At 38.6% G+C, this 69496-nt stretch overlaps 8 protein-coding genes across 11 annotated transcripts; 4 read left to right on the forward strand and 4 right to left on the reverse strand.

Moving 5' to 3' along the window:
- Nucleotides 1-15269: 15269 nt before the first annotated feature.
- Nucleotides 15270-16174, forward strand: LOC129760252 (cilia- and flagella-associated protein 299-like). The gene is made up of 3 exons (XM_055757860.1): nucleotides 15270-15412; nucleotides 15478-15643; nucleotides 15775-16174. The coding sequence occupies exons 1-3, from the start codon at nucleotides 15273-15275 to the stop codon at nucleotides 16159-16161; spliced, it is 693 nt and encodes a 230-aa protein (XP_055613835.1). The 5' UTR covers nucleotides 15270-15272; the 3' UTR covers nucleotides 16162-16174.
- Nucleotides 16175-29678: 13504 nt separating this feature from the next.
- On the forward strand, nucleotides 29679-33813 carry LOC129760250 (probable protein phosphatase CG10417). 2 transcript variants are annotated; one of them, XM_055757857.1, is made up of 6 exons: nucleotides 29679-30063; nucleotides 30712-31805; nucleotides 31867-32054; nucleotides 32117-32298; nucleotides 32378-32575; nucleotides 32638-33813. In XM_055757857.1, the coding sequence occupies exons 1-6, from the start codon at nucleotides 29953-29955 to the stop codon at nucleotides 32971-32973; spliced, it is 2109 nt and encodes a 702-aa protein (XP_055613832.1). In that variant the 5' UTR covers nucleotides 29679-29952; the 3' UTR covers nucleotides 32974-33813. The 2 variants fall into 2 exon arrangements, with proteins under 2 accessions (XP_055613832.1, XP_055613833.1); XM_055757858.1 differs by having other exon boundaries at nucleotides 30712-31799.
- Nucleotides 33470-35366, reverse strand: LOC129760251 (intraflagellar transport protein 20 homolog). Its single transcript, XM_055757859.1, has 3 exons — nucleotides 35148-35366; nucleotides 34044-34198; nucleotides 33470-33977 (listed from the first exon to the last, which is right to left on the reverse strand). The coding sequence occupies exons 1-3, from the start codon at nucleotides 35269-35271 to the stop codon at nucleotides 33861-33863; spliced, it is 396 nt and encodes a 131-aa protein (XP_055613834.1). The 5' UTR covers nucleotides 35272-35366; the 3' UTR covers nucleotides 33470-33860.
- Nucleotides 35367-35544: 178 nt separating this feature from the next.
- On the forward strand, nucleotides 35545-37730 carry LOC129760247 (BTB/POZ domain-containing adapter for CUL3-mediated RhoA degradation protein 3). Its single transcript, XM_055757854.1, has 2 exons — nucleotides 35545-35976; nucleotides 36280-37730. Exons 1-2 carry the CDS (start codon nucleotides 35811-35813, stop codon nucleotides 37002-37004), a joined length of 891 nt encoding a protein of 296 aa, XP_055613829.1. The 5' UTR covers nucleotides 35545-35810; the 3' UTR covers nucleotides 37005-37730.
- Nucleotides 37731-37853: 123 nt separating this feature from the next.
- LOC129760246 (dynein regulatory complex protein 8) lies at nucleotides 37854-38734 on the forward strand. 3 transcript variants are annotated; one of them, XM_055757853.1, is made up of 4 exons: nucleotides 37854-37956; nucleotides 38016-38256; nucleotides 38321-38531; nucleotides 38696-38734. In XM_055757853.1, the coding sequence occupies exons 1-4, from the start codon at nucleotides 37935-37937 to the stop codon at nucleotides 38705-38707; spliced, it is 486 nt and encodes a 161-aa protein (XP_055613828.1). In that variant the 5' UTR covers nucleotides 37854-37934; the 3' UTR covers nucleotides 38708-38734. The 3 variants fall into 3 exon arrangements, with proteins under 3 accessions (XP_055613828.1, XP_055613825.1, XP_055613826.1); XM_055757850.1 differs by having other exon boundaries at nucleotides 38588-38731; XM_055757851.1 differs by lacking the exon at nucleotides 38696-38734 and having other exon boundaries at nucleotides 38321-38693.
- Nucleotides 38734-39930, reverse strand: LOC129760245 (INO80 complex subunit B). The gene is made up of 2 exons (XM_055757849.1): nucleotides 39786-39930; nucleotides 38734-39718 (listed from the first exon to the last, which is right to left on the reverse strand). Exons 1-2 carry the CDS (start codon nucleotides 39817-39819, stop codon nucleotides 38739-38741), a joined length of 1014 nt encoding a protein of 337 aa, XP_055613824.1. The 5' UTR covers nucleotides 39820-39930; the 3' UTR covers nucleotides 38734-38738.
- A 442-nt stretch (nucleotides 39931-40372) lies between these two features.
- LOC129760249 (G2/M phase-specific E3 ubiquitin-protein ligase-like) lies at nucleotides 40373-42292 on the reverse strand. The gene is made up of 3 exons (XM_055757856.1): nucleotides 42073-42292; nucleotides 41398-41956; nucleotides 40373-41341 (listed from the first exon to the last, which is right to left on the reverse strand). Exons 1-3 carry the CDS (start codon nucleotides 42229-42231, stop codon nucleotides 40389-40391), a joined length of 1671 nt encoding a protein of 556 aa, XP_055613831.1. The 5' UTR covers nucleotides 42232-42292; the 3' UTR covers nucleotides 40373-40388.
- A 6620-nt stretch (nucleotides 42293-48912) lies between these two features.
- Nucleotides 48913-56614, reverse strand: LOC129760248 (fumarylacetoacetase). Its single transcript, XM_055757855.1, has 4 exons — nucleotides 56270-56614; nucleotides 56099-56182; nucleotides 49497-50232; nucleotides 48913-49321 (listed from the first exon to the last, which is right to left on the reverse strand). Exons 1-4 carry the CDS (start codon nucleotides 56351-56353, stop codon nucleotides 48978-48980), a joined length of 1248 nt encoding a protein of 415 aa, XP_055613830.1. The 5' UTR covers nucleotides 56354-56614; the 3' UTR covers nucleotides 48913-48977.
- Between the last annotated feature and the right edge of the window lie 12882 nt (nucleotides 56615-69496).

Genomic DNA, 69496 nt, shown 5'->3' on the forward strand with positions numbered 1-69496 from the left:
ATTAAAAAAACCAAAACAGAAACAGTGGGCTAGTCAAAGTGCAAAACAGCATCTGCATTAGCATTATTCAAGGTACATAGAAGTTTCAAATTGGTGCCGTATAATACTTGAAAGCTGAATAATGGTACAAAAAGTCAAGAGGACCATCAATTTGTAAAAAGTGCATCATTAGAAGGGGTTGCCAAATTTCAATGCCAATCGGAGCTAACTATGAGCCAACAATGTGATGAAATGTGCATTGCACCAAAGAAGATACGATTGCATTCCCGACTACTGGCATAAAAAAACTCGAGTTCTCAGGCAAAATGATACATAACCTCAAACCTTATGTTCTGAGTTCGTCTTGGTACATCTTAGTACCTGAAAATTATTACATTTTCAAAAGTGATGGGCAAGGTGGCCGAAATCACAGAAATATAAAGTTAAAAAATGTTCATTTTCTAAGAGTAATATCGGGGGAAGGATGCACCTTTTTCTTCAATTTGATTTCATTGAACTCAATTCGAAGCATTTTGAAAAATTTCAAAACTAGCGATGAAATTTAAACTTTTTTAACCCATTTTCTATTTAAACTTGTTTTGATATTCTTTGAAACAACTTCAATCTGCGAAGCTATATTTTTTAATGCTAGAAAATGTTTATAAAAAGGTGACTTTCGTTTATCAGGAAGTAAAACAAAAGACTTATAAGCTCATGAAGGAATCTCTTGTTATATATGCCATTTGTTAAATATTAAAAAAAACACTTTTTATTGAATAGAAAAAAATATAAAGAAACTTTTCAATAAGGTATATATTATCTCTCAGCTTCTTCATATTAGTGCAAGGTAATTTCAAGGAATTTTAAAGATTCTATTTTTGTAACTCTACGTTTGAAAAACACATATTAGGGATAAAATTATTTTATTATTATAGAATTATTATGAACTTAAATCTGGTTTCAAAACTCTGATATTTTCTAACAAAATGATATTATACGAAAATATCGTATATTTAACCAATTCTGAAATTCATTTCTCATTGTGGATTGTGGTCCATAAGTTTTATTTCAAACTCTAAATTAAATTCTTGAAAAAATATAAAAATACCTTAATTTTAAAACTTTTTTGAATCTGAAACAAATTAAATGAAATTTTTATCATTTGCTTGAATAGAATAAAACGAAAAATACATTTTTATTCCTTTCTTCCAAATTTCCCTAATTTTAAAACGATTCTTAGAAATAATTTTAAAAAAATTGGAATGAAGGATACATTTCTGGTAGCATAAGGCAACGAAAATCACGTTGGTACCAAACATATAAGAGCTGATTTTGACTAGTTTGGCAGTGTTGAAAAATCGTCAATAAAACAATGGAAACTATAAATATTTAGCCGATCGTTTCTTCCTCTGTATTAATTATAACAAATTAAACCGTATAAACAACATACTTAAGAATCGGTAGATACCGGATGAGAATGGCGAACGACGTAGGGTTTCTGATAAGTACACAGTACACAGATTCTTGTACAATGGTTCTAACGTGAGAATACTTCCTAGGAATTGCAGATACGTTCGGCGGACTAACATTATTCTCCAAGTAGCTCCACATAAACTGTAGATCTGATCCAGCTCGTAGAAGTCTATTCACCAGTAAAGATTTTGATTTTAGTGTTGATGAATGAATGCCTAGACCTCCTCTTTCTTTTGGAAGGATCATTGCTTCAAACGCCACTCGATTCCAAGATCTGTCAAGCCAAATAAACTTTCCAATTTGGGCTATGATTTTGCCAGCGAACTTGTTGGGCTAAGGAATTGTAGATGCTACATACCGCAGTTTTGATGAAACGTAAGTATTTTTCAGAATGATCTTTTGAGTTAGATTCAGTGCTCTGACATTATTCATCCACAGCCTCGTTTGGAAACTTTGTATCGTCTTCTTCCAGTTTTCATCGATGATGCGTTCGATATTTTCGCAAAAATAAAGGCCTAGAATTTTGACCTGCGGCTCTATTTTCAGCCAACTGCTGTCTTGGGTTAGTGCAACATTCCCAGTTAAAGTTGCTACTGTTTTCTCCAGATACATGTTGAAAATCGCGGATATGTTTACCAAAATCGTGAGTTAATTTTCGTCTTCCAGAAAGATAAATATACCATCTGCATATGCATTTAGCACAGTTCGCGGGAGCATTGTACTTATTTTATCCAGTAGCGGCTGTATGTAGATGACGAAAAGCAACATAGAAAGAGGATCGCCTTGTCGTACAGAGCGCTGTATTGTGATTTCGTTGGTTAACCTTCCGTTGATCAATACCCAAAACTTATCTTGAAGCAATTTCTGATGAGGAAATAAAAAAGAGATTTGTGTATGATCGAATTGTTCCTAATTCCTGGCTCGCAAACCTACCTACCTACCTGAGGGTCCGGCGCCGATTGACCGACGCATAGGGCTGAGATAAAAGATCTCCGCTGCTGGCGATCAGGAGCCAGCGTCTTCACTTGTTGCCAGCCAAGGTTTTCGTCAACTGTGCGGATTTCAGCGGCTAGACTACGCCGCCACGAGCTTTTGGGCCTGCCTCTCCTTCGATGCCCATCTGGATTCCAGTCAAGCGGCTCACAGCAAATCCCGTTTTCATCTCTTCGCAGCGTGTGCCCAATCCATCCCCACTTACGTTCCCGAATCTCGATTTCTAGCGCCCTTTGATGACACCGAAGATGTAGTTCCACGTTTGAGATCCAGGTGCCAGGCCACCAAGCGCGGATGATGTTCCGCAGGCAGCGATTTACAAGAACTTGCAGTTTTCGCGTCGTCACCGCATATGTGCACCAAGTTTCACACCCGTACAACAATACGAATTTGATGTTTGAATTGAAGTCTCGGATTTTAGTTTGTAAAGAGATCTGGCGTGAGCGCCAGATGTTTCGGAGACTTGCAAAAACAAATCGGGCTTTTCTGATCCGGGTTTCGATGTCTTTCTTGGTACCATCATCAAGCGTTATCTGGCTTCCAAGATACTGGAAGCACCCCACTTTCTCAACTTGTTGCCCAGTTACCATGATACTTGAGCGATATCCTGTGTTGATCTCCATCGACTTAGTCTTTCAGTGTTGAAGGAGTATAGCAATCCATGATATCCTTTCAACAATTCTAGTTTTTCCATAGCAACAGTGCTTAGTAACGAACTTGTTTATAATGAAAAACTTATCACTCAGTACCAGAACTCCGCTTAATAAAGACATACTTTTACATTAGTCTTAAAGCCTTTTGAATTCTGGTCTTGCCCCAATTCTGCTATCTCAACATTCCGACATTGATATTGAGACCTGCTGCCTTGAAGCTTTCGGTGAGGTCGCCGAGTTTCCTCTACATATCCGGTTGTGTTTGGGCGATCAAAACAATATCGTCTGAGAGGTCAAAGTCGTTCAGTTGCTCTATTGTCGAAGGATTCCACGGCAATTCTTGGTTCGGTGCACTGTCGATCTATCCAGTCAAAATTTCATCCATTACGATTAGAAAAAGTAGCGGTGGTAACATACATCCTTGTCTCACTGCAGCAGTTACCGGGATTGGATCGGACAAGACATCGTCGTACAAGACCTTGCACGAAAATGCCTCGTACTGTGCTTCGTTGAGATGGACTAGTTTCTCTGGGACTTCTCGAGAGCCGCCCAGATGTTTTCAAGGTTAAGTCGGTCAAATGCTTTTTCGAAATCATCTAACACAAGCAGAAGGGAGTCCTGGAATTCGTTTATTTGTTCCAGTATTATTAGTATCACTGTGATGTGGTCCACACATGATCATCCGGATCGGAATCCAGCTTGTTGCCGTCGGAGGGTAGCGTCGTTTCCTCCTGGATCCTGTTCAGGATTACTTTGCAGAGTACTTTGAGGGTTGTACAACGTTATGGCTCGCCAGTTCCCTTGCATCCAGTATGCCGGGAACGTTGCAGTATCAATCCTAAATAAAGACTCATATGATATCACTATGCTATATTTCAAGTTGATCGGCTAAGCGATGTGGATATGTCTAAGGTGCATACAAACGAATCAACCACAAACATACATATATTTAGTCCAACTCATCTTTATATACCGGTATATCTATGATTACCGGTATTTTGTAATTTTTGTTACTGAATAATACCCATCATATCACAGTCTGGTCATCATAATAAAAACGATACCGAACTGATTAATAAACTTCAAATGTTGAGGATTTTGTAAAAACTTTACGAATTCGCCAATTCTGACTTACTGTGATCATCGATTTCAAAAACTGACAATATTATTCTATTAGGAATTATAAATGACTCTTTACCATCATTGTGCATAGGAAGTATAAGTATAAGAGTCATAAAAACAATATACATTTTGTCGGTTGGCTTAAAAACTGGCCTGTGCCAAATAGCGGCTCATCCGGACTTGGTTTCAGGGTTCCTCAAAGCGCTCCATGTTTTTTTACCCTCATTAATGACCCTTGTTTGTAGTCTCCATCAAAATCCACTTTATTTTTTTATTTAACAAATTTTAAAAACTTTAACTTCTACTTTAACTACTAGAAAATAGGTTTAAGGGAAACATAATTCCAAAACTACTACAACAGTTCAAAAGTATTGAGAAAAATATGCTTGCAAAAAAAAGAATAAGTTCAATAATCACGAACCACTGCTGCCTTGCATTCGAAGGAAGGTTAAAGAAACGATTTAAAAAATTATAACCACCAGCCTAGACGGTGCTGCCTACAACAACGACTGGATCCAGATACAAATGTAGGTACCGTACATCCGATGGGCCTTTTGAATACACCCGGCCCGGCTAAACTCTAGTAAGTAGAAATGCCGTAAACTTCAGGGCAACTTTCGGCATAGGTTCCTACATATAGAACACGCTATCGACACGGCTTGAACTGGACGGAAAAGGGAAGAACAAAAACTTGTAGGAAGAGAGCTAGGGCTCACTGTTCTTGCTAAAGGAATTTTGACACGCAATCGAGAGTGGAGGAAAAATCAAGGATAATTCCCCGTTCGATTGCGGCCGCCCGCCCGTCTGTCAGGCTGTGGTTTGTTATCCTTTTGGTGCTCGTATTTTCTTGTTCTTGTTTTCCGAGAAACAGGGAAAACTTAAAAACAATCGCAATGAATCTAATATTTTCCTCGATGTAAGCATTTCTCACCCCTGGCTAGTTGTTTGCTTACCTTAGACTATGACGTAGTGGGGCATTCTCTTGCTGCTTCTGCTGCTCCCGCCACTTATCCGGCACCGCTCGAAGAGTCCGCCTGCCCAGAACCCAACAGAACAGAAGAATTGTATCCCACTTCCTGCTTACACACGGTCCACAATTGACAACTCACAGGATTTATTTCCCTGTTTGTGAGATTCTATTGAACACCAACATCAAAGCCAACCCCAACGCACTTATTTGGGGTACTAGCAGGGCACAATGATTTTCCTCGGTAGATTTTCCGAATCATCCCCATTGATCCCCCATACATATCCAGAGTGAACTCCAGGATTAAACTTTCCGAAACGGCACAGCAGCGCCAAGGCTTGATGATAACCCTCGACGAAAAACGCAATACATTTTCACGGACACACGAAAATTCTCCGTTTTCCTCCTTCTATAAATACATCCGCTCACACCACAAACACAGCCAATTGAGGGATTTGGTTTAGAATTCACTCAGCACAGACTTTGCACCATTGCTGGCCCTTTCCAAATTGCCAGCGTAGATTTGCATCTTCAAAAAGCACCTCTCTAATCCAACTGCTCCATTAGGCAAGATTCCAATTTAGCAGATAAAACAATTTCCAATCCAAATTACACCACTCAGAGCGCGTCGCGGCCGCGAAAATTCACAAAACACTCCACAAATCAAGTGCCAACAATCGACAGGCGAAAAGCGAGAGGAGCAAAGCAGCACAAATTTTCCTTGTTTCCCGATTGGATTTCTTTTTTTTATGTAACCTACCACGACGGACCGAACATTTCCTGTGCCACACTGCTAGCGTTACTAATAATCACTCGATTCTGATGGCAGCTTTTTGTGGAAAGTCTCTAATATACGCGTTTACCTAATGTGGAACCTCGGGCCAGAGAGCGGAAAGTTCGCTCTCCCACTCCAGGCTCTCTTCAATGGCATGGCGAAAAGGTTTCATCTGTAGCTTTTCATTGTTTTCCATCCACCTGACAGACTGACGTGCACAGTTTTCCACGCAGGCAGCCATCGAGCAACAATGAAAACAAGGCACCCGCTGCTGCTCTCGTTCGGATGTGTTGGGTTGGGAGTGGGCGCTCCGGCTGCTCGGGAAAGCTCACTGGAAAAGGTTCATTCTTGGCCCTGCTTCAACGTTTGTAGGACAGTGACGTTGTCCTTCACCGATGAAAGGGGGTCGTCCAATACAAAAGCACACAGCTTCTATGGAGGACTGTTTTAATATGTAGGAACGTAGCGGAAAAAAACACGCCGAAATTGGCATTGATCTTTTTATCTATGAAAGGTAAATTAAGGGTGATACGGTCAAAATTTGGTCAATATCAACTTGACGTATTTCTTTCAATTTTGCATTTAAAAAATCTAAACACCCCTCATTTTGAAGGTGTGTGTGTGTGTAGAATGTTGCTCCTATTTTGATTTTGGAATTCACTCTTCAGTTGTCAAAATGCCGTCCAAGGAAGAAGAGCAGCGTATCAAAATTTAGCTCGCGCATCGCGAAAATCCGAGCTACTCGCACGCAAAGCTGGCAAAATCGCTAAAAGTTGCCAAATCAACCGTTACAAATGTAATTAAAGTGTTTGGGGAACGTTTGTTGACAGTCAGGAAGTCTGGATCGGGGGGAAATCGGAAACCGGAAGCCGCTGAGACGACAAAGAGAGTTGCTGGGTGTATCGTCTTCAACCGTGCATCGAGCCAAAAAACGAGCCGGACTATCGACTTACAAGGAGGTAGTGACTCCAAAATAGCGATGGTAATCAAAATACGACGGCCAAAGCGCGATCCCGGAGGCTGTACACGACGATGCTGACGAAGTTTGACTGCGTGGTAATGGACGACGAAACCTACGTCAAAGCCGACTACAAGCAGCTTCCGGGACAGGAGTTTTATACGGCAAAAGGAAGGGGAAAGGTAGCAGATATTTTCAAGCACATGAAACTGTCAAAGTTCGCGAAGAAATATCTGGTTTGGCAAGCCATCTGTACCTGTGGCTTAAAAAGCAGCATTTGCATAGCTTCCGGGACTGTCAACCAAGAAATTTACGTGAAAGAGTGTTAGAATAAACGTCTGCTGCCTTTCCTGAAGAAACACGGTTGTTCCGTACTGTTTTGGCCGGTTTGGCATCTTGCCATTACGGTACAAAGGCCATGGAGTGGTACGCCGCCAACAACGAGCAGGTGGTTCCCAAGGACAAGGATCCTCCCAACACGCCAGAGCTCCGCCCAATTGAGAAATACTGGGCCATTGTCAAGCGGAACCTAAAGAAGACCAAAAAAACTGCTAAGGACGAGCAGCAGTTCAAGGCAAACTGGCTTTCTGCGGCGAAGAAGGTGGACAAGGTGGCTGTACAAAATCTGATGGCAGTGGTTAAGCGTAAGGCGCGGCAATTCGGATTTGGAAAAGCGGAAGCCTAACTGTATATTTTACCTAAATTTTATACTAATTAAACTTAAAAATGAAATTTAATTTGATTTTTTAAATAAACGATTTCACCGATTTACACGCGTTTTCCCTTGACCAAATTTTGACCGTATCACCCTTTAGAGGGTAAAGCGTATGTCTTCTAAGTCAGAGGTCATGGCATAAAGGGTGTCCACGATGAAATTACCACACACAAAATTGATTCGCAAAATTCTAGTTATCATCCGATTGCCATTAAATTTTCAGGGATTGAAAAATGACTATTTAACTTCATTTTACTTACACTCGTATTTTATTTACAATCCAAATGCCCGCCCCTTGGCCTTAACTCCAGCCATAAGATTCTGCACAACCTGTGAATCAACCGTTTTTTTGCATGTAAACCCATACTTCTTTCAGTTCCTCGACTGTCTTCACTACCTTAGGTCGCTTAAGAAGGTGCTGCTTCATAATCGCCCAGTACTTCTCGATGGGGCGGAGCTCTGGAGTGTTGGGAGGGTTGAACATTTTCGGCACGAAATTGACCTTATTGTCCGCATACCACTTCAGCACGTCGTTGGAGTAGTGGCATGAGACCAAATCCTGCCAGAAAATTTTTGGGACGTTGTGGGCCTTCAGGAGAGGAAGCAGCCGCTTCTGCACAGATAAAAAAATGTAACCTTACACTACAAGTGATTTTACATTTTTACACCGCCGCTGGAAAAATTTGAAAAAGAGTATAGCATGTTTGCCTCTTCAATGAAAATTACATGTCAAAGCATGCTTATTCCAGCACCAGCCTTAGTTTGTCAGATTTGTTTTGTTTTCATTCCTGTTCGTATCAGGTTCCTTTCTGCGTCGGCAGAAGTTGTCGGCAAAAGTTTTTAGTTTTTCTTTTAATCTGACCGTGATTGCGGATAAAAGGTAAATCAATATTGAAAATAACTGTGGTTGACTTAACATTTTCATCCTAATTGCTGGTATTTACAGGAAATTGATGCTAAATCCTCAAAACATCATAGCCTCAACTGTGCGACAGCCAATTTTCTGCTGTCTTATCGCACCAGCCGTCGTTTCCGTCGTCGGGGGAATCGTCGAAAATTAATCAATATTTGGAAGATGAAGATCGGTGTAAGTGTTGTTGTTTAAACAAAAAGTGTGATCAAATTTAAATAAAAGGTTTTTTTCTGCCTCGAACCGGTGACTTTTTCATTTTTTGAAACCACTCCTTGTCCAATAAAATTCATGAGATGTGCTAAAAAATGTAAATGTACAGTAAACAACAGGCTTGAGCGCTACAGGGAATTTACATGAATTGTACAGTTTTATCACACGCAAATGCCCGATTCCTTTCTACCCATGTTGTTGCATGTAAATCTACGTGGATTTTTCTAAGTGTGTGGAGGCATTCTTTCATGTACACCTGTCCGTGTTTGTATGTGTTAGTGTTCGTTTTAAAAAAAACTAGGAATTTATTCGCATATTCGGACATCTTCTGAGTGCGGACATGCTCCGGAACGCTGAACTTATCCTCGGCCGTGAAAAACAGGTAGCCGGGGATCTGTTTGAAGTCGGCCATCACATATGTTTCGTCGTCCATGATGAAGCATTCAACTTCCGTCAGCATGTTGAGGTACAACTACCTGGCACGGGTTTTGGTGGACTTGTTCTGCTTCTCGTCGCGATTAGGGACCTTTTGTACCTTAAACGTTCGAAGCTCAGCCTTAGTGTTGGCCTTCTGGAAAAAAAACTTCGGCTTAGGTACAGCTTCTAAGCCACATCCCGAACGGAGGCGTTCGGGTTTCAGTTTAAGGCTCGAACTCCGCGGTTGTGATTTTTTGTGTTGTATGGATTACTTTTTTCTTCACTCCTGGGCTTCCGATCGGTAGTTAATCGTTCTTCGAACTGCTTAATCACTCGCGACACCGTGGAATTCGCGATTCCCAACGTGTTAGCGATGGAACGATGCGAGAGATCCTTGTTCTCGTGATGAATGCGCAAAATTTTATCGCAAGAGCTGTTCTTTCGACTCCGTTTCCGCGAGTTTTGATCACAGGACTTTAAAACTTGCAGGATGCACTATGAACTAAATAAACCCAAACTTTCATTAAATTCTACCCAACGGTTAAACAATTAGAGCAATTTCATCGTGGACACCCTTTATATAGTGCTTCTTCTGGAGTTTGGCGGTTTTAGCATTTAAAGCATACTAAATGATATGGATAGATCTTTCAAGGGAACACACGTTGCACTTAGGATGTATGGACTAATGTAACCTACACACAAAACTTTCGAGGCCGGAATTTAGCAAAATTTTGCTCAAATTTTACCAGCTAGAAACTTAGCAATCAATTTAGCAATATTTTTTAACTTAAATTTGAGCAAACGAGAAAAAAGTTAGCCGCCGCAATTTTTACTAAAATTTCTCGCAAAAACCGGAGGAAAAGATAGCTCCGGAACTGAAATTCTAAAATTTATTGTTTTTTTTTCTGAATGGGGGAATGTATGTATCTGGAAGCACACAGATAAAAAATGTAACCTTACAATACAAGTGATTTTACATTTCTGCATTGTCGCTTGACAATTTTTGAAAAAGAGTATAGCAGCTCTGCCATTTCTATGAAAATTACATGTCAAAGCACGCTTATTCCAGCGCCGGTGTCAGTTTGTCAGTTTTGTTTTGTTTTCATTCCTGTTCGTTTCCCGTCCCGTGCTGCGTCGGCAAAAGATGTTAGTTTTTTTTTTCAATCAAATCGTGGTTGCGGATTAAAGGTAAATCAATATTAAAAATAACTGTGATTGACTTGATAATTTCACACTAATTGCTGTTCTTTATAGGAAATATTGATGCTGAAAAACCCAAAACCCCAAACCCCAAAACCCAAATGTGCGACAATTTTCTGCTGTCTTATCGAACCAGCCGTCGAGCCGCCGTTGTCGGCGGAATCGGCAACGAAGATTAGTGCAAGTGTTGTTAATCAATCAGCAAGTGTGATTAACGTGAAATAAATTTTTTTCTTCATTAAAACGGTGATTTTTTTGATTTTGCGAAACCACTTCCTGTCCAATAAGATTCGTAAGATGTGCTAAATAATGTAAATGTACAGTAAACAACAGCATTGAATGCTATCGGGAATTTACATGAAACGTGCAGTATTATCACTTGTAATTAGCCGATTCCTTTCTACCCATGCAGTTGCATGTAAATCTACGTGAATTTTTCTAAGTGTGCAGATAGTAAAAAAAATAATACGGAGTAATGCTACAAAAGATCTAACAACTGGTCGCTTCCATCTGTACCGTTGAGCCATCAACACCTACGAAAATGGGTTGCAATAACTTTGATTCTTCTCCAATTTTGATCCCAACATTTTTGTTGATTTGGGTAAAATTCCAGAGGAAAAATTGAAATTTTTGCATAAAAATTTCATGGAAATGATGCAACTTATGTTGAAAGCAAATTCTATGTTTGAAGCTTTCCAAACTTCTTTCCATTTTATTCTTATTCTTATTCTTATTCTTACATCAACATGGCCAAAACATGTAGGCATCCTGGAAAATGCAAGACTTGCGACTTTCATTTTTCTTTTCAGCGTATTATCTGTTACATATTACCATGCATTGCAGATTCTACTACGGCCAGGCCAACCATGTGATGAAAGCCGCGAAAGATACAGGAACAAGGGAGGAATGAAGCGTGGAGTTCCCTGCCAAAAGCTTCATATGATATTTTGCTAAAATTTAATACTATTGACTGATTGGTAATTGGCAAAAATCTAGGAAGAATTAGGGTTAAAGGAGTAATTTTAAAAAGAAACGATCTCACCAAACTCCAAAGGTTCCTGCTGGTGCTATCTCCCTATTTTTCCTGGTTCCGGTCATTTTCAAATTGGTTGCATTCACATGTTCTCATCATCACTGTTGCCTCAGTTTCAACCGCCTAACATCAACTGCCAACTGATTGTTCGCGTTTACCTTAGGCTCTGTCAAGTACTCAAAAAAGCAAATACGAGCCGAAAGTAAATGTTTGTTTTTTCCGTTCTTCTACTCGGAGAAATCTAAATGAGCATTTTACGAGAACAAAAATGTTAACGGGAATACACTCATCGATTGATCACAAGATCATCAATATCCCTCCAACCGAAACTTAACTTATTTGATTTCAAGTATGAAAATCACGACGACCGAAAATAGAATTCCTTTTTCTATAACCAACGATTGATTTTCTTTACGCACGATTCGCCAAGCACAACAGAACACCAAATTTAGAATTGAAAAGCATCTACTTCAATTATTTGGATGCATTTCAATCACACCTAAAATTCACCAAAATTGATATTCGCGAAAATACAAACGAGAAAACGCGACGTTGGAAAAAAACACGACCGTTCTCGAGCACGGATTGCTGCGATCTCTTTCCAAACTTATTTCCATTTTGCTAACAAATTTATTATGACTTTGCGATTCCCTCACGGATCCAAGATGAATTCTTTTTATTTTTGAAAACTCAAAACATACATATTGCTGCCTTTACTGAAACTTTTTTAAAGCCAGACAATAACTTGAAAAGCAATGCTTTCTTTAAAATTTTACGGAATGTTCGACTTGATCGACAAGGCGGAGGTGTAGCTATTGTCATCAACAGTCGTCTCAAATTTTAACTACTTTCTTCTTTCAATACAAAAGTTTTAGAAACAATTGGGATTGAATTAGAAACTTCTGTGGGAAAAATAAAAATTGTTACCGCATATTTGCCTTTTCAATATAGCAGTGAACATAAAAAAAATTAAAAAATTTACAAAAACTCACCAGAAATGAATCTATTTTTTTATTATTGGTGACTTTAATGCAAAACATCGATCTTGGAATAATGTTTCATCAAATTCTAATGGGACTGTTTTATTTAATGACTGTTATGCAGGTTATTATACTGTTGAATATCCTAATGGGCGGGCATACTTGTTTCTCTTCAATTTGAAATTCCTCCACAATTGATTTAATTCTAACGGATTCAGGCGAGCATTGTAGTCAATTAGTAACTCATGCGAACCTCGATTCAGACCACCTTCCAGTAACTTTTTCTTTATCCCAAAGTCCCTTTGAAAACTCTTTGAAATTCAGGTTATTCTAACGCCTAAATTCAACTTGTACCTGGATTAAGAGCCTTTAACGCAAGATTTTTGCAATGAAACTATTTTTATAGAATCGGAAATTTTCGTGCCCGTTCTAGTGAAGTAACTCCTCCAACTATCGAATTTTGAAATCGGCGCCTTTGTCCTGACCCCAGACTTTTCGCTGGAAAAACTTGCCATCCATAGTGTTCATCCTTCCAAGCAGCACAAAACGTCAACCTTTTTCCACCGCCAAAGTTGTGGAGCTGGAAATTTCTCCCCGCTCTTCAACAAAACGCGTGGTGTGGAAAGTCTCTCTTTACTATACCTACTATCAGTAGACGCTTCACCCTTTGGCGGGTAATTTTTCCTCGCCCTCGTGAAAACATTCCCACACATCCACACAGCTTCTCTGGGCTGTCTCACAAACACCGAGACCAAAATATAAAATCGAATGCGTACACGCTGGTTGATAAAGGAAATGTTTTTACTACTAACTGACGCTTTTTCTTCTTCTAGTATTCTATAGCAACCCTCACCCTTTTTAATGGACGCACACATACGTTTGTATGTACTCGGGCGATAAAACTCATCTATAGTAACATAACAACGAACGATGACGGTGACCCATCAACCCCCCTCATTTTCCCCCGCTGTCCCCAACCTTCATCCTTCTCGTCTCAAAGCCTCAATCCTTGGGCTGGATCGAGCTTTCGGAGTCACCAACCGGGAGCGGATTATGACATCAGTTGGTTTTCGTTTCCAGGGACACTCGTCGAAGGGAATGCGATTGCATGAAGCTATACCTTGCCACACAAAGCATACAGATAGCTAGAATGGAGAAAAGGACGACCGACATTCGACGGAATGTGTTTGACCTTGCAGTAACATCAACACTAACAGCAACGAAGGATTCGCGCCAAAAGAAGAGGTATCCCGATGACATTGGCAAAGCTCGCTGATGGCTTTGGCATCCAAATGGAGTCGCATACACGACGTCTTCGTATACCTACATAAATACATAGTTAATCGAACATGGACTTGAAGTTTTGCGAACTAAACTATTCAGTTTTAATTTCTTCTATGTGGAAAACTTTACGATTAGGAATCAATGAATGATTTGTTTATCTAACACGCCGAAACGTTTATGGGTAGCTTAGCAGGATACCCTTTTTGGCGATCAAGTGATAATTGATGCCATGTAACAAATTACCGACCTGAGGGGGCATCCATAAATTACGTAACGCTCCTAGGGGGGGGAGGGGGTTAGCTCGAACGTTACGAATTGTGACATAGGGGAGGGGGGGAGGTATGCTCAACGTTACGTAACGATTTTTTCCTTAAAAAATTTAGTTTAATTGCAGCTTTTTTTATGTCATGCAATTTTGGCAGAATGATATGCAAACCAAAATCAGTTTAAAATTTGTAAGCTTCATTAAGATTGAAACTGGTTTGTAATCTTTGCTTTTTAAAGATTCTGAAGTAGATTTCTTGAAAGGTGTATTAACACTAAACGTACCGGAGGCGGTCAAATGACGGTTTTTGAACTTTGAATGATGATTACACCTTATATGATTTTTTTTCGCAAATTTAACGACAGGACTATTTTTATTTTCAAAATGCAAGTATTTTTGCGTTTTTTTTTAAATTTTCTAAGTGTTGTGGTTTTCGAATAACGCATGTGGTATACCTATTCATACCGCGAGCGGTCAAATGACGGTTTACACTGTTTTCGCTAAAACTTTCTTGTTTCTCAACCGATTTCTTTATAATTTATAGTTTTGAAAAGCCTATAACGTGACTCAAATATGAAGTCCAAGAAATTTTTTATGAAAAAAAATGCTTCAGGAAAATTGCTATAAATCTGTTCATCAGTGCTCGAAAAAAAATTTCACTTAGTGCATGAGAAAGCTGAAGTTAGAAGCTATATGTTGCACATACGGAAATTTTTATCAAATTTTTTTTAAGATCATGGCCACAAAAAATGTAAAAAGTTGTGTAAAACCCGTACTTTTCAATCAATCAACCGCCAAAGCTGTTCCTGTTACAGTAGAAAAATTTCAAAAATTGAGTTGGAAAGTTGACGTAATTTGTCACATTTTGGCATCTCATAACAAGACAATCAATTTATTTTATGAGAGAGTTATCATCAATGAGTACTTAGAAGCGATTTAGATAGATCGATATTAATTCCGTTTTGAAGAACGTTGAAAAATTTATGTTGAAGTATTTTTTTACCTTCGAAAATCAGTATTCAAAACCATGAGAAGATGAGGGGGGGGGGGGGGGTAATTATCAGCGTTACGTAATTTTCATAGGGGGGTACGTCGAAGCGTTACAATTTGTGACATACGGGGGGGAGGGGGTCAAAAAAGTGTAATTTTTGCGTTACGTAATTTATGGATGCCGCCTGATACTCCCAAACTCTTTGACAAGCAGTTGATGACAACGATCCATTCACAATAGGAATTCAAGACAGTTATGAAGGTTTTTAAAGAACAATATCTTTAAATAAAAAGTAGTTTGAAAACGATCAAATTACCCATGATAACTCAATTGTCATTTCGAAAATGAAACTTTCCCAGGACGATGTTTATATTTTAGACTTTACCACCTATGAAGAATATCTCAAAAGTCTAATTAGTACTCAGGACATTCGTTATCTTGGACATAAATTGAATGGCCTACGTCTACACAAGACCGGATATCGGTACAGTAAACAGTAATATTTTTTTTAAAAATGATTTTTAATTTAAAATTTTGCATTCATTGCAGAGCACTAACAAAAGATGCTTTCGAGAGTAAACGGAGGGAAATCGCCGAGTATGTGCACGCATCTCAGGACCCCAGTTCGTATTATAGTAGAGGTTTAGTGCTAATTGATCCGATACTCCACGCGCTGGTTGAGAGAGAGCGAGGAAATAGAGTCGGAATGATCTCGGTAATTTAACCATTCATAACATCGGAAAGATAATTTCCCAAAGATTCTAAATTCTATTTAAAAAAAATCAAATTGCAGAGTATTTATCTTGAAAACCGTTCAATACGTACCTACCTATGCATTCTTTCCAGACGATCATTTTTGTAAGATACATGAGAAACAATGCAGAAATCTCCGGATACATCGACTACGAGCACGCCCTGACTCGGGTGAACGTCGACAAACAATACGGGCTAGATTGGAAGGCTATATTTCAAGGTGAAGAAATTATTCGTCCCTCGAAATTCGATTTATCGTACTACAACGCTCTGGTGGACAAAACTACCACCCGTAACTCACCCAACTACCGGATTCTGTACGATAAAGAAATTATTTTCCAGAATCTATACGATCGCAAATATATCTACCCAGACCCACTGGGAAGTTATTACGGAACCAACACGACAAGAACGGACTTCGAAAGTGATGTTTATGAACAGTTTGCATTGTACGATCACGTTATAGTGAAAAATTTCTGAACTGTAATAAAATTAGTATAGTCAATCGAGCGTTTTTACTATTACGATAATTCGTTTCTTATAAAGGGTTTCTTAAAAAGGGCATCTCGAACTGGAATAATCTTCCTACCCACATACACATACATATATCGAAATCGCAATTCAAGAATGCTTCACTATCGATATTTGCAGTTATACGGTAACAAACTATGATTTATAGTTAGTGATGAAAGTGCACCAGAAACATTGAGATTGAAATTATATAACACCAAGCCAACTTTAAAAAAAAATAGTGCAGGGGAGAGTGTTCCTAAATGCGCCTATCGGGTTAAATGCGCCTACACCTGACACCTACAACAGATCTTATCATTGCATTTTGAAGGTAATACGCTTTGGACACAAGGCATGAAAGAATTTTATGAATTTATAAACTCAAAAAAACTAAAAATTCTTAAAAGGTTTTGATATCTGTTAATGAAATATTTCGACATCGACATCGAAATTCGACATCGTAGCGCTGCAGGAGGTATGCTGGAAGGGCTCCTCGGTACGAACGTACCCAGATGGTCGTGCCATCTATCAGAGCTGCGGCAACACACACGAGCTTGGAACAGCTTTTATAGTGATGGGAAAGATGCAAAAGCGCGTGATTGGGTGGTGGCCGATCATCTCACGAATGTGCCGGTTGAGAATCAAGGGCCGGTTCTTCAACATCAGCATCATCAACGTGCACAGTCCTCACCTCGGAAGTACCGGTGACGACAAAGACGAATTTTACGCGCAGCTGGAGCGTGAATACGACCGTTGCCCAAAAAATGATATCAAGATCGTCATCGGGGATTTTAATGCTCAGGTCGGCCAGGAGGAGGAATTCAAACCGACAATTGGAAGGTTCAGTGCGCACCAGCTGACCAACGAAAACGGTCTCAGACTTATTGATCTCGCCGCCTCCAAACGAATGGCCGTACGTAGTACCTTTTTTTCAGCACTGCCTCCCACACAAGTACACCTGGAGATCACCGTACCAAACGCAATCACAGATTGACCACGTTTTGATTGACAGCCGGCACTTCTCGGACATCATCGACGTCAGATCATATCGAGGCGCCAACATCGAGTCAGACCACTATCTGGTGTTGGTGAACATGCGCCCAAAACTTTCCGTAGTGAACAACACACGAAACCGGCGCCCGCCTCGGTTAAATATCGCACGACTGAAGCAACCTGAGGTCGCGGCAGACTACGCGCAATCGGTCGAAGCAGCGCTGCGGCAGAGGGCGAGCTTGACGAAGCCCCTCTCGAGGACTGTTGGGATACCATCAAGACAGCCATCAACAGTGCTGCGGAGAACGTCATCGGTTATGTGGAGCGATCTTGACGGAACGACTGGTTCGACGAGGAGTGTAGGAGGGTGATGGACGAAGAAAATGCCGCGCGGGCGGCAGTAGTGCAAAGAGGCACCCGTCGAAATGTGGAAAATCATCGACAGCGGAAGAGGCAGCGAGTCCGAATTTTCCAGGAGAAAAAGCGCCGCCTGGAGGAGGAGGAGCTCGAGGAGCTGGAGCAGCTGCATCGTTCCCAAGAAACACGAAAGTTCTATCAGAAACTCAACGCATCCCGCAAAGGCTTCGTGCCGCAAGCCAAAATGTGCCGGGATAGGGACGGGGGCATCCTGACGGACAATCGTGAGGTGATCAAAAGGTGGAAGCAGCACTTCGATGAACACCTGAACGGCGCACATGCAGGAGATCAAGACGGTGGGGAAGGTACATCGCCAGCGTAGCCTACGATGTAGAGGAGTCACTCCCAACACGATGAGTGAAGTTAAGGAAGCCATTTGCCAGCTGAATAGAAACAAGTCGGCTGGGAAGGATGGCATCGCAGCTGAACTCATCAAAATGGGCCCGGACAAGTTGGCCGATTGCCTACAACGGTTGATAGTCCGGATCTGGGACATAGAACAGCTACCGCAGGAGTGGAAGGAGGGGGTAATATGCCCCATCTACAAGAGGGGTGACAAATTGGACTGTGAGAAATACCGAGCGATCACTGTCCTCAATGCCGCCTACAAAGTGTGGTCCCGAATCCTACTCCGCCGGCAAATCCTCCAAAAATGCCGGGAACACCAAGTCCCTACGCACCATCTATTCATCGACTTCAAAGCCGCATACGACACGATCGACCATAACGAGCTATGGAAAATCATGGACGAGAACGGCTTTTCCAGGAAGCTGATCAGACTGATCAAGGCGACGATGGATGGATCGTTGTGCTGTGTGCGGATCTCGGGTGAATTGTCGAGTTCATTCGAATCGCGCAGTGAGCTTCGACAAGGTGATGGTCTATCCTGCATGATGTTCAACGTGGCGCTAGAAGGTGTTATTCGACGAGCAGTGGGCGAAATCTGGGGCACGATTTTCAACAAATCCAGTCAACTTATCTGCTTTGCCGATGACATTGATATAGTCGGCAGAACATCTGCCGCGGTGGAGGAGATCTACCGCAAACTGAAACGCGAAGTACGAAGGATTGGGTTGATGATTAATACGTCCAAGACGAAGTACGGATCCGAGACCAACCGAACCCGCTTTTCCAGTAATAACAAGGTCACGATCGACGGCGACGAGCTGGAGATAGTCGAAGACTTTGTCTATCTCGGCTCACTGGTGACCGCAGACAATGACACCAGCCGTGAGATCCGGAGGCGAAATATAAGCGGAAGTCGTGCCTACTATGGACTCCACAAGCAACTGCGGTCGAGAAGACTTAGCCCTCGCACGAAGTGTAACCTGTATATGACGCTCATTAGACCGGTTGTTCTCTACGGGCACGAGACATGGATATTGCTCAAGGAAGACCTGCGTACACTCGGGGTATTCGAGCGACGAGTGTTAAGAACCATCTTTGGCGGCATACAGGAGAACGGAGTGTGGAGGCAAAGGATGAACCACGAGCTCGCGCGACTCTACGGCGAACCCAGTATCCAGAAGGTGGTGAAGGCTGGCCGGATACGCTGGGCGGGACATGTTGTGAGAATGCCGGACGACTGTCCTGCAAAACAGGTGTTCGCTACGAATCCGGTAGGAACAAGACGAGCGGGGGCGCAACGAGCGAGGTGGTTAGACCAAGTGGAGCGTGATCTGGCGAACGTGGAGTGCCCGAGAAATTGGAGAACGGTTGCTAGGAACGAGTGAATTTTAGGAATTATGTTCGTCAAGTTATGTCGTAAGACGGAATACTATGTAAATAAATGAATAGGGCATGCAAAAAGAATAGTAATAAAAAAATTGAAGGTTCAATAATATTATTCACGGTTGAGTAATTTCACACTAACAGTGCTAACAGTAAATAAGTATTTATTTTAATTTCTTATTTTAGAAAATAAGTTCTAGAAGTTGCCAATTTTTCTTTCAATAAATTTAAAAGCAGAATTGAATGAATGAATTTGAAGATTTCATTTTTTAAGAAAATAATCATATTTTCTTAAATAAAAGGAAGTAGTAAGCTAGTTCTTTTTAAGCACAAGCATGATCATTTGATGAATTGGTACACCCAAAATAATCCGCACGTCGTGGCTACGTGAAACACACATATTTTTTATCCAATTGATTTTCACGTAGCTTCTACCAGTAAAACATGTGAACGCACGTCAATAAGAATTCGCATGCTATAGACTCAGGTGCAATTTACGTGAATTTTCATTATGTTCGACGGAATGGGATGATGAAAGCGTCATGAATTAATTTTAGTTTCGAAATGAAATTTAGGTCGATTTGTTTGATGCTTTTTCTTTTTTTGTTTTTCATAAATAACAACGAATATGAAATTTATTCAAATTTATTACCACCATTATTATTCAACACAACACTTACTGTCACTACACTTTTTTGTGATGAGAATTCCGCGGAATCTGCATGCTTATGACTTTCTATTTCCTTTCTGGTTTGCTTCCTTTAGAGATCCCGGTTGACTGGCCTGAAAATATCCACAAAATTTAAATTCGAAAACAATAAAAAAATAACTTGCATCGAACTCACCAGGATGCAACGATATCTTGGAGCCACTAATCGGAGTTTACTGTTTACCAAACATGACTTTACTTTTCGATGCGCCGGAACTTCTCAAACCGAATCACTTTCCGTAGCAGAATGAATTCTCTTATTGCGCGAAACTTCGAACATCTGCAACGTTGACCACAGTTCCAAATATCCGGAAAACCACGAAATAGCCGAAGACTGATATCAGGTTCAATTCTTATAAGAATTCACTAGCACGCTTGAGAAAAATAACTCCAAACGCCATCCACTTTGACTTTATGTGAAAATCATGAGTAAGTTATGTGGAAGTAAAGTAATTACTACCAAGGCGTCCTTTATACACTGTGGTTACTAAAAGATTCACGTAAAAACGATATGATGCAACAAAATCTAAGTTTACGTGAAAAATCCCGTATAAATAATTTCCTTATTATTTTGGGTGTAAGAAAAAAATTCTTAATATTTCGGAATAATTAACTCAAGAAATTACATACAGACATTACATTACACACAAAATCCGAATTGTTATCACTGACATCGAATTTTAATGATTATAAGCAAATTTGAATCACAAAATCCGGAGTTATTAAATATCCGCCAATATTTACATTTTTTAGAAAAAAAAATTATGAACAAAAATACTTGACTTTATTTTTTTTTTTTTGTAAATCCTTTATTTGAAACGGCTCATACCTTAAGGCTTTAAGGAGCCAAACTCGTTTTTTTTAACAATTTATTTCTTAGCTTAACACTTTTATTTTTGAGGAAAAGAGAGATAGAAAGGGAAACATGAAAATGAAAAGATTCATAGGCGAAGATCGATAGCTTTAAGGAAAAGATATATTTCGAACATGTAGTCCAAGTCGAGCATAGCCAGCACATCTCTCACCGGAACGTTGGGTGGCTTTCCTCGGGCCCGAAGGGAGTCTATAAAATTCGTTCTGGCGATAAGGTGGACCTCACACGACCAAACAATATGCTCGATGTCATGGTAACCTTGGCCGCAACCACACAAATTGCTGCTAGCAATGTCAAAACGATAGAGTACCGCATCTAAGGAACAATGATTGGACATGAGACGGGAAAATATACGAATAAAATCCCGACTCAGGTCCAATCTATTAAACCAGGGTTTAAGGCTTACCTTTGGGAAAATCGAGTGGAGCCACCGACCCCTGTCATCCTCGTCCCATTTGCGCTGCCAGTTGACAAGAGAGTTCCCTCGTACCAAGAAATAGAATTCGTTGAAGACGATTTCACGTGGATACGTGTCGCCTTCCGTCGCCCCCACCTTTGCCAGAGAGTCTGCCTTCTCATTGCCCACTATCGAGCAATGCGAGGGAACCCAAACAAAGGTGATGGAAAAGCGACGTCTTGTTAAAGCACTCAAAATATCCCGTATCTTCTCTAGGAAGAACGGCGAGTGCTTTCCCGGTCGTATTGCGCGTATTGCATCAACTGAGCTTAGGCTATCCGTTACAATGTAGTAGTGCCCAACAGGCCGTGAGGCGATGCTGTCCAAGGCCCAGTGAATAGCAGCTAACTCTGCTATATATACAGAGCATGGTGACTGGAGGTTATAAGAGGCGCGAGTTGTTTCGTTGAAAACTCCAAATCCCGTTGATTCCTCAATTAGAGACCCATCGGTAAAGTACATTTTGTCAGCATCGACGTGTCTATATTTAGCTTCGAAAATTCTTGGAATCAGAAGTGGGCGATGCGAATCCGGGATTCCACGAATTTCCTGCTGCATAGACAAATCAAACTGGACAGAAGAATTATCGTAGTCTGGGATGAAAACACGAGTTGAAGAGTACGAAGAAGGGTTTACCTGCATTGACATGAGGACATGATATATAGACATAAATCTGGTATGAAGATTTTGCTCTAGTAACCTTTCAAAATTAACGATCACCAATGGGTTCATGACCTCACACCTGATGAGGAACCGAAGTGATAGTAGATTGTATCGATCTTTCAAAGGAAGTATTCCTGCCAAAACTTCAAGACTCATGTTGTGCGTTGTGGACATACAGCCCAAAGCGATGCGAAGACAACGGTATTGGATACGCTCGAGTTTGATGAGGTGAGTTTTGGCAGCCGACTGGAAACAAAAGCTACCATATTCCATCACTGAAAGAATAGTTGTTCGATACAATTTTAAAAGATCTTCTGGATGGGCTCCCCACCAGGTGCCAGTGATTGATCGGAGAAAATTGATTCTCTGTTGGCATTTTCCTTTCAGATACTCAATGTGTGCTCTCCAGGTACATTTGGAATCAAACCAAACCCCAAGATACTTAAAACACCTCGATTGAGTGATCGTTCTGCCAAGAAGTTGGAGCTGTGGTTGAGCTGGTCTATGTTTTTTAGAGAAAACTACCAACTCCGTTTTCTCTGGAGAGAACTCGATCCCAAGCCCCAAAGCCCAGGAAGACAATCTGTTTAAAGTATCTTGTAAAGGTCTGTGCAGATGTGACTCAGTATCACCTGTTACAGATACTACGCCATCATCTGCAAGTTGTCTTAAAGTGCAGCCCTCAGAGAGACAGCTGTCGATGTCACTTACGTAAAACTTGTACAAAAGTGGACTCAAACATGAACCCTGCGGGAGGCCCATGTAAGAGGTTCTTCTAACTGCAATATCTCCGTGAGCAAAGTTCAGATGTTTCTCACAAAGCAAGCTGTATAAGATGTTGTTCAATAAAGGAGGCAGACCCCGGGAGTGCAACTTGTCTGACAACACCTCTATTGAGACTGCATCAAAAGCTCCCTTTATGTCTAGAAACACTGAAGCCATTTGCTCACGTTTTGCGTACGCCATTTGTATATCTGAAGACAGCAAAGCAAGACAATCGTTTGTTCCTTTGCCCCTTCGAAACCCAAATTGAGTATCTGAAAGGAGACCATTTGCTTCTACCCATTTATCCAAACGAAACAAAATCATTTTCTCCATCAATTTGCGTATACAAGACAACATCGCTATTGGACGGTACGAATTCGCATCGGACGCTGGTTTTCCGGGCTTTTGGATAGCGATAACTCTCACTTGTTTCCACTCTTGGGGAACAATGTTATTCTCCAAGAATTGATTAAATAAATTTAACAAGCGAAATTTGGCGGCGTCCGGAAGGTTTTTCAACAAGTTAAATTTGATTTTATCAATTCTCGGAGCTGAATTGTTGCAAGAGAGGAGGGCAAATGAAAATTCGACCATCGAAAAGCTGGAATCCAGACCACACCTATCTGGAGGCACATTCCGGATTATTTTTTGCACAGGTGTAGAATCTGGACAGACTTTTCGTGCGAAGTTGAATATCCATCTATGTGAATATTCTTCACTTTCATTTTCGCATGCTCCGTGCAACTTTCCATAAGGTACTCAAGGATGTTTCCCGTGATAAACCACCCACAAAATTTCGCCAATACGCCTTTTTTTCCCTTTGATCAATTTTTTGAACTGGGTTTCTAGGGAAACATATGATTCAAAAAGGACGAGGGTTCCATGTTTTCGAAAATCTTTGAATGCTTTTGATTTGTCCTTATAAAGCCTGGAACACTGTTGATCCCACCATGGATTTGGGGGCCTTCGAAAAACAGATGAATCTGGGATTGGTTTTGTTTGAGCGCAAAGTGCACTTTCATGGATCAAACGTGAAAGAAAGTGGTACTCCTCCAAAGGAGGTAAAACATTCATAGAATCAATGGCATCTGTTATTTCGTCCGAGTACTTTTCCCAGTCGATGTGTCTTGTTAGGTCATATGCCATATTTGTTGAATTTGAAGTGCTGGCCCCATTGGTGATTGTAATTTTGATCGGCAAGTGGTCACTACCATTGGGATCAGGGATCACCTTCCACTGGCAATCCAATGATAGTGAATTTGAGCAGAGTGAGAGGTCAATTGCACTTTGTCTTGCAGGAGGCTTAGGTACTCGTGTTTTTTCACCCGTGTTCAAAATTGTTAAATTGAAACTGTCACAAATGTCATAAATAAGAGTAGAACGACAATCGTCAGATTGTTCTCCCCACACAGTTCCATGTGAATTGAAGTCACCCAGGATCAACCTCGGCTCAGGAAGCACTGAGCACAGGTCCTCTAGCTGATTTCGATCCACTGCAACTCTATGAGGCCAGTACAAACTGACAACGCATAAGTCCTTACCTCTTATAGTTATATGACATGCAACAGCTTCAATTCCTCCTGATAAAGGGAGGTGGATTCTATAAAAGGAGTGGCGCTTATTGATCCCCAAAAGCACCCCTCCATAAGAATCGTTACGATCCAAACGGATAATATTAAAATCGTGGAATGAGATGTTTGATTGAGAAGAAAGCCATGTTTCAGAAAGGCCAAAAATATCGCAACTAGTTTCATGAAGAAGAAATTTGAACGGATCCATTTTAGGAATGAGACTTCGACAATTCCACTGTAAAACAGTGATATCTTCGACCTCTGGGCGTAAATTAGCCATCGAGAGAGATAAACACTGAAAGAAGGGGCCAAGTTTGCATCAATTGCTTTAAAAATGTCTTTACTACAGGTAGCATTGAGGTTACAATGCCTCTGATCGATTCTGATGCGTTGAAAAACGTGAAAACACCATTCAAAATGTCAGACAACTTGAATAGTCCCGATTGAACAGTTGGTTCTGACAAATTTACATTAGTTTTTGGGGTCTTAGAAGTCGTCGGAATTTCTGGTTTATTTTGGGGTGCAAAATTCATGGAGAATCCTGGAGGAACAATTTTTTCTTTTAAAGATGTAGTCGGTTTTCGCCTTACGCTTATTGGAGAGCTAATGGTTGGGATTTTTTTTGGAACCCTGGGGTTCTTAGAAGCACGTTTTGCGCGTTTCCGGGAGTTTGCTACAAAAATAACTGGTTGGTCTTGATCAGTGGATTCATTATCTTCAATGTCAACTGGCAACACTGAAAATATATTTGTGGACTTAGGTTGGATCGGAGGCGCCGCGCTCTTCAAGATGGCGGCATAGGAACGTTTTGATCGTTCCTTTAATGAGCGCTTTTGACTATCCCAGCGACTCTTAAATGCCCCGCACGAGGAGGTATCATGGGGTGAGCCCCCGCAAAAGACACATTTGTGTTCAATTGCTGAGCACGCTCCAACCCCATGATTCTCCCCGCATTGGGGACACCGTTGCTTGATACAGCAGTGCGACGCAGTGTGCCCCAATTTAATGCAATTCTTACATTCCATTACGCGAGGCACGAAGAGCCGCACAGGAAGCCTCAACACTCCGTCAATCAAGACGTAGTGAGGGAGGGCGGTACCTGCAAAGGTCACTCGGAATGAGGCTGAAGGCGAGTACTTTTTAACTCCGTTTACGACGGTGGTAGTTTGGAGTTGGCGGCAATCCAGGATTTCGACCGAAGTCGAATCGAGGTTCCGAAACTTACCAACGCCGTTGGACTTAACGTATTCTTCCTTCAGACTCATTTCTGAGATCACGCCCTCGATTTCTACGTCCCGAGACGGAATGTAGACGCGATACTCTAAATTTATGAAATTGCTAGTAACAATTTCATTTGCGGCCTTCCGGTTGCCCACAACAACGCGCAGCTTGTTTGGCCGCACCTTAGTTACGCTGGATACAGAGGACCACCTTGCCAGATCTTTCGTGATCTGAACTACATTAAGGTGCTTACCATCTTTTTTGGGCCGGATGAAAACCACCCAAGGGCCAGAGAAATCTGAGCTTTCTACGTATTGTCGGAGTCGGGTTGTTCTACTCTCCGCAATGGATGATGAGGAATTATCAATCTGAGTGTGACTTGCATTTGAGGGACCAGACTCATCCGAATCCTCCAAATGCTCCTCATTCTCATAAGTCAACACTTCTTCATCCATAGATGAAGGGTTAAACCCCCCGCCTTCGTTCATATTTTCTAACGGAGACACTAATGCCTTCCGTTTTGAAAATATGAACGAAGCACTTAAATGTCGAAATTACAATAAAGAGAAAAAGATAGTGTAAGTAAAGTGAAAAAAGAAAAAGTACAAACTTGTAATTCGTATTCAACGATTTGTTTCGGTGTAAGCGATGGACCAGATTCCAAATATAAACAATGGCCGGCCGCCACGTGGTTTCGTCTCGGTCCGTATCGTCCGTATCCACAAAACTCCGTCCGAACTGTTTCGCCGTCAAGATCGGAGTACGTGCTGTGTCAAGCTTGGTGAGTCGTCTTGAATCAAATCCTTTTGGATCCTCGGTCACGGCAATCCAGGCACGAATCAGTCGAATCAGGCTGCCAGGTAGGTTAGTCCTCGATATCCCAGTGAACCGTGTAAAAACTCGCGGATTTAACGTTTTCACAATCTCACGAAATCAATCGAATTAAAAAATTTTCGATGGAGAAACGGGACACTACGACTACACTCTTCGATGTATGAAAACAGAATGATGAAAAAATACTTGACTTTAGTTTATCGAAATAGATCAGTCGTCCACATTAATTTTGATAAAATTTATTGAATAAATTCCGGTGCAAAATACATAATTTTAATGTGTCAATTTGAATTTTTATTTCATATTGCAAATAAAATGCAAACATCTGGGCAAAATCAGGGCGATTTGGCAAGCTTAGTCTAATCTTATTGGAATTCAATATTCAGGACACAACAAGTTAGAATTTTTTTTGAAAACTGTAGAAGGATAATTAACTTGGGATAAGATTTCAAGGTCCTCAGGCGAGATTGTTAACCATTCTAGTCGTTCATAAAAATTTGATTTGGAATTTGGGATTTTTCGTTTAGAAAAGAACATTTTGGGTGCCATTTTTGGACCCTCATTTGGGGGGGGGGGTTCATTTTCCCATACCATTTCTCCAAAAGAGGTGATAGACAAAATCTGATGAATGATTTGAATTTAGGACGTTAAAATTAGTGATGAATTGGCATTGATTGTTTGTAATGCTTGAGCATAAATTTGTTGGATATCATTCAAGTTAAAAAGGGCTGCATGATAGTTGATTATAATTAAATTGCCCCTGCACAGACGGCTGATTAGCAGCGCCTGCAAGTATCCTACGAATTGTGGTTCAAAAATCTCAGCCAAGCTGTTTTTCATTAAGCAATTTAGTTACTTTAATAAACATTCGATTATGATGTAAGTGTTTATAGGGGAAAGGAACGAATTGTCATATTTGCCGTTTGTAAAGTTTGTGATATAAAATGCTGGTTAATCCATTCACCTCTTTGGATGTTGAAAAAATCAGAGACATTTTAATCTAAAATTATAAACTGAATGTCGAGATTTTAAGTTGACCCAAGTCCTGTTTACTATATAAATATTTATACAAAGAGCCTGAAGTCTACAATCTTAAAAAAAGTTCTACAAAATGATCACCCACCCTAATATTCAACGCACGCATGTATTGTATTTGGCCACACTGAAATTTTGATTGCTCTCCAGGGGTGCCAGGTGGTTTCGTCAAAAATCATGGATATAATATGCAGCTCTGCTTAGATTGCATAGATAAAGGCGAAATACAGGTGCTTTTAAACGCCTTAATTTATGCAATAGTGATCGATCTCATCACTATTGGTCACCCTGATGCTCCACTTAAACGCCTAAAGGTATAGTGTCCAGCTGAACCCTTCAACCACCGCTTGAATGATGCCAAGTTTTTTGTTTTTATTGTCTTTGTTTCTATATTGTTAATTCGCGGGAAAAGTTGAAATGGATTGTGAATACGAAATAAAATTTCTCTTTCGTTTCGGACGTCCCACAGAAAAGTAGTGTTTAATTTCCTATCCGCAATAGCTTGGATAAAACATTGTTTTATCCAAGCTATTGCGGATAGGAAATTAAACACTACTTTTCTGTGGGACGTCCGAAACGAAAGAGAAATTTTATTTCGTATTCACAATCCATTTCAACTTTTCCCGCGAATTAACAATATAGAAACAAAGACAATAAAAACAAAAAACTTGGCATCATTCAAGCGGTGGTTGAAGGGTTCAGCTGGACACTATACCTTTAGGCGTTTAAGTGGAGCATCAGGGTGACCAATAGTGATGAGATCGATCATACCGGCCACCTAAAACGACTGTTTTATCACTAGTAGCCCTAGCTTTTGTTTTGATTTGAGCTAACTGGATTTTTTTTAAGCAGTACACCAACCGATTTTTAACAGGATATCTGGGGCACAACGGGGCAGGTTGGCTCGGAACTGGACGGACATTGTATCGGATCTCCTTCTGTTGCTGGGTACAGGATTCAGAAACCATGGGGTGAGATCTGGATCATCAATTCTTCTGGGATGAAGGTGAAGTGAGCACTGATCGGCGATCAGTGCGGCAGGTTCCCGGTTGGCTGATTCTCGACAATGGACATCAGTGCTTTCCATTCGAGACGTATTTCTGGCGTGTGCTAGTTGAAGTGGATGGCTTTGTTTCTCGGTAAGACAGTTCGACGATTCGGCATGAAAGATGTTTGCCTCGGGACTGGGTAAAATTGGATTCCGGCTCATCTGGGAAATAGGGCTGACAGAGATCCTTGGATGCAGATTTACTGCGACAAACCATTCGTAGCGTAATACTGGTCGGATAGCCAGCACAGCAGACGATGCCCGGATGGCTGGTATTGGACCTGAATACCAGTACAACCCACCCGGGTTGCTATATTTTTTGTTATATAGGCTGGATCAGTGGGTAATGGACTGGAGACATTTTGAACCGGAATCGGGTTGTTACAGCAGGTTGTTGACGGGTTGCGGTACACCAAAAGGGTCATCTGTGGTTGGGTGATGTTGCTTTTGAAGACACTATATTAACGGCGGCTTACTGTCGGATGTAGTAGACCAAGCGTGATCGCGCCTAGGTTACGTTGCAGGTTACAGGTCGGGGTAGCTTAACGCTGCAAGAGTAACAAACTCATGGCGAAAGCTTCCCAATCCTGGTCACGGCACCAATGTTTTATCCAAGCTATTGCGGATAGGAAATTAAACACTACTTTTCTGTGGGACGTCCGAAACGAAAGAGAAATTTTATTTCGTATTCACAATCCATTTCAACTTTTCCCGCGAATTAACAATATAGAAACAAAGACAATAAAAACAAAAAACTTGGCATCATTCAAGCGGTGGTTGAAGGGTTCAGCTGGACACTATACCTTTAGGCGTTTAAGTGGAGCATCAGGGTGACCAATAGTGATGAGATCGATCAAATAGTAATAAGCAGCTTCTTGGCTGGCATGTAGTTGATATCGAAAAACACCATTTAAATAATATCTGAACCGAAGACTACCATCCGTTAAATGGCTTTATCTATTTTATTACAGATTCATTCGATTTCCTCAAAATTGAACTAAAACTTCGATTATATTCGAGATGTTTTTATGCAAAGCAGAATAATTCAGTTCATAAATATAAGAACAGTTTTAAAAAATCAGAACAAATCAAGAGTTTTTGAAAAATCAGGAAAGTTTCTCGAAAATCAGGACAAATCCTGATCAATCAGGACACCTGGCACCTCTGTTGCTCGCTCAGTGTTTTCATAAAAAATCGCCGCCGCAGTGAAAACTTCGATCGGAAGCGCCTCGTCCGCGGTTTTATTAAATGTTTGCCATCGTGATCATCCGGATTCCGGTCTATTTCATGTGCAACGCCATCGGGAAGTTTTGAACTTCGCTCTAGTGAACAATTTGTTTGCCGGAAACTTGTGCTTGTGCTCGTAAATCGCAAAAGAAAACTAGAGTGTTCCCACCATCATCGTCTATCGTTTCAAGCAGCAGCGCAGAGGGGTAACGAAAAATGGGCGCGTATCTATCGGAACCGATTACCAGCAAGGAATCGTGCGACGAGGACAATGATTTTCTGGCTACCGGATCCAGTTCGATGCAGGGATGGCGAATCAGTCAGGAGGTAAATTTACGGGGAGGACATGTGGAGATTATTCTGCCTCACAGGGGCTGTTTTATTTCGATGCTGCCCGGCATGGTTTTGTTCCGGCATCTTGATTCTCTTGCTTTTTTGCGAAGATGACTCGAGCGAGTTGAAAAAAAAGAAGAAAACTGCAAGGCAGCACGCGATGTAATCACAAACCATGGTGTTTCGATGTGGTGTCGGTTTCTTGAACGCGGTGCGTTTCGTAGTCTGCATTTCTGCATAATAACTTGGATGGTTTATCAAAATTTAATATGAATTTTAAGAAAATAAATTTTGAGATAATTGAATTTTTTTCCGAGAATTACTTGGAATTGAAACTTATCTTTTATAGTACTGATATTATAATATTTTAAGCTGATGCAAATTTAGAACTTTACTACATATATGAATTCGGCCAGGACAACTTAAACATTCTGTAAAGTTTTTTAACTTCAAGCTTTTGATCCTCAATAAATTGATTATCTGAGGCAAAGAAATAGCAAATCTTGATTCTATCAAAATTCTAAATCAAGATTACCGTATGTTTCAACGAAGAAAACAAACATTGGCTGATGATGTCAGTATAAAAATAATCACTTATCACCCAAAAGTTTTCTGTCAATAATTGATAAAATTTCTTCCCAGGACGCCCACAACTGTATTTTAACTTTCGACGAGAAAACTTCGTTCTTTGCCGTTTACGATGGACACGGTGGAGCCGAGGTTGCCCAATACTGTAGTTTGTATTTGCCAGCGTTCCTGAAATCTTTGGACAACTATAAACTTAAGAACTTTGAAAAAGCCCTAAAGGATGCCTTCATCGGGTTCGACGGTGTTCTGCTGGAAGACAAGGTTATCGAAGAGCTCAAAAAACTCAACGAAAAGTCGAACGGCGAAGAAGCAATAGAGGAGGATGACGATGACGAGGAAGAAGAGGACGATAATGTCGACAATTTGCGCAAGGAAGCACACATGCCATTGAACGAAGTTCTCCAAATGTACAAAAAAGATAAGAAAAATCCTTTAAATAAATTAAAGGAAGGAAGTAGTTCCAAACCATTGTCACCCTATCTTAAGGGAAAACGTAAGGGAATGGGACTTCCTCCGCCTGAAGAATATGCAGGCGCCAGTTCCAGTGGAGCAGGTTCGTCTTCGCAAGAAGCAGATGCTTCGAGCAGCAAGAGTAAAGCCGCCGATGCAATCGATTCCACGGTTAGCAGCTCCAGCAGCAACAAGTCTGAGGGGACCGAAAAACCGGAATCGACAGCAGCGGAACAGAGCGACGAAATAAGTGACACCGATGGAAATGTCTCCGCAAAGACCAAGAAAGAGGAATGCGCTCCGGACAGTTCTTCATCTAAATCCGGGGAAAACGAGTCCAAAGTCAACGGCGAAGGGGGCAGCAAATCAGTGGTTTCATCATCATCTGCTGCAGGATCATCGGCAGCCGAAAATGGTATCGTTTCAAGTGGTGGCAGCAGCAACAAAGATGCCGGTGGTTCTTCAAGTGCTGCTGCAGGTTCATCGTCAGCTAACGCGCCTGGTGGTTCCAATGCTGACAGTTCTTCGGCAGGAGCTGGATCATCATCGTCGGCAGCATCGCCCAAGAAGCGGGCAGCTCGAAATGGAGCCCCCAAGGTTATCGACGACTCCGAAGACGATGATACTGAAACCGATGAGGAATTCCCACCAGTTGCTGAGACCTCGAGCACCGAGGATGGAGAGGAAGATCCGTATGGGTAACTTGTCTTTTTAGATCAATGAAATATGATTTTTAATATTTTGTATGTTCGTCTACAGTGAGGAGGGCATCGAAGAAGAGGAAGACGATGAGGAAGGCGAATACGAAGAGGAGGAAGAGGATGATTACATCAATGAAGAAGATGAAGCCTTTATGAGTAACATCACGGATGAACCAGGAAAAGATAGTGGTTGTACGGCCGTTGTTGCTCTACTTCATGAGAAGGAACTCTTTGTTGCCAATGCTGGTATATTTTATAATCTCAAAACAAAGTTAGGAATGGTATTCAATTTGTGTTCTTTCAAACAGGTGATTCTCGATGCGTGGTTTGCCGCAATGGTAAAGCCTTGGAAATGAGTGTGGACCACAAACCGGAGGACCAGATCGAATTCGACCGGATACAGAAGGCTGGTGGTCGGGTTACCTTGGATGGTCGCGTTAACGGGGGTCTGAATTTGTCGCGCGCCATCGGCGATCACGGTTACAAGATGGTAAGCTTAGTGTCAAAATTCATCTTGAAAAAGTTTTCTATTTTATAACTCCAATAACTCATCATTCCACCAATTCTAGAACAAGAAACTGCCTCCAGAGGAACAGATGATCTCCGCTTTGCCCGACATCAAGAGAATTTCGATTGGTCCAGAGGACGATTTTATGGTGTTGGCGTGCGACGGTATTTGGAACTTCATGACCAGCGATGATGTGGTTGACTTTGTTCAAGAACGCATTCGGGATCCCACTAAGAAGCTGTCCGAGATCTGCGAAGAGGTGTTTTTTTTTATCAAACCTTGTGAAAAATTGAAAATTTAACTTGCATTATTTTTTCTCAGATGTTTGATTACTGTTTGGCCCCGCACACGAAGGGCGATGGCACAGGTTGTGACAACATGACGGCCATCATCGTGCAGTTTAAGCCCAAGCTTACAGGTTCAGCTTCGAGGAAGCGCGCAGCATCTCCGGATCCCGAATCTGCCGATTGCAAGAAAGTAAAGACCAGTTCCACAACCTGTACAACTTCAACAGACGACAAGAGCAGCAAGGCTGATGCAGAACCCGCCAGCTCTGACGCGACTGATGAAAAGGAAGCGGAAGCCACGGTAGTTTCCGTAGAGTCCAGTTCGGCTGCCATGGATTCAAGCGAAGATGCTGCATCTTCATCGACGTGAATCTTCGGTAGATAAGCTCATCCATACCTACTCACCTAGTAAGTACTTGCCGGTTTTGTTTTTATCATTGGGAATGTGTCACCGCAAAGTAAAAAATATTCATATAAAAAAAATCAAAAATCGTTCTGCTGTTAATTTGGATTTTAACCCAGCCGCCGAAAATTGGTCAATTTTACTTATGCACCAGCTAATAGTGTTGCTGTTTGACAAAGTAGTGGATTAACCAGAAAATATTACATTTGTAAACCCCCCGTTAGAGGTAGAAAGTGACAACCCAGCACACACATTCAACATTTCTATTGCATATGTTCAGTATTTCTTATAAAGCCGTGAAACCATCTGACGACATAATAATTGTTCTGAATAATTGTATATCAACCAACCTGAAGAGTGTCTCCATTATACAACTTACTAATATAAAATATAAGAATTTAAATTATGCTTTGGTTGACGCTCTAAAGTATTGAACAGCCAGAAAATTGTAGTAGTTTGATAGTGTAACCCTATTCAGGCAAGAATAAACTGGTGTAGTTCTTAGATACAAAAAAAAAACGACACGTTTTTCCTTAGTAAGACCGTATATTTACCAGCCAAGTCGGTAATAAAACACGACAAAGACATCGTAATAATCAAATCCCTGGGTCATGTAAATATTTGTTCGGAGTAATTCACGCAAAACAAACCTATGCATCCTTAAAAAGTAAGTTATCGTCCAGGCTGGATGAAATAAACATGAAGTAAAAAAAAGTTCTACTACTACAACAAACAGGTATGATATAACTCAAACACAAGTCTCGTAGTGGTCCAATTAGAGGACAATACAGTGTCTTTGGTTGAATATTTAAACTTTTTAATTGTACCGATAGTGAAGTATCACCGCTGCCCGTTTATTGATTCTGATAGAAGTTGTCTATAATTTCTTGTTGCTCCGATTCAATCCTCTGTAGGTACTGGAACTCGATTTTTAGCTTATCCAGCTCAACCATTTTTTCAATGATTGCACTCTGAAACAGAGAATTACTTGAATTAGACAAACAGGTCAAACTAGCTTTATTCTCCAGTGTTTAAACCTGTATCTGTTGTTGTTCCGCCTCCCGTTGCTTTGAGAAAGTCTTCAACAGGTTCTGCACCCCGATGGCTCGCATCTTCTCTCGATCGACCTCACTGGCAAAGCTCTCGACGATGGTGGAAAACTGTTCGATAATCCGACGAAACTCTTCCAACTCTGAAAATTTTATGGAAATGACGGGTTTTAAAAAGTATAGTTTACCTTTTTTTCTAGACTTCATCATCGGTGAGAGATTTTAACTAATGCCATAAAAAAATCATAGCCCAAAAATAAAATCGTTCGTAAATTGACCTTTAGCGACCTTAACAACATGATGATCGGTAGGTCGCTCTTCCGACATCGACTAAGATAGTCGCTTGAGTTATCTATTGTAACCATTCGGAGGTTTAGATTTGTCAAGATTGGGAAGATGGTCAAGATTAATCGCGTAAATGTAAATGTCAAGCAGGGGTGGTGATTGAGTGTTAAGTGGAACAGACCGGCCTTTGAACCCCAAAACTTTTGGGCCAAAAGAAAACCTCAAAAGCAGCCAACCAACATTGTGTCGAAAAGCACAAGTCGATTGAAGTTAACACAGAAAATCCTTCATATTTCACGTTACTGGGCAGTAGCACAGAGGCAGTAGGTTGAGATTAAATTGCCTAGCTATTGGACCTCAAATCAGGGGGCAATAGAAATGGGGATTCGAGAGACGGATTAGACATATACGCTGCGAAGATATGTGAACAAGATCTAAAAATCAGTGCTGGAACAACCCATAATCGGAAAAAGGATGAAAATCGGTCCAAAATCGGGTACTGTTTTGGTCCGAAATCGCGCGAAAATGAAGCATTTTTTTCGGACGACGCAAGCACTGTCAAGAAAAACTGACCGATTTCGAATTAAAACCGGACCGAATCATAATGATATCCTTTATTTTTGACAGTAATCGGTCCGATGGAAAAACAGCTACCGATCTGGGAAAAGAAACATCTTCGCCATCGTTTCAATAGTATAAATACAGGCGTTTTTGCTTTGGTTTTATCACGTCAGTCAAATTCAATCAGTCTTTACCACTTTCCGATGCCTGTTAATTTCAAATGGAATTGATACATCTCTAACTCACTGTCCGTAAATTGTTCGCATTCCTCTCGAAGATCATTGGTTTCGTTGGCCACATCAGGATCAATCACTCGCAACGTGTACAGATCATCGACATATAAACCAGACTTGCCGAATTCCTCGTTCATTGTTCGTTCTAAAGAAATTTTAGTTTCTCAGAATTTGTACCTGACTCCCAATGTTTATTTGCGTTTTGTGAACCAAAAAGGTGATACAACCCACGTGATTGTTTGATCAATAGCATCTCCATGGCGACCATGCTTCGAGGCCCGTTACATTTATTTTCATACCACTTTTCATGAGTACTGCTAAAAGTCCTCTACTGTAACCAAAAGGTTTTGCGTACCGCTGCAAATAAAGCCGGATGGATTTGTTTTGAGGTTTTGGCAGCTGCGGATTCGTCACTCCGCCCATAATCATCAGAAGAAAATTTGCTGCCCATCACCCACAGTGAAAAGTAACGGAGCGCAGCGAAAAGAAATTTCCGGACAAAATTTAGCACCTCCGAGAACAGCTCGGACCAGCCGTAAACCGTAGTTAGTTTGTAGTTTTTCCCCTGGCCCGAGTGCGGTTGTGCGTGTCCAGAACACCACCGCCGGAAGCAGTCAAAATTGAGGCCCAACCAGACGAACAGCAGCCATCATCGTCTTCGTCCAGCAGGAGGAGGATGTCGGGTGACCAGAAAACGCTGATCAAGGGCAACCCATCGCAGTACGTGAAGCTGAATGTGGGCGGTTCGTTACATTACACTACGATTGGGACCCTGTGCAAACAGGACACGATGCTGCGGGCCATGTTCAGCGGCCGGATGGAGGTGCTGACCGATTCAGAAGGTAAACTAAGCTAGGCTTTTTACAGTTACCCCCTGCCAGGGTGATTCATTGTTTTCTCTTTTTGTGTTCTTTGGAAGATATTTGAGATTATGTTTGTTAGAAAATTATCGACCTCTTTCCACAATTTTAAAATTGATGAATTTTCAAATCTTTTTTTTTTTTCGTTTAAAGTCAATTGTACCGCTGCTTCACTCTATTCGTCCAAGCATAGAAAGTTCTCTCAATTTCATCTAAACTTAAGAAAAATTCGCGCAACGTATTCATACTCTTCATAAGTAATGGTTCTTTTATTTCCTTTCACAGGTTGGATTCTCATCGACCGTTGCGGAACACATTTCGGTACCATATTGAACTTTTTCCGGGACGGTAGCGTGGCTCTGCCGGAAACTACCAAGGGCATTGCTGAATTGCTGGCCGAAGCCAAGTATTACTGTATCGAGGAGCTGGGCGAAGCTTGCGAGAAAGTTCTCGCCAAAAAGGAACGCGAATCACGTGAATCAGAACCGATTTGTCGGGTCCCGTTGATAACGTCCCAGAAAGAGGAACAGTATCTGATTACCACGGCCACAAAACCGGTGGTGAAACTGTTGATCAATCGGCACAACAATAAGTACAGCTACACCAGCACATCTGACGATAATCTGCTGAAAAACATCGAACTGTTCGATAAACTTTCGTTGCGATTCAGTGGCCGAGTGTTCTTTATCAAAGATGTCATCGGATCCAGCGAAATTTGCTGCTGGTCATTCTATGGCAATGGGAAAAAGGTGGCCGAAGTTTGCTGCACCTCGATAGTGTATGCCACCGATAGGAAGCACACCAAGGTTGAATTTCCTGAGGCACGTATCTTCGAAGAAACCCTCAACATTCTGCTGTACGAAAACAAGAACGCTCCGGACCAGGAGCTGATGCAGGCCACCTCGCTACGTGGTGCGGTCGGCGGTATTTCGTCCTACACCAGCGACGAAGAGGAGGAACGAACCGGGCTGGCCCGATTGCGCCTGAACAAGCAAAACAATCCCACATGATTTACGCATCAGTTGGTGATACGTAAAAAGTTGTTGCCAAAGAGAAATTGAGCAAAATGCATTTGGTTTTCGAGCTTATTGAAGGGATCCCGTTGAGAAATTTTCTTCTCGGGATCGACCACATTTTTGGAACAGTTTTGAAATGTTTGAAAGTGTATGAAATAGATTTCCTAACATTTTCAAATATTTTAGAAATTGTTCAGAAACCTTTTTTGTTTTCTATTAAAATATTCAAATTAATTCAATCACTGGTACCTTGTTATCCTATTATTCTTTGCGTGAGATTTTTTTCATCATTTTGCTTGCTTTTGAATACGAATATATTGCCTGTATTTTTAAACTATACTTTCAAATTAAATTCCACCTCACGTAGATTACACAGAGGAAACAAACTGTGTTTGTTTCCTGATTAAAAAATGCTTCTCCGAATAAGTCTCTTATTCGTCTCATGCAATCACACATGACTTACATGGCTTACTCAAATAGACATTTTTAAAGGATGATTATTGATAATTTGAAGTTTCGCAGCTTCAACTGTAAAATATTCCTCAGCAGCGTTATACATATTATATACAATTACATTACTTTCAAAGGCATCGGCGCAGAAAAATAATAATTGTAAAAAAAGTTCCCGGTCGATGCGTTTCCAACTGTGCAACAAATCATGTCACTTGTAACGATGACTGTCATAAATAATCTAATAAATGAATATGGAATTTTAAACAATAGTTTCATTCAACGATCACATTAACTCGCCTTTTAGTTAGGAACTTTTGAATATAAACCCTTAATATTTACAACGCTTGAATGCGTTCAGTAGTATTCCATCCAGGTGGTTGTCACGGGCAACGAAATTTCTATTAAATCAATAGATAAAGAATTCGGACTCGACTTGCATTTGATTTCATCTCTCCAAACTACTCGTTTAAAATGGCAGATTTGGATTATCCAGGTAGGTATTTATTCAATCAATCAAAGTGGAAAGTAGCTAATCTACAATTCTCCTAACAGACATCGATCCTGCAAACGAGCTGGAAAAGCGCGTTGCCGATGCCTTTCTCATCTTCGACCACCACTGCAACAAAACGGTGGACGTCCGCGAAATTGGTACCATATTGCGCTTCCTGGGTTGCGTACCGACCGAAGCCGACGTCAACGAAGTCATTTCGGCTACCGAATTCGAGGACTCGAACGGCACGGTGCATCTGTCCAAATTTCTCCCGTACGTCAGCCAGTTGATACTTGAGCATAAGTGAGTTCTTGTCCGGTTGTTGTTTATAATATATGCTTCAGGTAGAATTCAAAAACTTTTTCAGGCTGGAACCGGCTCCCCCGGAGAAGCTGCTGAAAGCTTTTCGCGTTTTGGATCAGGAAGGTAAAGGGTTTGTCGATCGCGAGTACATGACCAAATTGATTACTGAGGAGGGAGAACCATTTACGGCCGAAGAGTTGGAAGAAATGATGGCCGTTGCAGTCGATATGTCAACCGATCGAATCCCTTATGAAAATTATTTGAATCAACTGCTAGTGAGTATATGTTCGCAAATTGAGTTATCAATTATTAACCTGTTAATTTGAAATAGCACGAACCTCAAGATTCAATATACACGCTTGCCGATAGCTTGCGAAGTCAAATGAAGCGTAAAACGATTTTCAAATTTTACAAACGTTAACAAACTTTTTCTTTCCAGGTCGACTTTTAAAACCAAATCTTTCAATAAAACCTGCATTCTTCTAACAAATAATTTGTTTTATTGAGTCGACATTCATTTTGTAACACCGATAACTGCACAGCGGAATATTGGTCTTTGAGCAGTTGTACCGTTTGATGTTGGTGCAATTTGGCATTCCACAGAGCACTATTTTCGGTGGATCTTTGGGAGCTTGCGCTTGTAGCGGGAAATCCACATTCGGGGGCAACGATATCGAAGCCCCCTCCACGGTATTCACGTACGTAATAACGGGAATCTGAGCTTTGACTGGCTTATTTTTTATGGCCTTCACTGATTTCGAGTCCTGCTTCTTGAGCAATCTCTCCATCGTTTTCTTTTTGTCTTTTTCCCTCTTTTCATCTGCCATCTGTTTCCGCTTTTGCGATTTAAGCTGTGCCTTTTGAATAGCTTCTGCTGTCATCACTTTTTCCTTATATCCTGTTGGCAAAGCCATCAAAATTTCCCCAACCGGACCAGCTGTTTCTTTATCGGTGTTCCTTTCATACATCGCTCTCTGTCGAGCCGTCATCAGCTTAGGATCCTTCGGCTTGATCTTCTTAAGCTCATCGTCAACTTCTTCCAGCTTACCGGACTCGATTGCATCCAGCCATCGTTCTTCCTCGCTGGAAGTGCCGCTATCTCTGCCTTTGCCCTTTTTCTTCTTCGATTTTGATAACGATTGGTTTTTGCTGCTCTGGGGTGTCGTCTTTGTTCCCGGTGAAGGGGCCACCAGCGATACATTGGACTGGCTCATCATACTGGTATCGTTATCTAACGAGGCTGCACTCAAACCGGTGACATCGGTTTCCAGTTCCGTAATAATTTCCGGTTCCGGATCGGCCTCCATATATTCGATTTCCTCCATAACTTCAACCGTTTGTTCCACCTCCTCTGGAACACCATACTCGAACGATTCTACCAGCTGTTCCGTTTGGGTTTTGTTTTTCTTGTGCTTCTTATGTTTTTTATGCTTTTTATGGGAAAACCCGTGAAAATCTTCCTCTGAAATTTGGAAAATTCTTTTGTAAATACAAGGCGTCAGGAAACGAAAAATATTGAATCATCATACCTTTCTCTAGGTCCAGGTCCTTTTTCTTACCCATCTTATGATTTTGATAGTAAATCTGTTAACTTTGTTAAGATTTTTGATCGATTTTTTTTAAATACTTTAGGATTTTATGGAGCACAACAAAAAGTACGGAAATTAGTTTGATTGCAGCGGTACTAAAAATTGTAAACATCGTACATATGTGAATCAACTGTGGTAAAAAGCGAGAGGTGTGCTTAGGGTCGAACTACAAAGATGAAAATAATTCATTCTTATTATTGATAACGGTTTTCAAAACTTTTTGAGTTTTAGAATCCATGGCGAAAAAATACATAAGTTGGTTTTATAGGGAATATAGAAACACAAACGCAGATAAATTAATATACTATAGGAAACTCAACTCAACTTCAAATCTTTTTTCAATTTATGAAACGTTTATATTATAAACGTTTCATAAATTGAAAAAAAGATTTGAAGTTGAGTTAAATCTCAAACAACTCTTGATAGACGACTAAATTGTCATTTTGTATTATAATTCTGACGTACCTACCGAGAAAAATGTCAAAGATATTATCCCAAATTTTAGAAAATAAAACGTATTTTCCCTCATTCTCTGTTCATTTATTAAAATAGTTTTATAAACGTTGCATCCATACAGTTGGAGCAAACATAATCGTCCGGATTATCCAGCTGGGCGCAAACGGTGTGCATCGTAGCTCCTCCACAAGCTTTACAGCCCACCAAATCAGAAGCACCAGAACTTCCCTTGCCCGATGCTTTGCTTCCGAATCTGCAATCAGCGGCTGTACATTTGGTCGAATGTAGATCCTTGAACGCACCTGTTTCCAGTTCCCAGCTTGCGTCTCGCTGCGGTACAAAGATTCCATGCAGCCGGGCATACTGCACAAATTCCTTATCGTGACAATTGGGACACTTGAAATAGTAGCCCGAAGCAAAAGCGGACCTCTGCATGCAAGCTCGATGATACCAAATTATTTCGGGCACTGAATTTTCCTCTTCTGGTTCACAAATGGAACAAAAGCTCGACACTGGATTGTACGGTCCAATCTGGTTCCAACAGATTAAACAAAGTGTATCTGGCCCATGTGATTCTGGGTGCTGAAACGGCAAATGTTCGTGGCAAAACGAATTGAACTGATCTGCGAACTGCGTTACACAGCTATTCTTGTAACCGCAACTATAATGATACCATCGTGTGCATTTATCATGACTGCATTTGACCGGAGCAGACAATTTCCCGCAATAGTAGCATTGAATGGAACGGTAGTGTTTAAATGAGTTCATAATATCATCTAAGAGAAAACCTAAGATTCCAGAGCTGTCCATTCCTTGTTGGTTTAGATAGTGTCCCGAAAGGAGACAAAAGTAATGACATCGAATGGTTTTCCTGGCGAACGGTTTCTCGATAAACTCTCCATACTTGATGCGGCTTTTATCGCTCAACAAGCATATGTCACAGAGGTGTTCGGAGCTGGAATCGAGTACGTTAAGCTTGAAACGTGGATCAGCGACGACATACGGAAACGGTTCCTGGCAAAGACTTTTATCTACAATGTCTGTAAATTTGTTTGATGAGTATAAACATAATTCGAACAGATTTCATAATCATTACCTTCTGTCATGGTAAGCTCAATTTGATTTTTAAATTGAATCAGTTGATTTGGTAATGAATCCTCACTGATTTCTCCAGTTTCCATTGGTAGGAGGTTATCATGGTCCTCAACTGCTACTTCAACATCATCTTCTGGATTAAGCTCTAATGTTTCAATGCGTTTAGCAATCATTCCATTTTTCCCTCGCTGTTCACGGTAATAATTTTGTAGTTCTTGACTTTTGGCAAAAAGCAACTGACCAATTTCTTCTAATCCTTGGTATCGTCTATTTTCCAACCGATGCACGGTTGGAAAACACTCTATTAGCTTATCCAACTTTTCAGTCTGTTCCAGCTCAATCATTTCATCACATGGGATGTTCAACGGTAAGGTATCGTCTGTGATGATAATACGATCTATTTTGGCATACTTCCGATAGTAAGGATTTGCGTATTCGAACCCCTTGAAGAGATCTAAGGAATTTGTCTCTTTGATAATACTCGTCTCGATTTCGGGATAGCATTCTCGAAGCTGATCCACTGGCGGTAGGCAATGCACACAAAATATCAGTTGATTTAACTAAAAGCACATAAAAGCGTGGTTAACGTATTCGAAAAGTGGCCAACGTATTTAAAATATTTTAACAGTTTAGAACATAAAAAAAGAAATGGAGCATTTCAGTCCATGGTACCCACCTGAAGTCCTGGTATCAACTTGGCGAAATCGTTGCTGGGCGGGAGATAAAACAGGAACGGGCTGTTCCGAGCACAGCAGCGACAGGACATGAACCGCAGCCGATCGATACCGAAGTACGGGTTATCTTGACCGCTCAGGAGATCATCGTCGATGTTCATTTTAAAGGAAAACTTTTGAAATAAAAGGAACTTGTACGAGCGCGAACTGATCTGCTTATTTCTGCGAATTTAAAATTCAAAACAAACCGCTGACATCAAATTGTAAAAAGCATTATACAGCGCTCTCTGCGTGTGAAGACATTTACACTGAGAAAAATTGGTTGAATATTTCATAAAACAGAACAGATGGCGGAAAGCTGACCCACTGCTATTGTGTAGTCCTAAATTTTCCATAATTTCACAAAGGTTGCGTAATACAAAATTTGAAAAAACGTGGTTGCTACAAACTTCAAAAATTTTTCAATTATAGAACATTGATTATAAGGTTTTTGTTTTTATATTTAATGTTTATATGCCTTCTATATATTTCCTTCTATAGCCCAATTTTAGCACTACTTATCACAAAAACTGTTTTTAGTTTATCAATTTCCATTAGCTTTAAAATGGATTTTGAGCAAAGGATCTAAAAGATATATATCCATAAGATGACATTTTCGCCACAAAAGTTGGTTTATACAGGTTTATACACCCTTTCAAGCAAACGGTCCGGATTAGGTTTACCAATCCCGCAACAACAAAAAGAGTACATTGAGATCAATTGAGATCAGGAGAAACGTTAAACTGTAGAACATCCGAAATTTAGTTTTCTGAGCTCACGCGTTATCTCAGTCATCAGGTTGACACAAGATCCTTATATTTATCGTGTTTTGCGCCTGGATGGTATGCAAAAGAATGTACAGTAGAACCCTGCTTACCCGAGGTAATCGGGGGAGGAACCACCTCGGATAAGTGAAACCTCGAATTAAACGAAATACATTAACAGACCCTATCAATTTGCTCTGGTTTTGCATATCATTCAGGCGCATAGCTCGGTTCTGAAATACATGGATTATATATTTTTTTTAATCGACGTTTCTGGCAAGTTTATATTTTAACCTTAACTTACCAAAACCGTCAATTGTTAAGGTATTAAACAATATATGGCGAAGAAAAAACACCTTTTTGCATGGATTTTGGATGAAAATTGTGGCTCGGATAATGCGGAAGTTTGGATAATCAGAGCTCGGATAAGCAGGGTTTTACTGTACATATTTCATGCTATCTGTGGCACCGAGATATTTCGATTCATACAAATACTGTTAATGCCTTGGAGGTTATGTGACTTACATGACAATTATAAATTTTGTTTTAAAATAATCCTGTTCTAGACCTACATTTTGTGCATATTGATTACTGTTTGCATACTCAAAGGCGCTAAACGCGCTCACTGTTTATTGTAATTGTGATTTTTATTTACGGGAACCTTCAAGTTACAAAATAACTTAGTGAATAGGTCAAGGAAGACTTTTTATAAGTTTATAACGACTTAAAATGTATGATTATTTAAGCAAATAATGAAGTAATTTGTTGTAATCTCAAAGCTTTCGTAGCAATTCCTTTCGTAGTTTTTGAAAAAGATGTGAAACAACTTCCTTAAATAAAAGAAACACGTTGGTTTTTCTGATCAAATGTCTTTTTACAAAAAAAAAATTAATACATTTGGTAAAATTTCACAAAAAGACGTGTACTCATAAAAGAGTAGGTAAGGTATCCCTAGCCTAGATGCAAAACATTAAAAAGAGAAAAATGCAAAGAGCTATTCACTCACTCCTATAGAGAGAACTTATTGTCAAAAATAGGGGAAATTTTATCTCCATATCACTCACACATATGAGACATCAGTACAAAGCAAAGGATGTACAAAACATTTAGACGAAATTCATACTCCAGCTAGGTTCTATAATAGGGATACCATACGTACTCTTTTTCGATCGAGAAATGGGCGTACTCTTCTTTTTGTGAAATTTTACCAAATGTACTCTTTTTTTGTTGAAAGACATTTGATCAGAAAAAAACTTTTTACAATTAATGGCTACGACATATATATCTTCCATTTTATGAGTTTGTTTCACATTAGATGCAAAAACTACAAAAGGAATACCAACAAATTACTTTAACATCTTGTTTTCATAAACATGCATATTTTGTCGTTATAAAGTGAGCGCGACAAGCGCCTTTAAGTATGCATACAGTAATCAACATGTAGGTAGCAGGTAGGTAGGTAACATGCTTAAATTCACATAAATCTTAAATGATGATTGTAAAAGAAATGTACGCGTCAATAAGTAAAGAAAAATGGAAATGGATTGTTTTATATCGTTATTTTTTGTAGTTTTTCAGCATCATCATCTCAATACTGCTATCTCTATGAATAATCTATTTTTTGCATAACATCAACAAATTGACAGTATTTAAGTATACATATCTCGGTTTCCAATTACAGTAGAACCCCGCTTATTCAAGTTAGTAGGAGCCTCATCAGCTAAAACGAAATATGTACATCCTTTATCTTTTGTTTTGCATACCTTCCGGGCGCAATGCTCGATAATTAAATGAATCTTGTATTAATCTGATGGCTGGGAGCTCAGAAAACCGAAGTTATATCGTTTCTTCTTACTTTTTGGGTAAATGATCTCAATGTACTCTTTTTGGTGTTGCAGGATCTGGTAACCGTATTCTATAAACAATTGCGAGCAATTTTTCATGAAAATACTCTCGTATCGATAAAAACACGTTTAAAATGGTCCTATGCACCGTTTTGACCATATAGAATTAAAAGATTACTCGTGAATTTCATTAAGCGATTTAAAAAAGGACATGAAACGTCATGAATGAACATAGACCCTTTTCACGTGCTTGTGCTGATATAGGTTAAAGTTAAAAGCACCTTGATTGCCTACACAAAGGCGATATACAATACCATTAGCTATGATGTAAAAATATTGCCTAAATTTATGCAAATTATTTTCGGTGGAGTCTATGCTGACCAGAAATCTTAAATAAATAAATAAATACATAATATTATACAAATTATAAACTTAAAAGGGTTCGACATCAGTAATCGAACGTCATGTCACTACACCCTATACTGCCCCTTGAAGTTTTATTTTCACATTTTTTAGCCTTTAAGGGTTAGTGCGGTAAGGTAAACTAAGGTAAAAATTTGGTCAAGGGAAAACGCGTGTAAATCGGTGAAATCGTTTATTTAAAAAATCAAATTAAATTTCTTTTTCAAGTTTAATTAGTATAAAATTCAGGAAAAATATGTAGTTAGGCTTCCGCTTTTCCAAATCCGAATTGCCGGGCCTTACGCTTAACCCCTGCCATCAGATTTTGTATAGCCACCTTGTGCACCTTCTTCGCCGCAGAAAGCCAGTTTGCCTTGAACTGCTGCTCGTCCTCAGCAGTTTCTTTGGTCTTCTTTAGGCTCCGCTTGATAATAGCCCAGTATTTCTCAATTGGGCGGAGCTCTGGCGTGTTGGGAGGGTTCTTGTCCTTGGGAACCACCTGCACGTTGTTGGCGGCGTACCACTCCATGGCCTTTTTACCGTAATGGAAAGATGCCAAATCCGGCCAAAACAGTACGGAACAACCGTGTTTCTTCAGGAAAGGCAGCAGACGTTTATTCAAACACTTTTTCACGTAAATTTCTTGGTTGAGAGTCCCGGAAGCTATGAAAATGCTGCTTTTCAAGCCACAGGTACAGATGGCTTGCAAAACCACATATTTCTTCGCGAACTTTGACAGTTTCATGTGCTTGAAAGTATCTGCTACCTTTCCCCTTCCTTTTGCCGTATAAAACTCCTGTCCCGGAAGCTGCTTGTAGTCGGCTTTGACGTAGGTTTCGTCGTCCATTACTACCAAAAGACTGAAGCAACTGTCAAATCACATACAAACGGACCGTACCGACTTTTTGGAACCAGAACGTCAGTTCCCCTTTGATTTCAATGGCATTTTGGAACCAAAACGTCAGTGCGGTACTGAAATGTCAGTTCGGCAATTTCCTTCTCTTTCAGCCCCTTGATTACCACGCAGTCAAACTTCGTCAGCATCGTCGTGTACAGCCTCCGGGATCGCGCTTTGGTCGTCGTATTTTGTTTATCATCGCGATTTGGAGTCACTACCTTCTTGTAAGTCGATAGTCCGGCTCGTTTTTTGGCTCGATGCTCGATGCATGTAGACTATACACCCAGCTTATTTGCGGCATCTCGGAGAGAGAGGTTAGGGTTTCGCTTGAAACTACCGGCAACTCTCTCAGCGGCTTCCGGTTTTCGATTTTTCCCCGATCCAGACTTCCTGGCTGTCGACAAACGTTCCCCAAACACTTTAATTACATTTGTAACGGTTGATTTGGCAACTTTTAGCGATTTTGCTAGCTTTGCATGCGAGTAGCTCGGATTTTCGCGAAGCGCGGGCAAAATTTTGATACGCTACTCTTCTTCCTAGGACGGCTCTTTGACAACTGAAGAGTGAATTCCAAAATCAAAACAGGAGCAACATTCTACACACACACACCTTCAAAATGAGGGGTGTTCAGGTTTTTTGAATGCAAAATTGAAAGAAATATGTCAAGTTGATATTGACCAAATTTTGACCGTATCACCATTTATTCAGCACTATAAAAGATTTTATTAAATTAACAATATAATAAAACTTAAGAAAATTCGTTTCATACACCGTTTAAACAATAAAAACTATAATTCAATTTCAACTTTTTTTTGTATAAATGACTTAGTTGGAGGTCAAAAATGTTATTTCTGTTGACATTATTTTTTTTCTATGGACGCATAGCTCATGCAGTTGAAGGCTAGAACATATCATCTAGATTTTTTTTTTTTGAAAATTAGGTACTCACTACAATGAATAACTTCGATAAAACTCTCAATAAAGGAAAAGAAAAATGTAGGGGAAAACGTACAAGACGCACCAGTTAAGCACTAGAAGCTAAAGCACTATGAACTTAATTGTAAGTTCACGACCATTCAGGGATCACATTTACGTCTTATCAAAAAGAATTGATCTGAAAAAACACGATTTTGATTATATTTTTGTAAAAATCTTAAACAGCTAGAAAACAAGCCGCCGAGTAAGACGCCAATACTAATGGACAGAACGCACCATACCGAAAGGGTGGTGGTGAGAAATGGAACAATGATTATACATAGGTACGGAATATAATAATTGAAACACAAAATTTTGAATTACATGTTCATTGTATTTTCGTATACTAACCATATTTGGCGAAAAATAATTTATTATTGCTTAATTAACCGAAAATTTTACTTTTCAAAATTCACTTTTTTTATATCCTTATAGGTAAAACGCCTTAAGGTAGGCAACGAATACAATTTCTTGGCTGATATCGCGGCAAACATCGCAGCAGATAATTTTTTCGAGTCGAATATTAGTGCACCTTGTTAACTCAAACAAGGACGAAACATGTTATGATTATGCATTCTAATCGTAATTTAGGAGTCAGTAAATAAAAAATGACATTTTGTTTTGATATTCGGTTTTTCTCAAAAGTTAACAGCATTCAAAATTTGAGCGTAAAACATGTGGTCTTTCGGACATTTTGCCCAAATTTTGATATGATTGATTTCAGTTAAAATTTGTGGGAAGTTAGTAAAATGCAACAACATTTTTTATAGTCTTCCGAAAGTGCACACGAGTGGAAAAACGATAAGATATAGTTTCATCAGATTACGCAGGCTGGTTGACTATAAAACCTTATATGCTAACCATGAAAAATAACAAGTTTTATGCAGAATCCATTAATCTTGCTATTTCTAAGAATTAAAGTTGTTTCTGTGAACTTTTTACCTAAAAAATGCTGAAAAAAGCTCGTTTTCTAAAAAAAAAAATGAAGAAAAACACCATTCGAAGTCATAAACTAGTGTACTTTTGAGAACGAATGGCATGGGTCATTTTACCCTCTCAGTTTTCCCCTTCAAGGACTACCGAAGAAAAATGGCCGCGAAAAAAACACCGAATTCGAGCAAGTTGAGTGAGTTATTGACATAATATGATTTTTCATTTTTCACCTGAGGTGTACCGCAACCTTACACGGATGAAATTTTAATGAATGCATATCAAAAATTCTTCTCTATAGTGTCATTTTATTCCACAAACAACATTGTTGCAATTCAACCTAAACCTGCCTGTACAGAGCATATTGGAGTGGAAATTTTCAAAAATTTACTTTAATCACCTTGGATTTCGTTTTTGTGATATTGCTCAGTTGGCAAGTCAGTTGCTTCCTGAGCAAGGTTGCCGAAAACAGAGAAAAATCAATAATTTCACAGAATTTCCATCACAGAACACAGCATTTTAGAAAAATTCACAGATTTCACAGACTTTCGAATTTTTTCAAAATTCTATTTTTTTGTCAATGTAAATTTTGGATTATTATTTAAAATTGGAAAAATATGATAAAATTGGTAATGTTGATTAATTTTTCTTTAGTAAAATTATAAAAAGACGTAATTTGACTTGCATTTGAAAGAAATTGATGGAAAAAGCATTACAGAAACCCAGAATTTTTAGGTAAAATCACAGAAACTCAGACTTTTTTTTTCGTCAAATCACAGATTTTTTTTCGGCAACCTTGTTTCTAAGTCGATGTCCGTGAGTTCGAGCCCAAGAGTAAACATCGATCACAGCTGTACCGGATAAGTTTTTAAATGACTGTCCGCCAGCTGCATCGTTGATATAAGTCGCGAATGACATAAAGATGTTAAAGTGACTATATTCGAAACAAAAAAAAAAAATGCAATTTTCTTGAGCATATGACAAAGGGAATTAATTTTGCAACATAAGCAGGATTTATTGGTTGAATCGGATTTTTTTTAAAAACAAAAACAAATTCACTCAAACGGTTTTGCCGGAAGCACGACACCGGAACACGATCCAAATCCGATTCTCAGATCGTCATTCACGCAGTGACCCCGAATGGTAACCTCGTCATGGTCCTGCAGGAACTTCCGGCTCTCTCCGCCGAGCAGTGGAACCGTCTTGGTTCCCTTCCAGCTGAGTTCCAACATGGAGCCAAACGAATCCGAAGCATCGCCACTAATCGTTCCCGATGCCATCAAATCGCCAGGATTAAGATTGCACCCGGTAACAGTGTGATGGGCAATCTGCTGCAGAGCCGTCCAGTACAGGTTTCGATAGTTGGATCGGCAGACGGTAGAACTGGAACCCTTAGCAGCTAGAAATGCAAATGTGTGAAAGCAATAAGCAAATCGAATCAATGATAAATAATGCGACGAGAGACTTGACCAGCCCACATGGCGACAAACCGGTTTGTTGTTTGTGTCTGTCGCCGGGCGGATTATTCAATAACGGCTCTAGAATGATGAGAATGAGAATAACAAAATTCTTACGCTTTATGTCCACTTCCAGTTTGATGTCGAAGTTGAATTTTTGCGAATGCCTGAGATAAGGGAACGGTTGAGGTTCCTGAGGGAAATTGTCTACCTTGAATGGTTCCAAAGCAGCCACGGTAACAACCCAAGGGGAAATGGTTGTGCCCAAATTCTTCGCAGTAAACGGACCCAAGGGTACGTATTCCCATTTTTGAATGTCCCGGGCGCTCCAGTCGTTCATTAAAACGAAACCGAAAACTCGTTTGGCGGCTTCCTCGGCAGTTACTCGATCGCCAAGGTCAGTTGGAGGTCCACCAACGAAAAATGCTACCTCCAGCTCAAAATCAAAAAGGCGACAAGGCCCAAATGCGGGGTCGGCACCATCCACTGGCAGCGTTTGACCCAAAGGTCGACGAATGGGGGTTCCGGATACGACAACCGAACTAGCCCGGCCATGGTAGCCAACAGGTAGATGTTTCCAGTTTGGCATCAGCGCATTTTCCTTGCCACGGAACATGATGCCCACGTTCGTTGCATGATGAATCGATGAGTAGAAATCGGTGTAGTCCCCAATTTGAGCGGGCAGATGCATCTGAACAGTGCTTTGCGCAACCAAAGCTTTGGTTCGTAGAGCAGCATTGGATTGTAGTTCCGAACCTTCGAGGAGCAGTCCCTGAGTTATTTGACGAATTTCAGCCCAGCTTTCGAAGCCTAAGGACATCAGCGGGTTCAGCACAGTGGCAGTTAGGGCATTCTGAAGGTAAACATAAAAAATTATGGGGATGTAGGGAATTAATACACGATGATTATTGATTATTGAGACCTGCAAAAACTATTTTAAATAAAAATTTTGTTATTACCCTCATTTATTTCCTTTTCTAATTAATTACTCGAAAAAAGTTGTTTGGAAATCCCTTTGAACTATTTTCGCAGTTATTGATTACTTCTTTCTGTAGGTGTTTTTATTTTAAATACCATGTGCAGAAAACTTCGATGACTTCATCAACATTTGAAGAAGCGCATCAAGAAACTCTTGTGCTTAATTGAACTAACTTGTTGAAACCGGATTATTCAAAGACTTTTCATGACCTAAACACGGGAATACTTATAAGTTTATCAGCTGGATCGTATGGGAGCACAAGATTTTCGAGCGAATTTTGCAATAGGTGATATAAATAACGCACTAGCAATCGATTTAGATATTTTAGACCATACAAAAAATCGTTTGGCATGAATATTTTTAATCTGGAACAGGTTTGAGGCAAATTTTATGTTGTGCTTTTTAAAACATAGCTAAACAAATTATTTCAAATAATGCCATTACTTAATTCGAGCTAAGTAAAAGCTAGCAAACCAATTGCTAGTTTCTTATTGGAAGGAATTATTTTCTGGAGGCTGTAAGTGATTCTTTTTTTTCCATAGCGAGCGTAAATAATCTGCAGATATATAGCATTTACCTTTGGATGGCCCTTATTAAAATGAGGTTTTCCTAAATTAAAAGACACTGCCCTCACCCACGCCCCCTAATCAACTAATCAATATACCTGGAATACGACTCCCAAGCGCCTTAATATTAAGAAATTTTTGAAACCAAATGGTGAGAATTATTTTTATAATTGAAAATTAAATTGGAGTAAAAATTTTAAATCTGGAAACAACTTTCTAGAACAGGGATGAACAAACCGTGGCCCGCAAAGCTTTCCTGAAATTGAATTTATTATTTACTTTTTTTTCTAGGATAGATTGTTTCTCATCATAAAATACTTGAAAATCCTGAAGATAAAAAATATAACCACTTAGAAGTGGAATGTTTGTGTTCTTGAATATTGACGGCAGCGATGAAAGTTGAATAAATAATACAGACTGAGTGAACGATTTAGATTTCTTATCGACATGACTCAGTTTCAAAGCCTCGGACATAAATTCTGAATTTTCGACAAAAAGAACATCTGTAATTCTGTTATTTAAACCGAAAAGTTTGTAACGATTATCTGTGATGCGTTTTCAGTAATTTCATAATAAAATCATCCCAAGCATCGTTAATTTGAGTCATATTACTTAAAAATAAGCAATCCACATTACCAAAGTCAAAAGTTTTTCACGAATCAGCTTAAATAAGAAAGCCTATACCAGAGTGGTATCCAAATTAAAATAAGATAATACATGAAATCTGTAAAGAAAAATTTAGAATCAAGAATGTAAATTTTAACTCGAATGAAGTTTGCTTAAAAATTTGTCCAATTATGAATTTTTCACCGTTTGTAGAAAAAAAATCGGTCTTCGAGGACAAAATTTAAATTGTAAAAAAACTATTTGTGCACAGAAAAAAGGGTTTAAAGTTTATAGATTTCAATACGATTGAATGTCCAACGCTTAAAAGACAGAGATTTTCTTAAAATATATATTTCACACTTTAAGTTATCGCTGTGATTTAGCAGCATAATACTTTTAAATTGAATTGATGACGAAAAATACCATCAGTTCAAATGAAAAAGGGATTTTCTTATAAAATGGTTCTAAATTATTAAGGAACCATACAAAAACTTTCAATAATTTTCATTTTTATTAAAATAATAGGGAAGCAATGAATGTTTCTGTTTGTAAAAATAAATATTCACAAAAAAGTCACTCAATATCGGCTGTGATTATCCACCTTGCATTTAAAAAAGGGTGAATTTGGTCAAGGGAAAACGCGTGTAGATCGGTGAAATCGTTTATTTAAAAAATTAAATTATTTTTTTTTTCAAGTTTAATTAGTATAAAATTCAGGAAAAATATTCAGTCAGACTTCCGCATTTCCAAATCCGAATTGCCGGGCCCTACGCTTAACCCCTGCCATCCGATTTTGTACGGCCACCTTGTAAACCTTCTTCGCCGCAGAAAGCCATTTTGCCTTGAACTGTTGCTCGTCCTTAGCAGTTTTTTTTTTGGTCTTACAATAGCCCAGTATTTCTCAATTGGGCGGAGCTCTGGCGTGTTGGGAGGGTTCTTGTCCTAGGGAATCACCTGCACGTTGTTGGCGGCGTACCACTCCATGGCCTTTTTACCATAATGCCAAGATGCCAAATCCGGCCAAAACAGTACGGAACATTCGTGTTTCTTCAGGAAATGCAGCAGACGTTTATCCAAACACTCTTTCACGTAAATTTCTTGGTTTACAGTCCCGAAAGCTATGAAAATGTTGCTCTTCAAGCCACAGGTACAGATGGCTTGCCAAACCACATATTTCTTCGCGAACTTTGACAGTTTCATGTGCTTGAAAATATCTGCTACCTTTCCCCTTCCTTTTGCAGTATAAAACTTCTGTCCCGGATGCTGCTTGTAGTCGGCTTTGACGTAGGTTTCGTCGTCCATTACCACGCAGTCAAACTTCGTTAGCATCGTCGTGTACAGCCTCCGGGATCGCGCTTTGGCCGTCGTATTTTGTTTATCATCGCGATTTGGAGTCACTCCCTTCTCGTAAGTCGATAGTCCGGCTCTTTTTTGGCTCAATGCACGGTTGTAGACGATACAGCCAGCTTATTTGCGGCATCTCGGAGAGAGAGGTTTGGGTTTCGCTTGAAACTACCGGAAACTCTCTTTGTCGTCTCAGCGGCTTCCGGTTTTCGATTTCTCCCCGATCCAGACTTCTTGGCTGTCGACAAACGTTCCCCAAACACTTTAATTACATTTGTAACGGTTGATTAGGCAACTTTTAGCGATTTTGCCAGCTTTGCGTACGAGTAGCTCGGATTTTCGCGATGCGCGAGCAAAATTTTGATACGCTGCTCTTCTTCCTTGGACGGCATTTTAACAACTGAAGAGTGAATTCCAAAATCTAAATAGGAGCAACATTCTACACACACACCTTCAAAATGAGGGGTGTTCATTTTTAAATGCAAAATTGAAAGAAATACGTCAAGTTGATATTGACCAAATTTTGACCGTATCACCCTTGTTACCATTGGGGTATTTTGCCCAATCAGAACCCACCGAGAGCAAGCATTAAGAGCACTTGAGTGCTATCGTTAATAATCATTCATCGATAAAATATCGATAAATTTTCCCGCTTAGAATTTAATTAATGAGAACAAAAACTTTTAGATGACTGAAACGGACCTTAGTTAGAATAAGATTAAAATATTTAAACACAATAATCACAAATTCATTACAGTAGCGATCACTCCAAATAATGAATAGAAAGTATTCACTTTACACTAAATGACACGAAACAAAATTCACTACACATTAACCCAAACAACCCACTACGACCAACAGTTCAAAAACGTCAAGGAGAAAGAAACGTCAAGGAACGGAAATGCCAGTAAGGATGGGCAGCTTATCATCGTACTAACAGGCTCAATTACTTCTTTCCACTTCCAGTCACCATAGGGTGCACATCGGGCACTCGAAGTTATTAGAGAAGTCCACGTGAAATAGTAAATATCTAATATTTAGTAGAAAAGTTAAATAGTGATTCGTAAAGAGCCGAGAATCAAGTAAGTGATAAGCGCCAGCTCTAACTGGAGCCCATCCTAATCCCATACAAATAAATTCCGCAGGACCCAGAAGATTGGAAATTAGATTTGTGACCAACAAAGCACCATTTGACCCGAGGCAAAGGGGCCGGTGATTCACTATCTATTTCCGTCCTTTCGTTACTGAGCCTACATATAAGTAACGGATTGGTACACCGCATGAAGGGCCGGTAAGTTTCATCCAACAATCTTTACTCGCCGAAGCTTCGAATTGGCTGAGTCAAACGAGTCAGTGAGCCTTTCGTCCGACTCCACTGATCTTCCGAGGAGCGAGCGAGCTGACCCGAAGTGCTAGCTTCGCAGGGAAATTCTAGCACACCAAGCAGGAATTCGTCCAAACCACAAGGACGATCAGCCCAACAGCCACCCACGCTCAGGTCGTCGTTTTGGTCCCAGAGAGCACTGTTCGATCATTTCAAACGGGTGCGTAAGACTTCGGACGTGTCCCTCAGGATCCACCGCTCTGTTGAGGAGCCTGCGGAGCGCAAGCACTGCGGGCACCATCCAGAGTATCAAAGGGTTTCATCGCCGCCACGAGGGTGACATAACCTTCGTCGACATTTCATGCCGAAACATCAACCTATTGGCCTGTTGATGACCACGAACCTGAATCAGTTATTTTATAATATACAGGATTGAAATTTTAACGAAATTGTGTTTTCACGAGAACATCCGACCAGTCCCCATTGTTAAAGCCGACCCGAGGTTCTCCGCAACCTCTGCTCTGCTAGCCAAGCAAAAGAGGCCGCATGTGAGCCCACCCTTATTAGAATTCCCGTGGCTTGACCAGAAGTTCGAGGGCAGTTCTGGCCAGCTAAGTAATACCCTTTTACATTGTTTTTCCCCAACACATGTACTAGTCTTATTTTTTTTCTTCAATTTTTTTTGTCGAAAATTTGTCGTTCTTAAAAATGACGTAAAGAAAAAATTAATTCAAATTCAAATTCAAATTGGCCCGTTGCTTCAAAAAATTGCTCACCTCTGTTCTAGAAGACATCAAGTAGTTTTTAGTGCTTTGGACTAAATGGAAAAAAGTTATAGTTTCCTTTTTTGTACACATTTTCCTATACATTGTGTTCATATGAGAATCCAAAAATTAAACAAATATATCTGCAACAATTTCCATTCGATTTTGCTTTTTTTGACTTTGACAAACTCATCCTGAACTCAAAATCTTGATAATGGAAAATAGCATAGTCAGTGAATTGACTAAGATTAGGCCTAAGCAAGTCCAACTGATGCACACCAAGGTTGCCGAAAACATTCTGACTTTCTGTGATTTAACCCAAAAATTCTGTGATGGTTTTCTGCGACGCTATTTCCTTAAGTTTAATTTTAAATTCAAGGAAAATTGAGTCATTATTCCGGGATTATGATTTCGCTGTTACTGTTACCTTTCCATTGATTTCATATGAAAATATATAGGTACATTAGACCGCTGCCAAAAAAATGACTTCTTGCTCCCATATGTTTTTTCGATGCTTTTTGGGTTACCGAGCATCTGTGTAAAATTTGAGATGATTTGGTTCATTCCTGAGTTTGCGCAACGCGTTTCAATTTTGTATAGAAATTTTTATGGAAGAAGAAATTTTTGCATTTTAACTTATCCAGAGAATTCAAATACGCTTGGATTGGTATTTTTGATTTATAGTTTTGCCTATTCTTAAGCTTCATTTTTGGCTGCTTGACAAGCAGCTTAGTATTAAAAAAAAAACAGTTAGATTCATTTCAAAATAAAAACTCTGAATCTTTTGAAAAGTTTTTAAAAATGGTAGACTTTGCTTACTAGAGCTTTCAATAATTTCATGAAATGTTTTAGCAAAGGTTATTTAAATCAATAATTTGTCTGCCTATGCAAAGCAGTTTTTTAAGAATAAGCAGTTTTTTAAAAGTAAGATTTGTGCTTTGTTCACATGAATTGTACTGCAAGAATCAAGTAATATTTTCTACTTTTTGACATTTTCAGTACATCTCTGGCGATTTTTGAATGAAAATTTTTGTGTTCCTATACAAATTACCATACCTTTTACATACCCCATTTTTAAATTTACTTATACTAAAAACTATTAATGCTATCAACTATTTAACTGCTGCTGTAGTTACCTCATACTTCGCGGGATAAAACTGCTTCACCACGCTGAGATCAAGAACGTGTTCTCCGATAGCAACACCGATGCGATGTTGAGGCTGCAATGATGAACGAATGCAACAAAAAAGAATTATTATTGATATTTGTTTATTTGCACAAATCGTAATGACTTTGCCTGAACGTACGTTATCTGCGGTCGAAAAAACGCCATAGGGAAGATTCTGGATGGGGAAGTCGCTGTTTTCGGGAACCGGTACGAAAGATTTCATCTTGCGAGCTTCGTTAGAATATTCAACGGCAATAGTCGAAAGGAGTATAAATATCTGATATAACAACCGCAGCTTGAAAAACTGGTTCCGGATTTTTTTCGGGAATTAGAAAATGTCAAAAGGGAATAATTAAAACTGAAACCGAGAACCGCACTTCCAGATAAGCCTCTCAATCGGTGTTGAGAGCTACGAGTTTTGACCTGAACTGAACGACTTCAGAAACGTTCAGCCGTGTTTATCCGGCAACAAGTTGTTGTTTTCTCGACAGTTTGTTTTATGCCGGCTTTCGTAGCTAGATGGAATTTAAAACATTTTTGTTTTAGCATTTATTGCGCTTAGAAGCCAGCGATGCCAAACATGTTACTGAAAATTTTCTGATCTTGATTCAAGTCGAATTTGACGGTATATTGTTTGAGTAGAATTTGTCCAGCTCAGTTTGAAGATGGGGCCGATCAATGGTAGAAAGATTCGAATTCTGTAATTAAATCATGTTGTGTATTTAAGCAACAAACTCTGATTTCATTTCCAAATCTGCTATAAAAATCTCAATTTTTTCATGTGGAATCAGACTTATGAATTCTATAAATTATAACTTAGTGGGAATCAAAAATTTGAGTCATACGTACAAAGAATTGAATCTCACATTTAAATCTGATTTCTTGATGCAGATTCAAAGTCTTATAACGGATTTGAAATCTGAACTCGGTGTTGTATTTATCAAACTCGTTGAATTTATATCAATATTTAAATATCGAATTTCACTTAAACCAAAAAAAAAAATACTTGAAAAGAAATTTTTAAAATATTTCTAGTATCGATGATCTCTTTCTCTTTGCAATTTTTTTTTGAAGCACATTATTTTAATTTGTGTGTGTGGAAATTATTTCAAGAAATATAAAATTATTGATTTTTAAAATAAATAACAGACACATCACATTTATCTATACATACTTACGACACTTATTGCAATGCTCATTTCTGAAATTGGCATCACTGTAATAAACTCGATCACAGATTGATTAACATGGCACTGCTCAATTCATTGTTATCAGTAGTGTTATTAAGTATTGAAATTCTATAGAGTTCAACCTATAATTTGAATCACTAGTTCCCATAGTTTCCACGTACTACGTGAATTTTTTTTATTGAGTTTTGGAGAAAAATGCTATCCATTTATCTATGGCTGAATATTTGATGGCCTGGTGAGCATTAGAACTGGAAACAAACTAGTAGAAATGAATACATTATCAAATCTCGAGGAACTTCATTCACCGGCTAAATGATTGAAGAATCTGTAGCTACCCAGATACTATGATTGAAATGTTTCTTCACGATTCTTTATCTAGATTGTAGGTTATATGAGTTTTAAATATTTTTTTTTCAAATACCCAAGACGATGGGGCTTAAGCTACGCCCTCCTTATTCATCCAGGAGTGCAATTTAGTTTGAAGAACACAAAACTCTACTGGCGGCTGTAGCATGATATAATTCTAAATAGTCAATTGTCAGGTTAGTTAACCTCATAATTCAGGCCCGTGCGAAGGACCCGTCCATGGGGGGGTTTTAGCTAGTAATAATAACAATAATAAAAATGCATATAAAAAAGGAAATTGATATCTAAAACCATTTTCTTATTTATTGCCATCACACAAACTCGGAAAAAGTAAGAAATTTCACTGATACGATACAAAATATATCAGAATCAAAGTTTAAAATAATTTTTTTTCCAGTAGGTTTTTAATAAATTATTCAAAATGATGATCCTATTCTGATCTAAAAATTTCAAGTCAAGTTTTTGGAAGCACAAAGAAAATTCGAACTATGTTTATATTGCGCATTAAAATTAAGCTTGCTACCTCGAATCATTTTTAAATCTTTCCATAGATTCATTAAAAAATCATGATCGATTTAAAAAAAATGAATTAAAAAAGTGAAAGCTTGAAATTTCAAGCTTTGAATATTTTGTCGCTGTCAATTTAAAGTTTACTACCTCGAATCATTTCTAAATCTTTCCATAGATTCTTTAAAAAATCATGATTGGTTTAAAAAAAATGAATTAAAAAAGTTAAAGCTTGAAATTTCAAGCTTTGAATATTTTGTCGCTGTTAATTAAATATTGGATATTGAAATGGACAAATCAAGAAACTAATTTTTCTCATTAAAAGTTTAGACTTATCGGCTAGGTTTTTGTGTTCTTAAAATATAAACTTGTATACATGGGTGGCAAAACTCCTCAGATCGGCTTGTCCAGTGAAAGAGAGTGCAATTTTTTTGGTCTGCTCCCCCAATCGGTGCGGAGAGAGATAAATCGCACTGAAATGAAGAGTGAGATTGTCAACACATAAGAGTGAGCGAGAGCATTCACATCCGCTGATGAAGAGAATTCCCTTCTCCGGAAAAATCTGTTGCCCAATGTGCTGAGGAGAATTTGAGAGCTAACTCTGTTTATTCTTGGTACGTTCACGAGAAAAGATGCTACTTTCCGAATCAAAGCTCCCAGCGGTGTCCTGATTTTCTAGAAGCCGTCCTGATCTTAATTGCAATTGATTTTGTAATAAAAACAGTTTAACCTCTTAAACCATCTTCGGTTCAGAAGATATTTGAACGGTGTTTTTCGGTATAAACTAAAAGCCACCTTACAGCCTTCTGCTGCATAAATTAAGGCGTATACAGCACCGCTATTTCGCCTTAATTTATGCAATCTAAGAAGAGCTGCATTTCATTTCCGCCAATCTACTGGGGTCCTGAAAAATCCTGGTTTTTGTTCTTCGCTACCTTTTGCAAAAAAAATTCAAAACAGCTAACAGCAGTGGGCATGGTAGCGGAGTCGAAATTGTTTATATTTTTTCTACATTGTGTGGTGGGAGTCCAAATAATTTTTTCCTTCTTTACTCTGAGGTGTATGACTGAAACACAGGGTGCTCTTTGTTTAGAATTCTCTTTCTCCCACTCGAATGCAAATGCTCTCACACTTGCCGTCCGAGTCACTTACAGCTCGTGTAAACTCGGGTAACGAGTGGAGCACGATCAGCGAAAGAGGATTACACTCGGAAGCCGAACTGAAAACAGTGTTGGTCTCTCCCGGCTCTTTGTTATTTGAGAAGAGCCGACCAACCCTGCTTGTATATGTTCCAGAACTCAAAAATTCAGAGTTGGTAAACAAACACAAACTATTGAAAAATATTTCAAATATTTGTTTTAAACTATAAAATTTGGTAAATTTATTTGAAAATTAATATAACAAAACAAGAAAATTTAGTGAAATAATTTGAAAATTAAAATAAAATAATAATTGAATTTTTCGGAAAAATTTATTTTATTTTAGTTAAATATTTCAAGATGAAAAATGCAAAAATGAAAATTAAACATTGGTTGCATGAGGAATATATCGATGACATGTGATGATAATGATTCTAATCAATTTCGAATCGCGTATTTCAAATATTTGTTCTTTAGAGGCGAATCAGCCAGCGACTGACTTATTTCTTCTAACTTTCCATCAGCCTATAATTTTCACAATCTTTTAATGCTATTACTTAATGAACATAACTTTTACCGATGGGTCGATAAATTAAATGAACAAACAATACTAAAGATGATTAAACTCATCATTAATAAAAAAAAATATTTGAAGATGAAGAAGATAAATTTTTAACATTTTTGATAGAATTAAAAAAAAACGTTTTAAACAATTTTAAAATCTCATTTAAAGATTTTTTTGGATAATTCAAGAGACAGCATTAAATGATGGATTTGGTAGATTTTGAAATCCTGACCTCGATTTTGTCAGCTTTGTCTATCACATCTCGTTTTGGTGATACGTAGTTTATAAGTTTAAAAATAAATCAATTTTGAGTGAAATCAATCATCGATAACTAATGAACTAAAAAATCTATAAAAGAGAAAAAAAACAGATTCTGAATTTATCCGATAAAGAATAATATTTTGATGATGATGAGGATGATGATGATGATAATGAAAAATAATAAAAGTTCTACAGTGTTTTTTTAATTAAACGACCTTTTTTTTACATAACTGAAGAACATTGAAAACAAAAGTTTCATTTCATTCAACAAATTTTTTAAAATCTACAAAATGATTTGATGTCTTCTTTGGAAAATATATTTTATTCTATTTAGTTGAATCTTCTTTTAAAATATTCTATACAATATTTTCTTGGCAAAGTCGATGAAAACGTTCATTTATACATTTTTTGCCATTTTTCAAGGTTTTGTCAGAAAATTGCAGGTTTTTTTAAATAACTTGCACCTATTTTCAAAAGTTTAAGGGCATCAATTAAGCAAAAATAAGCGCACCTCCAAATAATGTAAATTGGGGGACTTGTGTAATTTATCGAACACTTTTGAATGTGAAGTTGAGCATTTAAAAGAACAATCAATACAAAATAAAATCGAGGCTGAAATTGGTTTTAAGAAAAATATTTCACATCAGCATAACATTTGTAATGATATAAACGATTATTTTGTTTGTGGTTTTTGTAAGTCAAGATTTGAGTTGAAACTAATAATGGTTTATTAAATTGCAGATCGAAATTGACAATTTGAAACAAGTTTCCATTCTCAAACGTCATACAGTGTCGCAGAATGAAATGTCTCAGGCCCAGAGTGATATAGGACTAAATACTAAATACCGCCGAGCCAATTTTCTGACATGTTTGTTAACACTTATTTTTAAACACCTTTTGCGATCAAGCAATTTCACGTTTCTAAGGTAAAATAATGTCTTGAGCTAAAAATTTTACTTGAAAAAAATCTCCACACTGAAACCCCTAAACCCCCCCCCCCCCCCTGTTCGCACGGCCTTGTCATAATTAACCTACATGATTAACGGAGTGCAAAAACATAGTTAACGTTTTTTTCTTCACAAAAGACGAACCAAGCTAAGGCTGAAAGTCAAACTTTAACCAATTAAACAACATTTCGTCTACCACTTCTAGTTTTGTTGATATGTCAGTGTGAAAATTTTGAAGTTGATCAGTTCTATAATCTATAATCCTTCATTTAATCAAGGGTTCAAAATCTTGCCAAAATTTTTAAGTTTTAGATATGCAACTAAAGCGTTGCTTTTCAGGAAAGGGGAAATTAACTTGTGTTAAGTTATACAATTTTTGGACGTTTCAAAACATAAGATTACAACTTCTGACATCATTTAAGAAAGTTTTTGAGTTTTTTTAAATTGAAGATTCTAACTCATTAAACAACTTCATGAGGACAGCAAAATGGTTCGACTTATGCTTTATGAAACTTCAAAGACCGTTTTTATTCAAAAAATTCATCTCAATTCTCGTACTTTGCTGACCGCATTCACAAACCTTATGGATAGGAGATTTCTTCTACTATATATTTCCTAATTTTCAATTATCGGTATGTTTTTAGTTAAACTAGACAACAAAAATTGTTTTTTTTTTTGTTGGCCATGAACAGAATCGGTCGTGTTTGTGACAGCTCCGCGAAAATTTCCTTATAAATTTTTATTTTTTAGTTGAGAAGAGTTATTTTCAAATTTAAAAAAAAAACGCAAAATCGGACTATGTGAACGTGGCCGCAAGATTCGAAAACAAGTTTTCAAGAAAATTATTCGTTTTAATTCACCATGGCGTTGCTAAATTTAATTTACGAAAAACTAAGTATCACCAAATCGACCAACAAAAGAGCTTCGAGAATTGGACGGGACTGGACTCGATGAATTTGAGCTGGAAATGAATCCGTTTATCCTGCCTTGGTGAGCCCGTTCTGATCTATATAATAATTTGTGTATTAGAATAATCTTATATCTTCAGTCAGCTTATTCATTGTTCGTTTAATATTCCTCAATCGATTTCCTCCTTATAATGTTGACTTAGCATCACAAACTTTACCGGATTTGTGGATTTTGATCATAGAAACTTAATCATTTATACGTTTTATCGAAATCTTTTGTAAATTGATTCTTTCAAACGTTGTGGAAGTATCTTGAAATGCTGTTTCCTGTGTAAAGTGGTTTAATTTTATACGCCAATCAGAGTACAGATTTCACGTGCTTATAAAAAATTCGACAATCTTATTGCTGGTACAAACTTTTTAAATAAGAAAACCAATGTTATAAAGCTATCATTAAGGAATGGAAATATTTTGAAAAGAAAACTTTTAAAACTTTGTTTTTTTTAGTGTTAGATTTAGTATTTCCATCAAAGTAATTTTAACAAAATGAAAAAAATTTCGATCTATTTTACTTTATTAACCTTCCAAAGTCGTTCGGGTCAATATGACCCGAAGCGCACATTCAAATCATCATAACTCTTCGAGAAAAAATCGCAAAAATTTGATTTTAAAAACCTCCCTGGGGAATCCCGAAATACACAATCTGTAGTACCAGGCAACTTCCTGTGACCACCGGAAGTGCTCCCTCAAAAAAATCCGTAATTAGGCTGTTCGGGTCTATATGACCCGAGAGTTTGCGTAAGTTCCCCTGGCCGCAAATATTGACCGATTTCGATGAATTTTAACTCATTGTATAGATAATTTATTCTAGTTTCTCAATATTGAAAAATAAAGTCGAAATATTTTACGAAATCACCAGTAGCTGATTCCGAATGAAAAAAGTCCCGAAAAAGAGCTCTTTTTAGAATGCCTATAACTTGAGACAGGTTTCAAATATTGCGCTGATTTTATAATATTTGGAATTGTCAAGAATAAATCTATCCATGGATGTATAAATTTTTGGTGGTCCAAAGGAAGTTTTGGCCGCTATCCCGGAACTTCCGGTAGAAAAAATTCTTTCTTCAAAAAAGTCACCCAATTTTGGCTTTGCATTGCTGTATCTCGGTTACCAATGGATCGATTCTCTAAATTCAAATTTTAGTTTTTTTTCGTTAACTTTATTATTATTTTCGTAGATCATAGTTGGTTCCTCAAAAATCTCAGTTGTTCAGTATATGGTAATGAAACTCTCATCTTTTTTGTCATTTTTCAAACTCCCCCTCGTGTCGGTGGGTTTACGCGATTTTGTTAGCTAATTTGAACTCAAATTGGTCACTTTTTATATACCTAGAGATTCATTAGAATCTCCTCTTTCGATTGACATACATTTTGTGTGGTGTTTTGAAAATTTGTAGCAACATTTTTCGAATTTACTGAAAGCTGCCATATTTCAACCAGTTTGGTCCACGTTTTCAACAGGTTGGTGTACAAATCTCGCACCCCTCACGTAGCTGCGGGAGAAACAAATCCTGTAGCTCTCTTTTTGTCGCTCACCAAATCTACCACCCAACCCAGCAGCCGCAGGAGGAACTGCCGTCTCACCGCGTGGTTTGTTGATTGATTGTGCTGATGCTGATGCCTCTTTGCGTAGTAAATGTTTTGATTTCAAAATAGAGAAAGATTATTTTTCCAAATTGAAATAAGCTTCTTGAATCTATTTAGATATTGTATCATTAGAATTCTTCAGTGATACATTTGATTTGAATGTTATCATGATTCTCTTCTGAATTTTCTGAATTTTAGAATTCTTCAGTGATACATTTGTTTTGAATGTTATCATGATTCTTTTCTTTAATTTCAAGCAGTGTCTACTGCAGGAGACCCAAAATCTATGATTCAAGTAACAAATATTCTGAAACTTTAATCAGAAATCGGAATTTGAATCGGAATCTGAAATTAGAATCTGAAATTTGAAATTGAATCTGAATCTGAAATCGAAATCTGAATCTGAAATCTGAATCTGAAATCTGAATCTGAAATCTGAATCTGAAATCTGAATTTGAAATCTGAATCTGAATTCTGAATCTGAAATCTTAATCTGATATCTGAATCTGAAATCTGAATCTGAAATCTGAATCTGAAATCTGAATCTGAAATCTGAATCTGAAATCTGAATCTGAAATCTAAATCTGAAATCTGAATCTGAAATCTGAATCTGAAATCTGAATCTGAAATCTGAATCTGAAATCTGAATCTGAAATCTGAATCTGAAATCTGAATCTGAAATCTGAATCTGAAATCTGAATCTGAAATCTGAATCTGAAATCTGAATCTGAAATCTGGGGTGGAATTATGAATCCTATTCGATTCGAGTTACCCGTTTCGAGTTGAACTCGAATCGAATTAGCATCAGTATTACGAATCTCGTTCGAGTTCTAAATTTTCACGTACTAGATTTCGAGTAAATCGGGTAGTAGATCATCTCGAAATGTTCCATTCGAATCGAGATCGGTAATGCCAAAGTTGGTCGAATCGAACGAAACTCGATTGTTTCGAGTTCCATAATCCCGCCCCTGAATCTGAAATCTGAATCTGAAATCTGAATCTGAAATCTGAATTTGAAATCTGAATCTGAAATCTGAATCTGAAATCTGAATCTGAAATCTGAATCTGAAATCTGAATCTGAAATCTGAATCTGAAATCTGAAATCTGAATCTGAAATCTGAAATCTGAATCTGAAATCTGAATCTGAAATCTGAATCTGAAATCTGAATCTGAAATCTGAATCTGAAATCTGAATCTGAAATCTGAATCTGAAATCTGAAATCTGAATCTGAAATCTGAAATCTGAATCCGAAATCTGAATCTGAAATCTGAATCTGAAATCTGAATCTGAAATCTGAATCTGAAATCTGAATCTGAAATCTGAATCTGAAATCTGAATCTGAAATCTGAATCTGAAATCTGAATCTGAAATCTGAATCTGAAATCTGAATTTGAAATCTGAATCTGAAATCTGAATCTGAAATCTGAATCTGAAATCTGAATCTGAAATCTGAATCTGAAATCTGAATCTGAAATCTGAATCTGAAATCTGAAATCTGAATCTGAAATCTGAAATCTGAATCTGAAATCTGAATCTGAAATCTGAATCTGAAATCTGAATCTGAAATCTGAATCTGAAATCTGAATCTGAAATCTGAATCTGAAATCTGAATCTGAAATCTGAAATCTGAATCTGAAATCTGAAATCTGAATCCGAAATCTGAATCTGAAATCTGAATCTGAAATCTGAATCTGAAATCTGAATCTGAAATCTGAATCTGAAATCTGAATCTGAAATCTGAATCTGAAATCTGAATCTGAAATCTGAAATCTGAATCTGAAATCTGAATCTAAAATCTGAATCTGAAATCTGAATCTGAAATCTGAATCTGAAATCTGAATCTGAGATCTGAATCTGAATCTGAAATCTGAATCTGAAATCGGATCTTGAAATTTAAATCTGAAATCTGAATCTGAAATCTGAAATCTGCAATCTGAAATCTGTAACCTGAATCTGAAATTATGAACGTGAACTTTAGAAATGTTGCCCATCCATTAAAATATTAAATCAAAAAAGATTCAAGCAATACCTACACCAATAAAGCATTCATTTCGTTATCAGCATCAGCACAATCAATCAACAAACCACGCGGCGAGACGGCAGTTCCTCCTGCTGCTGGGTTGGGTGGTAGATTTGGTGAGCGACAAAAAGAGAGCTACAGGATTTGTTTCTCCCGCAGCTACGTGAGGGGTGCGAGATTTGTACACCAACCTGTTGAAAACGTGGACCAAACTGCTTGAAATATGGCAGCTTTCAGTAAATTCGAAAAATGTTGCTACAAATTTTCAAAACACCACACAAAATGTAGGTCAATCGAAAGAGGAGATTCTAATGAATCTCTAGGTATATAAAAAGTGACCAATTTGAGTTCAAATTTTAGAGAAATCACGCTAACAAAATCGCGTAAACCCACCGACACGAGGGGCAGTTTGAAAAATGACAAAAAAGATGAGAGTTTCATTACCATATACTGAACAACTGAGATTTTTGAGGAACCAACTATGATCTACGAAAATAATAATAAAGTTAACGAAAAAAAACTAAAATTTGAATTTAGAGAATCGATCCATTTGTAACCGAGATACAGCAATGCAAAGCCAAAATTGGGTGACTTTTTTGAAGAAAGAATTTTTTCTACCGGAAGTTCCGGGATAGCGGCCAAAACTTCCTTTGGACCACCAAAAATTTATACATCCATGGATAGATTTATTCTTGACAATTCCAAATATTATAAAATCAGCGCAATATTTGAAACCTGTCTCAAGTTATAGGCATTCTAAAAAGAGCTCTTTTTCGGGACTTTTTTCATTCGGAATCAGCTACTGGTGATTTCGTAAAATATTTCGACTTTATTTTTCAATATTGAGAAACTAAAATAAATTATCTATACAATGAATTAAAATTCATCGAAATCGGTCAATATTTGCGGCCAGGAGAACGTACGTAAACTGCAGGTCAAATTTATCAAAAATAGATTTGTACGGAAATTTTGCGAACGGCTTTGGAAGGTTAATGAAATTGTTAGTTTTTCTATAAGTTCCTGCTTAACGATGTTATGATAAACAGAATTATGCAGTTATCACCACAATTTCTGAAATTTAGTTAAGGTTTCTAATCAATTTTCGCGAAAAAATAATTGAAAAGATTATAACACCATTTTATTGAAAAACAGTTATTTATATCATTATACTAATTCGAAAGATTCGTTCTCTCATTTCTCCCCAGGGAATAAATATTTTAAATTTTAATACGAGTTTTCAAAGGTGATATTTAGCTCCGGTTGAAAACAAGTATGGTGCCGGGGTTATTTCGGATATGGTAAGTGTTTTAGCGATTGTTTGGGACCCATTCTTCCTTCTAATGGAACGTTGGGAGGGAAGAGGGCCTTTTTTGACAGGAGATTGGGTTTGGTGTAGGAGGTGTTTCTGTGATTGTTTGAGACTCCCCCTCCTAGAGATAGCAAGTGGATAAGGGAGGGGAATTAATTAATTGACTGTAAGCTAAAGTGAAGTTCTGTGATTGATTGGGATAGCTCCCAGTTTCTAGTTTTGTTTTACGAAGTTCTAGGTTGTACCCAGCTACAGAAATTCAAACTGCTACATTGCAGGTAACAAAGCCAAATTGCTTAGTATTTCAACCGTTTACCAATAATTCTACTGATCATTAACCCCTCATATTATCAACAGAGTAGACGGAAAGATACGAAGGCAAAATAGCTGATCTACAGCAACTCAATTGTAATATTCTATTCTCTATTTGTTATTGCGGTTAGTTTAATGTTGGTAAGTATCGTAAATTCCTAATTCTGTAGCAGCATTTGATGTATCAATTTTTCATATATAGTTTTTCAAATGGCATAAATTAATATATATCCGTATTCAAAATATTATATGAAGCGTTTGATAGGGATCTCCACGCTTCATTCCTCCCTGTATCCTGTATCTTTCGTGGTTTTCATCACATGGTTGGCCTGGCCGTAGTAATATCTGCAATGCATAGCAATATGTAACAGATAATATGCTGAAAAGAAAAATGAAAGACGCAAGTCTTCCATTTTCCAGGATGGCTACATTTTGATGTAAGAAGAAGAAGAAGAAGAACTAGACAACAAAAATTGTTTTTATGCCCAGTTGCTATTGGACCGATACCAAATTAATTAAAGCTGATTTAATTTATACTTTTTGACATTTTATCTTCTATATTTCAAGCTCAATAGAAGATTCAAGTGTAGTTGAATCGACAATGCAGTGTTTCATGCATCATTATTCGGTTTGTTCAACCACATTCATGGGTCAAATCAGACAGTCGTATATGAGGGGATACAAGATTGGATTGATTCTGCAATAGATTTAAATGTGTTAATGATTTCTCTCTTAATAAAAAAACATTCAATTTGTGGATTACAGATACTTATTTATTGAGTTTTATGATTTTTTTTTGTTCGCAGATTGACATTTGCAATTTTGTTTTCTCATTTGGATAGTTTTGATTGAGTTTAACAACATGTAACATCTATTGTGTTTAGACTTTTCATAACCGCCGTATGTGTTATATGTAAGATTCGCTGCAGCAAGAAGTCGCATGTGACAGTTTACGTTTTTTTCTTGTAAGTTTTGTTCGACTCAATGTCCCAACCAATATGACATGAAGATTTAGATAGTACGGTTTTTCGGGTTCTTTTCTTTTTTTCTGTTTGCATTACATGTTAAATTTGTTATGTTACTGCAGAGTTGTTAATCATAAATGTTCTGTTTTGTTTTGTTTTTGCTAAAATCATGTGACATTACAGCCACGTCGTTTGGGAGACGCTTTCGTTAAAGAGTTTCGATTACATTTGCCTAGAATTTTACTTTTGCTAGCACTGAACTTCAGTTTTCAAGTAAATAAGTATATATTGGTTCGCTCTAACAAATCAAGCAACTAATTTTCTTCTTATGGATTCTCTCTTACGTTGAGCAGTTTCATTTTATTATATGATCTGCGATTCCCGGCGCTCTCGAGATGAAATATACATGATGGTGAAGACGAACGTTGACATAAGCTCTCAAATTTGCGGTTCTTCATCAAGCGGATTCCAAAATTCAAAACAATCGTTCTAAACTTCGCAGTTGTTCGCGTTCACCAAGATTGATGGTATCTGAGAGCGGTCAAGAATCCCTTTATAATTAACATTTCATTTGAAGGAAGACTTTGTGATTTTGTTGTTGATATTCAAACCATGTTTGTTGAACATTTTTTCGTTCAGTACTAAAAATATGATTATAGATAAAACGAGTTCTATTGCACAATTAAACTAGTTGCAACATTTGAGCCTATAGTGAAGGAAACTCTAGAAGCTATTTAAAACTTAATAGGTGAAATAGTTCATTTAAATGTTTGGGTTTTCAGGAGGTAGGTTAAAACAATCATGGCGTAGAAGGACTTAACGCATCATTAAATGAATCATCCTAAAAGTTCGTTCTTAACATGATAAAGTTATCTTATCTTCTTAAACTTTTGGCATATACTATATACTGTAACGATCCATATCTTCTTAACCTTCAGTCAGTAGCGTTCATTTTCCGATTCCTCTTACAGGGGAATGTTAATCTAAAAGCAATCAACAAATGTGATAATCATACCTTGTTAGAGCATCTATATTTACAAATCTCACAACATAACCTTGAGCTGAGGCAAAGGAACAATGAACAAATCATAACAAAATCAACAATTTGCTATCGTACAATTTTGGTTTTAGGCTATGCTTAACAGTCACGTTTACCTCGTAGTCGATCCTATAGTTAGGGTTTTTTTTATTGCACACTACACATTGACATAATGTTCATTTGTTTTTTTTT

The sequence above is a fragment of the Uranotaenia lowii genome, unplaced genomic scaffold, assembly GCF_029784155.1.
Source record: "Uranotaenia lowii strain MFRU-FL unplaced genomic scaffold, ASM2978415v1 HiC_scaffold_53, whole genome shotgun sequence".
In the NCBI taxonomy this organism is placed as follows: domain Eukaryota; kingdom Metazoa; phylum Arthropoda; class Insecta; order Diptera; family Culicidae; genus Uranotaenia; species Uranotaenia lowii.

What these genes read in the sequence shown, in the direction of transcription:
- LOC129760252 (XM_055757860.1), top strand. Translation starts at nt 15,273, where the DNA reads ATGAAACTTTCCCAGGACGATGTTTATATTTTAGACTTTACCACCTAT. An exon ending in CTACACAAGACCGGATATCG is followed by an intron (nt 15,413 to 15,477) that starts GTACAGTAAACA and finishes CATTCATTGCAG; the next exon opens with AGCACTAACAAAAGATGCTT. An exon ending in ATAGAGTCGGAATGATCTCG is followed by an intron (nt 15,644 to 15,774) that starts GTAATTTAACCA and finishes CATTCTTTCCAG; the next exon opens with ACGATCATTTTTGTAAGATA.
- LOC129760250 (XM_055757857.1), top strand. Translation starts at nt 29,953, where the DNA reads ATGGGCGCGTATCTATCGGAACCGATTACCAGCAAGGAATCGTGCGAC. An exon ending in GATGGCGAATCAGTCAGGAG is followed by an intron (nt 30,064 to 30,711) that starts GTAAATTTACGG and finishes ATTTCTTCCCAG; the next exon opens with GACGCCCACAACTGTATTTT. An exon ending in GGAGAGGAAGATCCGTATGG is followed by an intron (nt 31,806 to 31,866) that starts GTAACTTGTCTT and finishes GTTCGTCTACAG; the next exon opens with TGAGGAGGGCATCGAAGAAG.
- LOC129760251 (XM_055757859.1), bottom strand. Translation starts at nt 35,271, where the DNA reads ATGAACGAGGAATTCGGCAAGTCTGGTTTATATGTCGATGATCTGTAC. An exon ending in ATGCGAACAATTTACGGACA is followed by an intron (nt 34,199 to 35,147) that starts GTGAGTTAGAGA and finishes TAAAATTTTCAG; the next exon opens with AGTTGGAAGAGTTTCGTCGG. An exon ending in CGGAACAACAACAGATACAG is followed by an intron (nt 33,978 to 34,043) that starts GTTTAAACACTG and finishes TCTCTGTTTCAG; the next exon opens with AGTGCAATCATTGAAAAAAT.
- LOC129760247 (XM_055757854.1), top strand. Translation starts at nt 35,811, where the DNA reads ATGTCGGGTGACCAGAAAACGCTGATCAAGGGCAACCCATCGCAGTAC. An exon ending in GGTGCTGACCGATTCAGAAG is followed by an intron (nt 35,977 to 36,279) that starts GTAAACTAAGCT and finishes TTCCTTTCACAG; the next exon opens with GTTGGATTCTCATCGACCGT.
- LOC129760246 (XM_055757850.1), top strand. Translation starts at nt 37,935, where the DNA reads ATGGCAGATTTGGATTATCCAG. An exon ending in CAGTTGATACTTGAGCATAA is followed by an intron (nt 38,257 to 38,320) that starts GTGAGTTCTTGT and finishes AAACTTTTTCAG; the next exon opens with GCTGGAACCGGCTCCCCCGG. An exon ending in ATTATTTGAATCAACTGCTA is followed by an intron (nt 38,532 to 38,587) that starts GTGAGTATATGT and finishes AATTTGAAATAG; the next exon opens with CACGAACCTCAAGATTCAAT.
- LOC129760245 (XM_055757849.1), bottom strand. Translation starts at nt 39,819, where the DNA reads ATGGGTAAGAAAAAGGACCTGGACCTAGAGAAAG. An exon ending in GGACCTGGACCTAGAGAAAG is followed by an intron (nt 39,719 to 39,785) that starts GTATGATGATTC and finishes TCCAAATTTCAG; the next exon opens with AGGAAGATTTTCACGGGTTT.
- LOC129760249 (XM_055757856.1), bottom strand. Translation starts at nt 42,231, where the DNA reads ATGAACATCGACGATGATCTCCTGAGCGGTCAAGATAACCCGTACTTC. An exon ending in AGTTGATACCAGGACTTCAG is followed by an intron (nt 41,957 to 42,072) that starts GTGGGTACCATG and finishes ATGTGCTTTTAG; the next exon opens with TTAAATCAACTGATATTTTG. An exon ending in TGAGCTTACCATGACAGAAG is followed by an intron (nt 41,342 to 41,397) that starts GTAATGATTATG and finishes ACAAATTTACAG; the next exon opens with ACATTGTAGATAAAAGTCTT.
- LOC129760248 (XM_055757855.1), bottom strand. Translation starts at nt 56,353, where the DNA reads ATGAAATCTTTCGTACCGGTTCCCGAAAACAGCGACTTCCCCATCCAG. An exon ending in TTTTTTCGACCGCAGATAAC is followed by an intron (nt 56,183 to 56,269) that starts GTACGTTCAGGC and finishes TCATCATTGCAG; the next exon opens with CCTCAACATCGCATCGGTGT. An exon ending in ACTGGAAGTGGACATAAAGC is followed by an intron (nt 49,322 to 49,496) that starts GTAAGAATTTTG and finishes TTGCATTTCTAG; the next exon opens with CTGCTAAGGGTTCCAGTTCT.